General features: G+C 43.3%; 1 protein-coding gene across 5 annotated transcripts; it reads left to right on the top strand.

Moving 5' to 3' along the window:
• The first annotated feature begins 12111 nt into the window (after nt 1–12111).
• Nucleotides 12112–21475, top strand: osr2 (odd-skipped related transciption factor 2). Of its 5 annotated transcripts, none has more exons than XM_041189131.1 (6): nt 12112–12609; nt 14582–14935; nt 15777–16088; nt 18922–19639; nt 20488–20587; nt 21028–21475. In XM_041189131.1, the coding sequence occupies exons 4-6, from the start codon at nt 18984–18986 to the stop codon at nt 21208–21210; spliced, it is 939 nt and encodes a 312-aa protein (XP_041045065.1). In that variant the 5' UTR covers nt 12112–12609; nt 14582–14935; nt 15777–16088; nt 18922–18983; the 3' UTR covers nt 21211–21475. The 5 variants fall into 5 exon arrangements, with proteins under 5 accessions (XP_041045065.1, XP_041045068.1, XP_041045066.1 ...); XM_041189135.1 differs by having other exon boundaries at nt 12113–12609; nt 21110–21475; XM_041189133.1 differs by lacking the exon at nt 12112–12609 and adding an exon at nt 13664–13770.
• The last annotated feature ends 39473 nt before the right edge of the window (nt 21476–60948 follow it).

The following is a 60948-nucleotide window of genomic DNA, read 5'->3' as shown; positions in this document are numbered from 1 at the left end:
TCAAACATTCCTCATATGTTAAGCCTTTCATTCCTGGGATCATTCTTGTGAATCTCCTCTGGACCCTCTCCAGGGACAGCACATCATTCCTGAGTTATGGGGCCCAAAATTGCTCACAATATTCTAAATGTGGTCTGACAAGAGCCTTATAAAGCCTCAGCAGCACATCCCTGCTTTTATATTCTAGTCCTCTCAAAATAAATGCCAACATTGCATTTGCCTTCCTAACTACCAACTCAACCCGCAAGTTAACCTTAAGAGAATCCTGGACTAGGGCACCTAAGTCCCTTTGCACTCCAGATTTCTGAATTCTCTCCCCATTTAGAAAATAGTCTATGCCTCTATTCTTCTTACCAAAGTGCATGACCTCACACTTCCCCATGTTGTCTTTCATCTGCCACTTCTTTGCCCATTCTCATGAAAGGACTTCCAGACAACTACTGTGACCAGTGCTCCACCTTCTTATGTAGGAACACCAAATTGACAGCATCAAGACCTTTTCAAACTTTATCCTTTTTCATAAAGTGTTCCCTTACGTCAACCTCTGCAGTGACCTTATTTGTCTTGTCCCTTTTTTTGTGTATGTGTGTGTTGGGATTTTAAAATCCATTACACTTCTGGATTATAAATTGTACGTTAACCAATTTTGCAAACTGTTTCTAAAAAGATTTTTTTCATAATAAATCAATTATTCTGAGTTTATTCAAAGAAACCTGGTTAAAGTCTCTTTTATTTTGGGTCTAGTAGTCAAGGTAAACAATTGGCCATTTTGGTGAGTGCATTGAGCATTCACACTTATGGTGTGACCTATGGAATAGTGGGGCTAGAGGAACTGTGTACTCCTCCCATTCCTGTTGTAACAATTGTTGTAAAAACCCATCTGGTTCACTAATGTCCTTTAGGGAAGGAAATCTGTCAGGCCCACAGCAATTTAGTTGACTCTTAACTGCCCTGTAAACTGGCCCGGCAAGCTGCTAATTACAATGGCAGTTAGGGATGGGCGGCAAATGCAGATCTTGGCAGTGATGCCCACATCCTGTGAAATATTTTTTTTAAATGCTGTGGAAGGAACAGTGATTCTTGTTCTGTGCATTCAGATATTCTTATGAAATTATTATTTAGGCTTGTTTTGGGAGTGTTCCAAATTATTTCGGTAAGTTCAGGTGCAGAATTTTCAGCCACCTCATGAATTATTGCATTGGACACATCTACTTGAATGGAGACGTTTTTGAGAAATCCTATCCTTACATTTTCTTGTTACCATTTATTAAGTGAATTACAGTTTGAAAAGACACATAAAATATGAATGCCACTGCAGAAGGGAAGAACTTTTATGGTTGTACATCATCTTTGGTTATCTCTGTAATTATGGCAAGCCTATTCCCATAATAGTTACGCTGACGTTTCTTTTATAGCAGAGCATGTGTTTTTACAACATAGATAATTTCACCTATAATAACCACCTCATAAATGCCACTGTGTCCTGACAGAAGCTCAATGATTTCTGAAAGTTCACAAAATTTGTGAGCTACATTTGTCCATTCAACCCTTGCCTGTCCCATGAATGGGATTTTTTTAGTCAAAGATAGTGGAGAGGTCACAGTCCCATGCATGTGGACTACCAATCATTGTATTTACTTTTAAGCTTTAGGCAATGTGCATCAGAAAGTTTATTTTTATACTGGATGATTTATCTTTAATGTTCACAGAGAAACTAGTTGATGTCATAGAGAATTGGCAGTAGTCTCAGCATATTTGTGTGGAAATGAATTAACTGTGATTACATGATGCCTTCATTAAAATTGGTTGACTCATATGGCAAATTGTATGATTCTACCTGATTCATAATGCAAAGGTTTGCAGTGTGCCATTAACTTATTCAATGTCTTATTAATTATATGAAGAACGTTTATAGTGGCAATTCTCCTGTCTCGTTTGAATCTCCTCAGAACACAGTTTTACTTGTCCCATTCCATCTCTTGTTGCCTTGCACTTTCACCCCTTTTGTTATTTAATCTTTCTCGGCTCCCACGCAATCACAGATCTTCCCTTTGGTACTTCTTCACTTACCACCTTCCCACGCCCCATCCCCACTCCACCCTCTTTTTCCGCCTCGCTTAAAAACAGAGTACTTCCAGTTCTGATAGAAGGTCATCAACCCGGAATGTTAACAAGTTTCTCTCTCCACAGATGTCGCCCGCCCTGCTAAGTATTTCCAGCATTTTCTGCTATAATTCATAAGATCCTCATGATACAAGACGAATCAATTGGTGCAAAATGGTATCCAAAGGAGATATTAATTTAGAAAAAAAAACACGGAATACTCCACATGCATAATAGTGGCATGGTTTAGAATTTAGAGCCTAGTTGACAGTGTTGAAGATTATTTTACAAATAAGAGGCACGAATAAGATGGAGGCGGTGTCATTACTGCTGAACATATGGATAGAAACAAAGTACTAAATGATCGTGGCAAACCGTGTGAATACATATTGTAACAGGCAAAGCAAATAGCACTCAGAATGAGGAGACATCAGGAGAAGTATCTCGGTGACAGAGGGGCAAAGTGGGACATCAAGAAAGCAAAGAGGCTGGAACTAACATTGCGGCAGAGCAAGACAGCAAACTGAAGAGTAATAAGGAAAGAAAGGCTTGTATTTCCATCCTGTCTTTCATGAGCACAGGACGTCACAAAGCGATTTACAGCTAATAAAGTGCCCCTGAGGTGCAGTGACTGTAACACAGCACTGTATACTCCCGCCTCCAACCACTCGGATCGAAAGCTGGACAATATACCATTCAACTTTTAAATAAATAACTAGAACATAAGCACGTGCCACTCAGAAGTAACAGCCGCAGAACATTAAAAAGAAATTCAATCCGTTTGTGGAACAGCATAAGACACCACAAGCAAGAGAAGGGTGGAAGTAACTGAAGAACAAGCAGCATCTGCTAACAGCATCCTTACCGAAATCAAGGAACAGGGCCGAGTTGTCATATAAATTACTGCACAAACGATGTGATTTACAGAAGCTGGGTCCGCATACTCCTTAGTCCATAACCAATTTGTGATGCCGCTCCCTCCACCATCCTGCTGGAGAGCTGCACAATAAAACTTATTCTTTCTAACATTCAAGCAAAAATAGATTAATTAGATTAATTTCTAAATAAGGTGTTCTGTAAACACTTCTAAATTCTAATTTTAAAAATCCCGTGGATTATTGGCTTCCCAAAGAGGATCTGCTGAAAAGGTCGCGTTTTACAGCGGCGTCTTCCATAGAAATTGTCGTCAGATTTTTGGCATACAACGAGCACAATCTTGATGTCAGAATTTATCCATCAAATAAATCTCTCAGCTTGAAAAGATTGTCAGATAATTCTATGGATGGTCTATTCCACTTTAATATTTAAAAGCAGGAGATATTGTGCATTGTTGTATCACAATCACTGCACTTTATTAGCTGTAAATCGCTTTGTGACGTCCTGTGCTCATGAAAGACAGGATGGAAATACAAGCCTTTCTTTCCTTATTACTCTTCAGTTTGCTGTCTTGCTCTGCCGCAATGTTAGTTCCAGCCTCTTTGCTTTCTTGATGTCCCCCTTTGCCCCTCTGTCACTGAGATACTTCTCCTGATGTCTCCCCATTCTGAGTGCTATTTGTTTTGCCTGTTACAATATGTATTCACACGGTTTGCCACGATCATTTAGTACTTTGTTTCTATCCATACATTCAGTCGTAATGACACCGCCTCCATCTTAATCGTGCCTCTAGACAAATTGCAGTTGTAAAATAATCTTCCACGTTGCAAACTATGTTCTAAATTCTAAACTATGCCTCCGTTATGCACGTTGTCTGTGTTGTGTTTTTTTTTCTAAATTAATATCTTATTTGTCTCCCCATGTATTTTTGACTGTTTACCCTAACAGCTCTTCGAGTGCTATACAAATGCAAGTTATTGTCCTTGTTCCGCTACCTCCCTGGGGTGTGGCCGGTGCGTTGAGTGGGGTGGGGGGGAAGAGAGATTTGCATTGTGTTTTGATTGGTTGTTTATGTGTTGTCATGGCCACTGCTGTGCAACAGTTTCCACCGAGACGGAATGCAAACTTTGGAGTTTATTTGTGAAAAACAAAATATACAGCTCATTCTTTCCAATTAACTGTAATGTACGTTGATTGTACAATGCTTTCGGCATGTTCAGCTTTGGTCCTTTGACCGTAAACTCCCTTGATGTTGTACAACGATATCTCCGGACGCAGTGCTCATCTTCAATCCAAGATCTTTCGTTTAAAAAGAAAATAGAGAATAAAGTTCCTTTTACACCTACGGCACTGCAACTGAGCGTTTGCAACAAAAATCTGGAAACAGCCTGAAAACCTGAGTCATTTGGACGAAATCACCCCATTTCCAGTGAAAAAGTAACCGATGAAAAGCTGGGACACGAAAATCTATTTCATAATTTTGTTTCTCTCTACAAATAACCATCCTGCCGAGAACTGTTTCTAACTGAAAGTAATTGAGACGCAGTAAAACAGATTGCAAAGTGTCCAGAAAAGCGGACACTTCACATTTTTCTAACAACGGACGGTCGTTATTGCTAGGGGCACAGAATAAAACTTTTCCCCCAAAGATTCGAGTGTGAACTCTCCCCGCCGCCCCCCACACAACCCCCACAACTTTTTTTTAACGGTGAAATTATTTAAAATCATGACATGTAATAAACAATGTGTCCTTAAATTTCAGTTTCGCCTCCTCGTGTTAAACATGCATCAGGGAAGCTTGATCTGTTCCTGGTAAAGTTATTAAAAGGATTGATTGACATTGGTGATAACAGCCGGGTGGGGGTGGGGGGGTGGAATGATGTTTTGTGGAACAAGATTGTTTTCCGAAGTGTCAGCGCACAGCGGGGAATTATCTTATATTTGACACGTTGTTTTGCCAAAACAAACGCCGTGTTGGGAACTGCACATGAGGGAATGTTGGAACTTTGGTAAGCCATTCGAAAAGGCTGAAATATTTGATTTCTACAAAACTAATTGTTTCATCTCAAGTGAACGGGTCGAAGGGAATGTAACGCAGGTGCGGAAATTGAACCAAACGGCTTCCAAATTCGCCCAAAATCCTAAAATGCCCAGTGCAGCCGAATGCTAGTTTGGCCATTTCGCTTAACATTGGGAGGAAGGCGTTAAGTGCTTATTCACTCCCCGGACCTGTGCCACTGGTCAATCGCTAGAAACTAGAACACATACAGGTCTGTCTGACGCGCGTTCTTAGTGTTAACCGAACTTAATATTAAAGCAACGGCAAAAACATCACAAATGATTGAATCTGACGGGATGTGTGTTAGCGGGGAAGGCGGGGGGTGGTGGTGGTGGATGATAAAGATACGCTCGACAAGTCAGTCTGCACCTAGGGAGGGAAAATGCAAGTTAACGTTTCAACAACAAATTGTATTTATATAGCGTCTTTAAGGTGGTACAACATAAGAACTTAAATAGGAACGGGGGTACACCATTCGGCCCCTCGAGCCATTCAATAAGATCAGGGCTGATCTGTCTCTGTTTCGATTTCCACATTCCCACCCACCCTCCGTTACCCTTGATTCCCTTGCCTAACAAGAATCAATCTACCTCTGCCTTAAAAATATTCAATGACCCCGCCTCCACCACCTTCCGAGGCAGAGAGTTCCAAAATCGCACAACCCTCTTGAGAGAGAAAAATTCTCCCCATCTCTGTCCTAAAGTGGCGACCCCCTAATTTTAGAACAATGCCCACTGGTCCTGGACTCATCCCGCTAGAGGAAACACCCCAAGCCATTGTGTCTGTCACCCTTCAGCGGCACTGATTTGTGAGGAAGGGCCAGACCTGAAAAGCTAACAAACCCCATACGAACTCGAAACGTTAACTGTCTTCCTCTCCGCAGATGCTGCCAGACCTGCTGAGTTTTTCCAGGTATTTTTATTTTTGTGGTTTTTTTTTGCTTTTAAGCTAACATACCTGTTGTCTCTATAGGGGCTGATCCGCCTTTTGAGTGCTTTTTTTAATGTTCTCTTTAAAATACAGGCTTGGCCTCAATGAAAAACACTGGTCCTAAACCGATTATTTAAAAAAATAACATTACCATGTAAAATATCAAGGGGCGATTGAGTTTAATTCCCTGACATCAGCCTCTGTTTTGCAAATAATGTGCAAATAAGGCTGGTGAATGAATAAAACAAAATCACACTGTTGTTTAACCCCAATATCTGAGAGGTCCAAATTCAACACGAATGAAATTTGCCGTCTTTTTTATTAAAATGAGGCGGCCTTGGAATTGTAAACTGATGAACAGTCTTCCAAAAATATATGTCGCTTTTATTTTTGGCGTTGGATTTTGGAGTTTGCCGACCTTTAGCTCCACAATTAACGAGCTTCTCTCCCTCGGCTTCGCTTGGTTCCAGTGAAGGGTCCTCCCTCGGATTCCATTAGAACCAAAGTTGCTTCACTCCCGGCACACCAGCCCAGAGTTGACAGGTGTAAAACAAAACGGGACAACAACTCGCATTTATATAGCACCTTGAACGCAGCAAAAGCCGCCCCAAGGCTCTCGCAAAATTCGACACCGAGCCACAGAAGGAGATGTTAGGGTCGTTGACTGCAAAGATTGGAAACAACATTATCAGCATCTGTCATTGTCCCTGTTACTTGACAAAAAAACGCTCGTGATGCATAAATGGCTCTCGGGTGTATTTCATTTTCAAATTAAAACCATCTATTCACAAATCACGGCTGGTTGCTGATATTTCGTTTTTTTTATATATGTATATATATTCGGTAGGGAACGTAGATGGTTAGCAAGCACACAAATTGTTTATTGTGCGGACAGAATTATGTCCTTTAGATTTTAGAGGGGGAACTCTGTCAACGCGGCGTTTTTTCAAATGTGTTCAGAGAGGCAGATGTGAGAGACCGATTTAGTGATTATGTCCAGTGCCTCGGCACAAGCGAAAAAGAGACTTTCAAAACGAAATAATTTATAAAGCAGCTATTGCATCTCTTTAAAAAAACATTCAGCCCCTCTATTTAACGAGCAGCGATAGTTATTCGGACAATAGAGCAGCAACGCTGCTCAGGGTTGAATCAAAGCACGCTTTTGACACTTCGTTAGCACCAAGTTTACGGTGCAAATTAAATTCTTTACATCTGGATTAAACTCTGCTTCACAAAACTGTTCCTTAATAGTGGAGATTAAGAAACGAACTCTGCGGTTACTTCCGTTGAAATGCAATATTTTGCTCTGCTTTTTAAAAAAATATATAATTTATTAGTAAAGGACGTGAGAGGTGTTCTCTTGGCAGTGATTTGCCTCTTTCGTTGTTCCTAGTACAATACTGTGATGCCTTTGCTGTCCCGATGTATGTTGTTTAGAATTAAAAACTTATGAAGTCACCTTACTGTCACTGCTCCGCGATGTGTAATGGCCAATGTTATTCCAACCAATAAAAATGCTAGGTAAAATAGGCTTCATTGGGAAATCACATGTTGCATTTCGCTCTGGTTTAAATTTGCTCATATTTTTCCTTTTAGATCATTGATTTTCTTAATCTGGCATGCATTAGTCGGTGGAAAATATTAAAGTTAACAACCTTTTTGGGATACGAGTTTATCGTTCCCTTCGCTCCAGCCCTCATTCCCCTTTAGTGCCATATACTGGCCGCTGGGCGGCGCTCCAGTCCAGTAACCATTCGCGGGGTTTGTCACAGGTCCTCAACCTGTCAGGGCCCATTCACTCCGACACTTACACATGCTTTAGGAGTGATAATGCCTGGCCCTATCTCTCATATCAATAGCATCGTGAAACACCACGATGTTTGGCAGAATGCACAGCTGATTGCAGCTCTTGAAAGATCTGCTCATTGTTTTGCATCATTTCTTGACAGTTGACATAATGTCAAGGTCCAGTGGCTCCACTAATCATTTCACTCCTTTAAATCAATATAACAGCATATTGTCGTTCTATTTGTTTCAGTCCTGCTGTTGGCATATTGGTACACTTGATCGTTGCATCGACATTCTATTACGAGCGAGTCTACCAGTTGGGGACAAAGGCAGAAGTAATACTGTATCTCTGAAATAATGCGCTTTGATTGAGTAATTGCAAAGGACCATGGAGGCGGAACGTGAGCTATGAAGCAAAAACAATTGCTGAAAATACAGCTTTTGCTGGCATTTGTGTGTCTTATATGATCCCAGGACCAATACAGTGTGATCCATAAAGGTATCATTCACACATAACTCTGTTTAGATACCCAACTATTGGTACAGAGTATATGATGGCATTGTATCAGGAGCGCTCTCAGAAAGACTGGGCTTTTTGTACATTTAAACATACCCATAAATAGATGTGGCTTGTCTGGGTATCCAGGTTCCATTTGCGAAGTATTACCTCACAAGAGTGTTACATCTCTGTTGCCTTTGAGTATCAAAATGTTCGTCAATTTAGGAAGTCGTTCAAAATATAAATTGTTAAATGCGCTTTTGACATAATACCTTTCCTTTCCACAGCCCACATAGGCTTCAATTAATCGTACGCAAATTGCACACGATTTAAGACGGGGGGTTGCCTGTTTAATGTGAATTTGCTGCCTACTGGGTTTCACCCGTAATTTTCCAGATTGGTTCTGATAGCTAGAGCGAGAGGAAGGAAGCGTGGATGGTTAACAATAAAACAAACAGTTCGTTGTGATAATGGAATTAAGTCCTTTAGGTGTTAGAGAGAAACTGACGATCTCCAGTCTGGTGGCACTTGTACTGTGATAGACACGGAATGCTAAAGGTTAATGAGTAATCACCGTCATTACTTGTTGAAAAGTAATCGCTTCTTCTGATTAACAAAACTTGCGGGCTGCGTTACGTTCACACGGAGGGAAATTGCCCTTGCTCCTTCTAAACCACAATCACAAATCCGATACATTTGGTCCACTGATCGATTTGGAATCCATATAATTTAATTCTAAATGTGTGCAGGAAGCAGAACAGCAGATAACAACTGAAAATATTTAAATGAATTATAAATACTTATAAGCACCGAGTTCAACCCCCATTTTACGGTATTTTGTTGTGTTTTTTTATTATATAAAAATACGAAAATCATTTGGATCGTATTTGAAATCACATTGTTTTAAATTACGTGTGTATTATATGATATGACATCTTCTTAACACTAAGTTGCAGGCAATTAGAGTGCTGGGAGAGATTTGAACTGGCAACCTGGCAAATGGATTACTCTTACTAATCTCCCGTTAGCTAATGCTACCTTAAAATGCATTGAGCTCACAAATGCTGAGGCTACAGTGAAATGAAATTGAATCCCAGTCAGGTGTGACGTTGGCCGAAATTCATTGTGTTGTTGGTAGGCGAGGGGGACACAATATGGAAACGCTCAGGGCTCCCTGGCGAAAAGCAGCCCATCAAAGCCAAGTCCTTGCTGGTTCAAACACCCACATTTCTGGAAATATTCATGTTGGTTTTTCACTGGGCGCAAGCGAGCGAAGATAAGGTTGACCGCATCGTCGGCTCGGGGAACGCCTGTGCAATGTTAACAGGGTACCTCCTTTGAGCTACATTGTCCCCGTCGAATTTATTTGATAAGCCCATAAATCCAGTGAATATTGCGAACGAATTAGTCTCCATCTCGTTGCTAAATCAGTGGGAGTTGCACCCAGCGCATACTGGGCAGTACCTGATGCCGCAAAGCAAATTTAGCTGAAAATTGGGCATGAGGATAACACACTTAGCCGTCTTTGAGGGTGGCGTAGACTTAAGGTGCTATGGGGGGGTGGGGGGGATATGTCAGTTATCTCTATCTAGGGTTATAAGGACATATAAAGGACATGTGAGCGTACGTAATACTAGTCCGCTTCCAAACACAGACACACACACGAACACACACAGATCGCAGCAAAAAGTTTTCAAGACAGGTTTACAGCCTCAGCTTCATGATGTGAAATCTCCCCAACAGGAAAAAAACTGGAGCAGCCCAAATAATGGTGTGTGTGTAAAAAAAAAAAAATCCGGACACGAATACACGATGTGATAGATTAATGTCAAAGACTGATATCTTCACCCACCTTACCAGATCCTTCCCTTGGCAAGGTTTCGTTGAACGAGTACAATGTCTTTCATTTCCTCTCAAGTTCCACAGTCCTCGTGCTAAAAAGCACAGGAACTTCGCTGCGCCTTTGCGTTCAGGTGGTGCGAAATTCCTGGGGGGGGGGGGTGGGGGGGAATAAAATATATTGAGTGAGTCCCAGTAACAGAGCTGTGTTTAAAAATGAGGTGCCTTTGATTTGCACGCCACACTAAGTTCACTAACACTAACGCCACACTAAGTTCCCCGCGAGTGAAACCTCGGCGACCAAATGTGAAAATACAGCAGAGTGCGACATTAGAGAAAGGTTAACATCATTAGAAAATATTATTCAAGTGATTGATGCACAAATCTAATTGAACAAACTGGGCCTTTGGGAAATAATGGGTTAATAGGTCATCTAAGGTGGCGGGAGGGTGAGGGCGAGATAGGACGTGTTTGATTTTTTTTTGGAGATTTTTGCCTGATAGGGAGTCAAGCTTCATCAGTGCCATTTGAGTGAACTGATTGCCCAAAATGAATCCACAGAAGATCATTTTAAAGTCATTAGCTAATGTCATTTTACTTCATTGAAGAATAACTCAAACCTTGTTATCCCGGGCGCTTGGTGATATTGATGTTCGATTGCTTTCACTGAAGCAACACTATTTTGTTTCCGAAATAATTTTTTAAAAATGATGATCCTTGTAACAACGATGCGTGTGTTCTGTTGATCTGTGGAAGCAGCCACACAGTGTCTTCACGTGGGTGTGGAATAGAAAGTGCTGGTGCCATTATGTAACGACAGGGAGACTTAGTGGGAAGAGAAAACCGTGCTTAAGGAGCAGCGAGGTTCCTTCTGAGTTTGCCAGCGAGATCTGTTCATATTTATTGATTGCCTGCAATATTTCATAACCCAACAGAAGAGTCATCCAGTCCAACACTCGGGAGCGTTTGAAACTAACCAGTTTTTTAAAAAAATATAATGGAATCGTTTTTCATTGCAAATTCACCGACACTGAGCGAGGAGATTCGACCTCGAATCTTAAAACTAAACTTTGACGTGGATTTCAGATTTCATCTGAATTATTTATTTATTTTTTTGCGATTGGAGGGCAGGAAAATGGGAAAGGCAAAAAAAAAAATCCCAGAATGCGTGAAAGATACAACATGAAGGTTATTACAGGCAAGGTAAATTAAACTGAAATCGGCGCGGGGAGATACACAAAAAAGAAAAGTAATTGTCCAAATCGGATCGCTCATTTTACGAACGGGGAAGTCTGGGTGTGGGAGAGGGTTACAGGTTGGTGGGTCGGAGCTGGGGTAGTGGTGGCGGAGTGAATTTTTTTTTAAGTTTTACACCAATGACTTGGGCAGGTTGTCTCCCTGTCACTCCGCTTCTTGGTAAAAATGAATATTCACGTGTGTGTGTTGGGGTGGGGGGGGGCAGGCAAGACGGAAATCGCGGCGACAGTTCGCTGGAAAATTCCTCTATTGTGTGTGTGTGTGTGTGTGTGTTCCTGAACTCAACCAGAAAACAATTGGCGTGTGACCGAATCGGTGTGTTCGAACCAACAATCAACCAATCGTGAGGTTTTAACGGGGTTTGTTTTTTTTTTTCTTTTATTATTGTTGAAATAATATAATCCAAAATCCTACCTTCATTCCTTGTGGAGTCCTAAACTGGGTTTGTGTGTTTCATTTCCTCCGTGGTTGTGTCCCCACCAACACCCACACCGCACCCCCCCCCCCCCCCCACCCCCCCACACCCCTCTCCATTTGACTTATTTAACTTATTAATTCGGTTTTATTTTGGCACAGATTTCCCTCCCCCTCCTCCTCATTATCTTATCCCCTTGCACCCCACCCCATCAGCTCCCCCCACCACCACCCCCCCCCCGCCCCCCCCGCACAACCCCACCCCATCCCCATTCCCCCCCACCACTCCCCCCACCCTCCCGACACCGTCTTGACCCCGGGACGAATCGTGTTTTAAAAAAGAAAGCCGTCCCTTTAAGGATGTGTTGCTATCCAAACAGAAAGTAAACATAGTAGTGAGACACTGAGGCCATGTCAGGAACCACTGCTGGAGTGAATCATCGGCCCGGCTCTGCGCAGGCGCTGCGCTGCAGTGAAATGTGATGGAAGCTGGAGATTGTGTTCAGAGGGAAACCGGAGAGCAGGAGAGAGGAAACACAGACTGTCAGCCCCCGACCACAGCCCGTAACCCGGCTTCTTCAAACCCCTCACCCGCTCCCGCCGCTCCTGCACGACAAAACCTTGCGAGTATTGCCTTGGGCAGAGCATGTAGCCGCCCAGCAGGGACAAGTTGGAGAACTTTTGACTAAACTCGGCTGAATGTCGCACCCCTGACGCTGTGGATTAAAGAACATACAGACTTTCCTCGTATTTATATATATATATACATATATAGATATATATATAAAGTTCCTGTCCATCGCCGAAATAGTTGGAAAACTTTGGGGATCATCTGTGCCGCCGGGTAAGGACTGTGTGTTTTGTGTGTCTGTTGAAATACTGCATCAATGGAGATAACCTGAATTATTTTCTTTGGACACAGTCGTGAGAATGGATTGGATCCGTACGGATCAGAAATTCCAAGGCAAAACCCTTTGCAATAATTTAGCTTATTTCGTGTCGGGTAATGGCGTGTGAAGCGAGATCGTTATCGAGGCTGAAGCTATAATTATTCATTCGCACAGTTTCGACAGCATTTAATGTGCGCGCAAATTCTAGTTGGTGTGTGGGGGGTGTGGGGTCTGGACTGTGTGTATGTGCAAATTGAAGCTTGGTGTGGAACGTTCCGGCCTTTCGCCTTCGCCATTGAGGCCAAGGACTCCAGTCAGTGCAGGAACCTAACCGTACAATTTAACACCAATAAACATTGTGTAGCCCAGACCCACTCGACAGCAGCTAACCTTGCGGAAAGCGCCGCAATAGTTATCACGCGCGTGTGTGACAGTCGATGTCGAAGGCAAAACTTAGCCAACAACAATACCGAATGAAGAAGGCGCCTTTTGCGGCAGCAGTTTATTAGTCATTTATTACAGTGACACTGAATTGAGGCTCCCAGTTCGAAAAGTACATGGGTTCATGTTTACAGATGTGTGTGTGTGTGAGAGAGAGAGAGAACATGGGCAAAACAAAACATCTGAAAGTGGTACTGACACCTCGAGTGTGTTTTCTTCATCCCAGAATGCTGATTTGTTCCATTTTGGGTTACAATGGTCAGCCTCTTTTTTTTAAAGTTTCTCTTTATGAAATACTGTAAAAGCCACTTTCGTGGTTTGTGTTTCAATTGGGAGCGGAAAGAGCGGACTTCGCCCTCCTCCTCCCCACCCCCCTCTCTCTCCCCTCCCCATTATTTAAGTGTGTACAGTGCTCCACAGAAACTGTAACGATAATTGTTGGCCCAATTTGAACGACGCAAAACCCGAACGCCACGGCTGAAATAATTCCTGTTTTCCTCCAGGGATGGAGTTGAAGATTCCCAGTGACTTCTCCTCTGCTTTGCTGACTCTCTGAATTCGGGCGGTGGGACTCCACATAAAAGGGAAGGCTATTCGGGTGAAGTTACATGGTTGTGACCTCACACGCTGACACTGGAAATCCCCCAGAAAAGTGGGAAAATCACCGTGTCCAGGTTTCCTCTCTCCCTCACCCCCTCAGTCTTCCTCTCTCTCTCTCTCTCCCTGACAGTCTGCCTTCCCCTCTTGTCTTAATTCGCCCAGTCAATATGAGAATAGGAAGGGAATGATCAATTAGAAAGACCGATGACCCCGTTATGCTAATTCCCCAACTGGTAATCAGGAGCTGGGGAGAGCCGTTTGCTGGCGATCGTTCATATTTCTAAAGGGCTAAACATTCTAAAGGCACGTTCTCATTTACGAGATGGCCTACGCCAGCCAGAGCCGATTTTCCGAACGATCCAAGCCACCATAGTTCAATAATTATTTTGCATCTTTCAGTTTGGTCATTCATATTCAGGGCTGTTCCTGTCAATGCACAGACAATCGCATCTTCGATTATGGAAAAGTACTTTCTCACACACGCACCACACACACTCACTTAAAGCCTCAATTCTAAAAATGTTGGCATTAATTGTGAATGGTTTGAGACAGTTTACAATTATCAGGTTAGTTATTTTAGTAAGCTGGCTGGTGAAATTATTCTTGCCCTTTTAGAAACTTTATATGCTTTTTTTTAACCTGCCCTTGTGTTGTAGAGAGCAACTTAAGTAACATATTTATAAAATAACCTACGTTTCATAGAAAGGGGTCGCGGTATGTAAGCCTGTGACTAGCTTGTCTGTTAAATACCTTGATGGGGTGGGGGAGGGGAGAAAATGAAAGAGAGCACCTATGTAGCGCCTAGCTAGGATTGAAGTTTCTATTGAGTTTTTATTTTAACAGATTTGATCGAGTGCCTTTAAAAGTGAACTTGGTATGTCCCAGTTATTAACTATAGGTGCAGGAGGGAGAAGCTGTCTGGCATTTGGGAATTCTCGCAGGTATAAAAAGGGACCCACAAATCCCACACAACGGCAGAAGGAATGGGAACTTCACGATCGGGAAGCGTTTACCCAGGATAACCTCAGAGGAGTCGAGGGAAACTGCCGCGATCTCATTGTAACTCTTCAGTGAATCTGCCTCGCAGTTTTACAGCTGTTTTAGGGATTGTATTACATTACAATACTTCCCACAGAAAAAAAACTTGACTGAAGTTAAACACTCAGGAGAGCATGTCTTGCAATGTATTCGCCGTCTGGATTTTTTTTTTGAAACTGAAAGCATTTAATCTTGGATCTGGTAAGAACGGCTCCGCGTTACTTTCTGCTTTAGTCGGTGCAACCGCACAGAGAAATCGGTGATAATTCTTCCTTTGTCAAAATTATAGGCATTAATTATTACACTGCGCATCTAAATATGTCATTAACATTAGTATTAGAAACTGTTACATGAAGTGAAATAACCTAGTTTGCAATAGAAAGTAAATTTAAACAGCACTGACTGTGGGTTTTTTTTGTCAGTGACTGAACCAGATTAAGGACTAGCGACACAAGACTGGCACCGGTTCTGTTTTTCACCTCAACCTCACCAATCTCCGGGGGGGGGGGGGGGGGGAACAAACTCTTGCGTCACAATATTATGAAACAATAAACCATCTTTCTGGTAACATTGGATTATGTGAAGTATGTTACACCCAATGCAGTCGTCGGCTGTTTAATGGTAGATGGCTTTGGTGAGGCCTCTGAATAAAATGATTCTTTTCATTGTATCGTGCTCCCCACATACTTAGCCTTTTTACCCTTGTGGGATTGCTATGTGCAGTCGGTAGAACCATGCCTGACCCAAATTGTCATGTTTTTGGTGTGGGGGGTGGTGATTGTGGTGGTGGTGGGGGGGTGGGGGGGGGTTGAGTTCAAACAGTGTTTAATGAAGTTTGAAAGTCGCTGGTAGTTGCTTCAGGCGCCATGAGGTTGGGATTGTGTAAGGCGAAGGAGTGAGCGTTGGAGATGCATCTGCTCCGTTCTCCGTGTCACAAGGAATAGAGCGGGTGCGATCGCTGGAGGCGTCTGAAGGCGCTGGGGTGCGAGGGCTTCATTCGCTGGGAATATTCTTAAACTGTGTTTTTTTGTTTTAAAAAAAGCTGCAGTCTCGCTCCAATGCTTAGATCTAAAACCCGCTGACAGTCACACACACCTCTCATTAACTTCAGAGCAACCAGAGATTTCTCAAGCTTTGCCGAGAGCAAAGAGAGAGAGAGTGAAAGAGAAAACACAGCTCGTTCCCACTCAATACTCCAGAAACCACGGAGTAAAGAATTGCCTTCAGTCTGTACTTCTGATGGGAGGACATTGAGGTTCATCCGTACAACTGATACCAACCAAAACATGCCCATGAGCAGATCCTATGTGAAACATGTTTTGGAGAAAACAATAGAGGAGTGAACTGTGTATATGTGAGTGTATAGTTTACTAAAACCCGCTTTCACGAGTATATAGATATCCGTGTAGGTTATTGTTCAGAAGGTGCTCTTCCAGGTCAATGTATCTTTTTGAAAATGCAGTCGGGCGATGCAAGCCCAATATTTTGGGGTTTATATTGGAATTTAGCGTTTAATCAAAGTAAACAAATCTTCCTTCATATAACCTACTTTGGTTGCACGCCACAACGCAGGCTCATTCCTAAAGAAAAAGCCGAATGGCGAATTACTCCGAATACACACACACACACACACACACTGTGGAAAATTAATTTCATTTAAATGACCATTTACGTGTCGGGGGAAAACTCTTGAGTTGTCAAGATTAAAGTGGGTTTAAAGAGGCCTCTGTAAATACAATCGGATTAGCATTCCATGGAGCTGATTTTATCGCCGTAAAGAAATCAATTGGCAATAGGGTTTTATAAATTGGTTGATAAAGTTACTCGAGCCTCGCAATTGATAAGCATAATCATGGCGAGGAGACGGACTGGGACAGATAGCAGACCCCCCCCCCCCCCCCCACCACCACCACCTCCCTCCACTCCCCCACCCACCACCCACCCCCAGGAGTCAGGATAACTCTGTAAATGGAAAGTTGACAGCTCGACTCTTCCAGGTCAATGCAGAGGAATTCAGTCTAAACTCGAAGTGAACTGCTTGTGTTTAGAAGGTGGAGGGGAGGGGGAGGAGTGGAAGGGAGGGCGTGCAGATCTAAATCACAATCAGACAGAATGTGATTCGGAAAAAAAAAGGAAAAATAAACCTCAAGGGCCATCGATTCTGGTGACGACTTGTTACATTCATCTGATAGCGTTTGCCAGAACATTGTAACAATGTCCCTTTGTGAAGGGTGTTGTTCTGACGCCCCTTTTGAGGACAGATCTTTCTTCCTACCTGTTAGTCGAGCTGTTAGGAACCGTACGGCCAGAATCCCAAACATTTAAAGAGTAAAATCAGGAGACCGGGCTTGCGAAGATTCACAATTTCAGCGTTTAACCCTGAAACCCACGTCGCAAGCAAACGCCGATTTCGCCCTCATTTAAATTAATCTTTAAAATCATTGCTTCAATCATCACCTGAATTTTCGGATTTAAGCGCCGCTCGACGCCGTTAGGTAAAATGCTGTGACAATCTGTAAAAAGCTTCAGACCTGAAAGGTTTAATATTTCACAATTCCACCCCCTCACCCCACCCCCCTGCGAACGCAGAGAATTACCGGCTCATATTCAACTAAATACTTTTCACCGCTGAATTATGAACATCGCCGGTGTCTTTTAACATGTATAAAAGATTTCTCAGCTTTCCAAAAGAAACAGAAGTTGAGCTAAATTTCTCTCTCTCTCTCTCCCTGGAGTAAAACAAACATGAGCTTCACTCAGCCTAGAAGTGGGGCTGTTAAGAGCGTGAGGCGCTGGTGAAGTGTTGCTTTCTTTCCCCCACCCACCCCCCCCCCCCCTCCCTCTTCAATTATCTTGATGAATGAGTTGTTCTTGAATGAAGAGAAAATAATCAGTTCAATTCGGAACCCGTCAGGCCCGAAGTCCACCATCTCCCACCGCCCGGGGACGGGCACTGGCTTCACAATTTCTCACACAGAGAGAAAGAAAAACACATCAAAAACACGACCCTGTAGGAAAAGAGGAAAGTGTCCCATCAAAGCTCCAGCCACAAAGAGATCTGTCTGTGTGTGTCTGTGTGTGCGTGTGTCCTGTGAGCAAGGAACCTTTTTTTTTGTTTCGGTGCGTAACCCGTCTCTTCAGAGGACTAATGTAACAGGGGAAAGGTGCCTGCTTGACAAGTGATCCACCCAAGATGCTGGTCGACACAGGACCTTTTATTTGGCCTCCCTGCGTTCGGGAAAGGTCCGATTTTATTTGTGTTCCGAGCGTGTTTATGGACTGTTCGGAGCAGCTCGTAAAGTTAAAGTGACAAGGCCTCAGATCTCATCACCACGGAGGGCAGCTCGTGGGGGCTAGTACAGGAGGCTAGCTCACACACACAAAAATAATCGGTTGCCCATCTTGCAAGTGCGTTACACTTCCCCCCTCTCCACCCCCCCCCCCCCCCCCCCCACCTCCCGCCTTCCCTTTAATTGCAGCAGCCAATACATTTGCAGCAACATTGCCGCGGATGCTGGAAATCTGGAATGGAAACAGAAATAGCTGCAAAGGCCCAGCAGCATCTGCGGAGAGAGAAACGGGGGTTATTGTAGTGAAAGGGCTGCTTGCTTTGAAGCGCCCTCCTCCACAAAAGCACATCCCAAAGCCCCGCGCTAACGTTTATGAATGCGCCACTCTCAAAAACTATTCCACATACGTTCGGGAGGGGTTTTTTTTCCCTTCTTCTTCTTCTTCTTCAAATTAGTTTCGGGCATGAAACACATTTTGGGGCACAGAAGAGAGCGATAACCAGCTCACACATCATAATATTATGAAACAATAAACCGCCTTTTCTGGTAATTTTTTTTTGGGAGGGTGCGGGATTTGTGGAGTATGTTACACCTAATTCAGTCACGGGCTGTTTCGGGTCAGATGGCTTTGGATCACGTTCTATGCTGTGCATTTCTCTGAGGCAGCACAGCTTTGACTGACCCAGGTCAAATTAAAGTGGGATTGAAGATAATTAGCGATCAAAGCCGATAGAAAATATCGGCGATTCCACGAGATTCTGTCCTGCCGCTATCAAAACATTTTTCTAACCGGTTTAAGTTCTTTTCAAGACTGAATTTTCACTGTCAGGAACGGTCCTGAGGCTTGACTCGCGTTCAACGATTACATTTTCTCTTTCTCTCTCTTGTCCTTTCCAGACCTCGGAGGGGGAATTGTCCACTAGCTACCAGGACCTCCTAGTGTTGTCCATTCGACAGAAATGGGAAGCAAGACTTTGCCCGCCCCAATCCCCGTACACCCACCCCTCCAGCTGACGAACTACTCCTTCCTCCGGGCCGTGAACACTTTCCCATCCGCCGTGGACCACCTGCAGGGTTTGTACGGACTGAGCACAGTTCAGACCATGCACATGAATCAGTGGACACTGGGTTACCCCCACCTGCACGGGATCGCCAGGTCTACATTCACCGAGATGGCTGCCGCCCAAGGCTTCGTGGACGGCAGGTTCCCGTTTCCTGCCCTGCCCTTCAGCACTCACGTCTTCCACCCGAAGCAAGGGACGGTCGCCCACGTCCTCCCCTCCCTCCAGAAGGACAGGCCCCGCTTTGACTTTGCCAACCTGGCCCTGGCGGCCACCCAGGAGGACCCGCCAAAGCCTGGAGACTTCCCAAAGCTCAGCGCCGGCGTGGGAGGCTCACACGGGGAGATTGGTAAACTCGCCCTGGACAGAAAGCCTTCCAGGGGAAGGCTGCCCTCCAAGACCAAAAAGGAGTTCATCTGCAAATTCTGTGGCAGACATTTTACTAAATCCTACAACCTCCTCATACACGAGAGGACCCACACAGACGAGAGACCCTACACGTGTGACATCTGTCACAAGGCGTTCAGAAGACAGGATCACCTGAGGGATCACAGGTTGGTACCCAAGCGGACGAACTAAAACCACCGACACACTGTCCTGTGAATAATGTAATCAATTTAAACTCAGTAGAGCCCTCATTAAGTAATTTCCTGGTGTCTCCTTGTGTTTCTCGCACGCTGGTGTTATATAATTTCGTAGGTGGCACGAACAAAGACAGGTTTATATCAGGTATCAGTGTTCTTTGGGAGGTATGCGGTATGTTTCTCACGAATGGGGTCTTTTTTTAAAAAAAAAAGAGAGCAACATGGTTTTATAATTTATTTGAACCATTATTTACTGCCCTCGCAGTTAAAATAAATAAATCAGCGTGAGATGTAAACTCCCACCGCCAGGTCACAAGGAGAAATAAGTGAACTGTTAGCTGAATTCGATAAACTGGTCACAAATCCACGTCCAGGGCAGTCGTCTGCTCTGTGTGTGATTGTTACAGCCCCCAGTCCCAGAGTCATTTCTGCACATGGCCGTGAAGCTGTGCTGTGGGGCAAGGGTGTGAGATTAGACAGAGTTAATCTCGGCAAAGAGGTGAACCCTGTTCTGTGCTCTGGTGACCTGTGGGGCTGTGTCCCCCCCCACCGCCCAGCAACAAGTATCTGGGCTGCTGAAGGCTGTCGGCGTGGCGCCTCTCCGACTGAAGGGGGCGCTCCGTCAGCGCCTGCGATCGCCTCTCCCCTCCGGAGAGTGTTCAGGACAGGGAACTGCCGGAAACCAGTGAATCATTAACCATCGGCAAATTCACAAAACAAAAATAACACGCAGCGAATGTGATCGACGTGTACATTAACAGGCCTTGGCGCATGTTTACGGACGCATTACTGAGAATTGCCACTGCGTTGATTTGCAGATATATTCATTCCAAAGAAAAACCCTTCAAGTGTCAGGAGTGTGGCAAAGGATTCTGTCAGTCAAGGACCTTAGCCGTGCACAAAACGCTACATATGCAGGTAAGGTCAACAAGCAAGGCTCTTTATAATTTCAGTTCCATTTAGAGTAAAGTGTCATTATGTAACCAGTCCTGTGGTGGGGTGTGGTGGATTGTTTTTGGAGAGGGGTGGGGGGGGGTGGGGTGGTGGAGGGGTCTAGGAGTTTTGTACCGACCTCAACTAATTTATAACGAAAAGCTGATCCATATTTGGGAATCGCATTAAGTCTGTCACCAATGTCTTGCGAGCCGAGGCCTAACTTTGGTCGACCCTCTAATTAACAGGAGGCAATATAATTATTACTGACTTTTAAAATGACAAGTAAAAAGTATGTATTCAGTGCACGGTTGTTCCACCGTTTCTGGACAATGACTGTAAGACAGAAGGAGATCACAGTGGGGTTTCTTTTTTCATTTTAAAAAGAAAGGAATTAATCCTTTGCTTGCTTCAAATCTGAACAGGAATCTCCTCACAAATGTCCCACATGCGGAAGAACCTTTAATCAAAGAAGTAATCTGAAAACTCACCTTCTTACCCATACAGACATCAAGCCCTACAATTGCGAACAGTGTGGCAAAGTTTTCCGGCGTAACTGCGACCTGCGGCGGCACAGCCTAACCCACACTCCCCGGGCCGAATATTGAGCGAAACCGACAAGCGAAGCCACTCCGCGTTACTTGAATTTGCTGTGAATACTTGTGTAAAATAAATGAATAAATAAATAAATAACCAAAAAAAAATACAGACAATAGCCACATTCATGTAATTCAATTGTTTTATACATTCTCCTGTCCAAATCAGAGCTTTCATGTACATAAAATGTTTTTATACTGCTCGATTTCGGATCACCAAATGGGAGAAATTGGAAGCATGTGGGGATAATGATAATAAAAATGCTTTTTATCATTTCATCTTTCGTACTTTGTTTTCCAATTAGGTTTAATGGACACCGACAATTCTTTTTTTCTAAAAAAAAACAGCGCCTGCTCGAAAAGATGAATATATTATAACAAAAGAGCGACATTAAGTGACAATATTTCTGTCAGTGTTTTCAATCGAGACACAGCAGTTTACTCAGATTTATTTTCTGCTGGGTTTCTCGCCACTGTTAATGGATTTCATCTCTTGTCTTAGGCTGTGAGTGAATTTTATTGGGGGTCGGGGCGTATTCTTCTCGTTGCTAAAGATGCCGAACCCTGGATCAGCCGCAACATCTTTTGAGAGGATTGTTACAGGACTGCTTGCCCTGGGCGACAAATTCTCACCCAGTTATCACCAACCGAAAAGCAACACCAGGCCATTCTAATAACCGCCCACGTTTTGTTGGTTTTAAATGCCCGCTCGGACAGTCTGTGAGGTACTGAACGTGAAAGACCGCGGGAATGGAAATTTATATTAGCCTTCCACGATTGTGTTCCTCCCCAAATCCTCAAGGGCTTGACAAATTTTGCGGGGAGATTGCAACTTTCTCTTCCAGTCCATCCTCTGTACTTACTGGAAGCCCAGGTTAATGAAAGGAGCTTTTTTTTAAAAAAAAACTTGTTCTTTAATACGGGCGGAAGATCATTGGCAAATTACAAACGCGCGACACACCTAGACAAACAGTTTCTAATTTCACTGTGTACGCCCCAAGGAAAACAATGCCCGTGGCCATCCTCTTTCCACCGCCAAATTTACACTGATTATTGGTCAGCTACTGACGGTTCCCCAATTTTATGAATAATCTTCATTAGGAGTGCCAAGTGTGACGCCCATTTTTGCTGTCATTTTAACAAGTTAGGCTTTTAGACGTATTTCAGTCGCCAGAACACATGGAGCCGCAACCCAACGTAGAATGGTGGGGGAGGGGGATAGCTCTGCCGATTTGATACTTGAATCCACTGCAGAAATCGTTTGCTCCATTCTTCGCGAATAAATGAATAAATGTTTGTTTTGGATAAAATCGCGAAGATAAAATTAAAATAGAGGAAAGAAAGACAAATGCACGCTAGCTCAAAGTCTAACATTTTAGCTGTACACATTGTATACAACTGTATACGTGTATAATATACATTTTTTGCAATAGAACTCACAACATAGAGACGCCTATGGCGGTGATTTCACTCCAGACAAGCGCCCTCTTCCTATTGACATGACCTCTTCACTCATATCCCGCCCTCCACCGCCCCCCCCCCCCCCCCCATATCCCTTTATTACGTTCACCATCCACGTATGTGTCTTTACATTTAATTCTCTTGGTGACATCGGACATATTATTTTACATTTATATTCACATTTTTTTTCTACAATTCACGCAACGGCTGCAACAATCGCCAGCAATTACAGTAAGGCGATTGCAAATGCAAAGGGTTGGATGACAAAACGACATTCCCCGAGGAATAACCTCTTGCAACGACTATGATATAAATATGTTCGGCTTTGGTGATTTGATACCATAATTGGTTTGAAGACTAAAAGATTGACTATAGCAGAGGGGTTCTTCATACTTCAGAGCGTTCGAGTCCTCCATAAATCATTTTATTTCATGGAACCAAAACAACGGCGCAAGTTGTTTAAATTAGAGAGTCTACAATATCTTTAAAATGCTGCAATTTCGTTAACCGTTTGATGACTGATATTCCCCCATTAAAACATTCACTACGTTCAACCTATCGGGGAGTTACGTATAGAATAGATGTAGGTTTTTGTTTACACCTTTCACCCGTTTTTCAGGGGTTTGTTTTTTAACCTTATTTAAGTTTACAGCTGGCTAAGGGGAGTAGGGTTGGGAGGCGTCGATAGAGTGAAGCGCCGGGGGTTGGGGGGGGGGGTGCAGATTAAAGACAAAAAAGACACATACTTCAAAATGTATTGATAAGAAAGTGAACTTTATAGAGCCAACAAAGAGCTGGCCATTTACACTGAACCGTGTTCTGAACCTATCCTTGGGTGGGCGGGTGGGCGGGCTGTTTGGAAAAGCTCGCCCAGCACCCTGCTCGGGCTCCTACTCCCCTTCATACTATCCTCAAATACAATGGGAAAGTACGGGGGTTGGGGGCTGGATTGGGCAGTGGGGAGGTTGTAACTCTACTTGGTTGGCTTCTGCGTTGTCAAATACTCTTTGCCATCTCCGCCCTGGAAAATTGGAATGAATGGCAGCCAATGCCAGCCGCCTTTTAGGCTGAATAAACAGCGTACAAATTCAGCTGATTGGATTAATTTAATCGTTTTCCACCGATATTTGAATTATGGTCGCTTTTGACTAATGCTCTGGTGTAATTACATCAACAGGCAAACATAATTTACTTCATTCGTATCCAATTATTCTTGAGTTCTTAATCTAACCCCTTGAATTAAATCAGATGTATTTACCACATACTGTAACTGCCGAAGTACCATGCCTGTAATCTTTGTCTTTTGATGATCTCCACTGCTTTTAAAGGCATGTTGTGTACTTTCAACGTATGGATGGTAAAACCCAAGTATGTGTCTGTATTTACATGATTTAAACATTTGAATATTTGAATTAAAGATGCTGCTTTTAAACATTTAGATATACAATATGAAGAAAAGGGCGTGAATATCTTTTTGAAATTACCGCAATACTGCTAGGTTTTTTTTAAAAATAATGTCATTGTATTCCGTAATTTATTTGTTGAACACACGTTATTTGTCCTTAGTGAATTCTCTTGAAATTTTGGATGGTAGTACTTTTGACTATCCTCCTTAAATCTTTCTAGGGCTCTATCATCATCGCCCCCCACCCCCACCCCTAGCCCCACATACCCCACTTCGTTCGTGGGATGTGGGCGTCGCAGACAAAGACAATATTTATTGCCCATCCATAATTGCCCTTGCGGAGGTGATGGTGAGCTGCCTTCTTGAACCGTTAAGTCCAAGTGGTGTAGGTACACCCACAGTGTATTGGAACTTACGTGAAAATTTGGAGGAAACACCATTTGTAGTTTGGGTTTATCCAAATTTTACAAAAAAAAGTTGGGGGGGGGGGATGAGTTTCACAGGAACTCTGCGTGTATTAACTAATGAGTACATATCCACACACACATACATATAGGTAACGCGTGTCTGCGTAGACACACACAAATAAGTACTAAGAGAAAACATAGCGACACAAAGAGTTTTGCAGAAACATACCAATTTAAGCGGCTAGAGGAAATTCATGTTTGAAGCAGTTACCATGCTCTAAATTACACCTAGCTGTTGTTTTAGGGTATTGTTTGCTGAGGTTAAAGAATTAAATGCAGGTCATTGCACAGTTATGAAACGATACATGAACTGTGTGTCGGCCCGGGTCTGGTTGGCCAGCTATCTGCCACAGATTTGCAACAGTTAAATTTTGACTTTCTATATGTCGAGTGCCATGATACAAACACCAGCATTGCTACACATATTCAGTTGACTGTTAAGAGAAAAAAAAATCCAGTTCTCCAGGTTTCCGCTCGTATATATTATATGTATCTTAATTCGTTCTCCGGCCAAAGGTCAAAAGGAAATAAATGAGTTGAGATTGGTGCAGTTTCAATGAATTGTCTAAATGAATTATTTTCTTACATTCCAAATACGCAGATCCTCCCTTTTCGCTTACCATTTCATGCAAAATATGGACAGAAAACTTTCTCTGTAAACCGTTCGTATTGTTGCAGTTTAATAAGGAAATTCGTCTAGAACATAAATTTCAATCATAAATAATGACCTGGAATATATTGAGAAAAATATACCTTCAGTAAATGGGTTACTGTAAAATCTTGTTTGAATAAGTAAAGGGTGTTCTAATAAACACAGTCTGAATTAAGAAGTAAGTGGCAAGATTGGAAATGAATTTATTACCTACTGGAAAACACCAACAGCTTTGGTCTAACTGCATGTCTTAATCATTAATCAACCACCCCTGGACAAGTAAGTGTACTCAATCTAGAGGGCCATACACGTATAGCTTTCAATATTTCATTTGTTTATTTAATAAGAAGATTTCTAAAACAGTCTGAGCGAATTCCTGGAGGAAAAAAAAAAGAGCAGGTTCATATTTCTGAAATATTTATGACATTGCCTTTTGTTGAAGAGATTCTGGCGGCTGCGTCCCCAGGCAGTAATTATGTACCTTGTTATAAATGCGACCATTCTCATTGAATAGATACCGGAACAACAATGTCAAGGAGTTGTCACAAAGACACTCAGAGATTGTCGTATAAAGGCGCTGAAGTTAAGGAGCAGAACAGTTTACACTTGAGACGCCACATATACATTGATATAAGACACCAGAAATGGATCTGCTGCTTCAGTTCTGTCTCAAAAGCGGAGGATCTTTAAAACCTTGGCGTTTCTCACTAGGACTCCAGAATGTTACGTCTCAAACAAATCTTCAATAGATTTATACTCCACAGCTTGCGTATTTTATACAGGCGGAAAGTCTTGTTTGTGTGACGTTTGTAATTTGAAGTCAAGTTAATGAACGTGCTATGTTTGCAGATAGTGTGACAAACTCACTTCACAAGGGAGCCGGACTAGATATCAGAGCATATGCAACAGGGAATTATGGTTTTACAGAGGAATGCACAGCGGGACGTAGGGGAGCGGAAAACGCCGCTGTGGTCCATATGCTCGGTCCCAATGTTAATCTGAGGAATGGGGATTACACAGCTAAACTATGATACTCCATTTAAGACATGAACAGAACCTTGTCCGGATCGAAGCGTATTTAGTATCAGTGTTTTCTCAAATTAAAAAATACTTAGGTAATGAGGTCAAATTGTTGTGATGTAAAAATAAGATGACTGTCCGGACTGGATTCCTTTCTCGTGTGATCGGTAAATAAATCCATGGGTTAAACTGCCCACTTTCCTCATTCTCCTTCGGTTTAGATTTTGCCTGGACTCAATCTGTAACAAAACTGTAAATCTGCTCATGAAGAATGACCTTTCAGATTTCCCTAGGTGGAATGCATTAGAGAAAATGTTCTCTCAAGTTCTCTGCTTTTTCAGCTACATTCTTGACCCTTCCGTAAGCATTAGTTAGGAGGCGATTCACTTTTTACCTTATGACATTTCCCTTGAGAAGAACTCCACGGTTATGCAGTCTAACAGCATTCAAACACCAACACGTCAACCAACACTTTAAAAGGACATTTTCTTGGACAGTAAAAGGCGTTACAGTCTAAACAAGTGCAATCGGGCTTTAGCATACCCAACAGGCAAGATCCAACCTCTCGTGCATCAAGCTATGTCATTCAAGTTGAAATGATTTTAAGGTAATCTCATCGCCCCGATTCTGCAGGGGGCAAGATGTCCTCCGTGACCTGTGTGTACTTTAAAAACAAAATTATTTCATGGGACGTGGGCTTCACTGGCAAGGCCGGTATTTGTTGCCCCTGAGCTGAGTGGCTTGCTAGGCCATTTCCACATTGCTGTGGGTATGGAGTCACATGCAGGCCAGACCAGGTAAGGACGGCAGATTTCATTCCTTAAAGGACATTAATAACGACAATTGTTGATAATGTAATGGTGATCATTACTGATAATAGCTTTCAATTCCAGATTATTAATTCCATATCAATTGAATTTAAATTCCACCAGCTGCCAAGACAGCATTAGTCTAGGCCTCTGGATTACAAGTCCAGTGACATTACCACAACATCACCGTCTCCCCCAGTACTAAATCATAAACATTTTCTTTCTAACTGGGATTACTGTTTCGTTAGAAATGGTGCAAACAATAACTCTTACTCTCTCCCATATCATGCTTGGAGACTAACCCTGGAGTGTAGCGTGTTTCCAAGGTCAGTACCTTGTGGCGATTGCTAACGGGAAATGACGATGGGTTGTAAATATAATCTCTGTACTATAGATCTAGATTAAAATCTAATCCCAATGGACTAATAATTTCTCTATCTGTCCAGAAACAATCCCAGTTGGCTTGATGATTTTGATGACTTTTTAAAATCCCAATTTCCGGAAGGAGTTTACGATTTCGAATCTACGAATGCCGAATAGAGGAATTTTTCAAGGCGATGTTTAAATAAAGAGACCAGAGGGGTTCTTACTCTAATTGTATTAAAGCCAACTCGTGAAATAGAAATGTTTACGAAATTCAGGTGCGTTGATTGAAGACATTTAAACAATTAATTGCCTCAATAAAGCCTCGATGGACTTATTGACGGTAACAGCAGAATTTCCAAATATGCTTCATCGGGCATTATTTGATATATTGTCCCCATTGTCAGCATTCCTCTTTGTAGAAACTTAAAAATAAGTCAGAAAGAAATTCCAAATTTAAGCTCCTGTGTTCTTCCAATCTTTCATCTTCACTGTCTATCTCATTCTTATTGCTATTGCCTTTGCTTAGTCAAGATAAAGGAAAATCTTCCGTTCAAGCGCACACCCGATCAAAGCAAATGATCACGTTCCTATATTACAATTTAACTATAAAATCTTGACCTAATAATGGACATCTTGGTAATCAGGTCTTAGATTATGATATATAACTGTATTACTGTTACCACTCAGTATGAACCAACAAACACAACACGGCATTGAATTGAGTCCCACTAATTCGTATTGTCTCAGGGGGTTCATTATCATTTTGAATAGGAACTAGTTGCAAATATAAAGATATATATATCTATATGTGTGTGTGTGTGTGTATTTCCTGTCTAGTCTGGTTAAAAAAGAGAGGAACGTAGAGTTAGTTTTGAAACCATTTCGTGCCCTGCTTTTAAGTTTTTCACCAAATGCTCGCATTTTTATACATGTGCCCGCAGAGAGTGAGAAATCCATTGGCAGCAACCATTCGGCCACAGTTCTCGCTCCCACACGTTTTGAGATGAATTCGCCCAACGGCTAAAACACGGGATTGGAAAAGGGAAGCTCGCCTAAAAGTCAGCCTAGCAATAAAGATAAAAGAAGAATCGGGAAGACTTACACGCAGTCGCTTTTAATCCAAGCCCTGCGATAACGGTATTATCCAGAAATTGATAATAGAACGTAAAATTGGTACTCCCTGTAGACCATTTATTTTTTTTTTAAATTACAGCATTTATGGAAATGCACCATTTCAGTTTTTTACTGAGATGAATTAATGATCGCATGAATCTTAACGCTGATAATGTTCTCAATTATTTAGCATCATGATGCGCGGGTTGGTAGGATCTGCTATGCACTGTCGGCGATTGTGGCGGAGGCAGGTTAAATCGTGCCTTTCAAAAGAGAATTGGACAGTTATGTGAAGGGGGAAATGCAGGACCAGGTGGAAAAGGCAGGGGAGTGGTACCAGGGGAATAGCTCTAACAGAGAGGGCAGGCACGCACGCGACGGGCCGAATGGCTTCCTTCTGGACTGCCACCATTCTGTGACACTAATTGTGCGCAGCCTGGATTGAGTCACCAGTAAAGGGTGTGACCGGTGAGACAGGGTAGACTACATTTGGGCTGGAAGAGACAAATTGCTTTAGTGAGGGGGAGGGCAGACGGTGAACTTTTAATCACGTTTCAAACCTTCAGCACTTACTGAAGCGGGGAATGTGCAAACCGAGCGTTGGATTCTGGTCCAGCAGCCATGAGCCCAAACTACTTGAGCCTCACATCTTATTAACCCTTTCGCCTTCGAATGGGGCGTTAGTTCGAAATTGGCTACACGTAAATCGAAGCTTTTATGCCAAAGCGAGTGACGCCTCCCTTTGGAAGACAATTATCTCCGGGCTTTGAAGACCTGTGGCTCCCGGAGATGGATACCCGAGGAGAACCCTGTGCAGCGCTGACCATATAACTGTCCGTTATAACTCGATGCTGCGAGACTGTGTAAAACCGGCTTATTGACGATTCCTGAAGATTTGAATGAATAGCAATCTACTGAATAGTTGCGAGTGAAACGATGCTGCTCAATCCTCATCTTCCAAGCATTTAGGGGGTACACCAACCACCAGATAGGTACCACTGTCAGCCAGAGGCCTGGATACATCTACTTGGCCTCTCTATAGCACATTGTTTCTTTTATATATATATTATTTTTCGGGGGAAAGGCCCCTTGTTTATTTCATTCCTTAACACCGTTTCCTTAGAAACTATTGGTCGGGACCAACCCATCAACACCTGATCAGAGACAGGCTGTGTAAAAAGTAATGATCTGTTCAAAGCGACTTTCAAACTTGTCTTGGCGTGACTGGCGGTTCTGAAGGCGTTAAACTAAAAACTAGGGGCGGGATGGGGGATGGGGGGGGGGGGGGTGTAAATTTGACCCCTGGCCATTTATATAAAACTGCATCCTAAATTTCAGATATCAGATGACGCTATTATGTCATTATTGGCTCTCGAGTGTCTCTGGTCAAGCCCTTCCTCTGCCCTTGTTAATGTCGTTTTTTCTTTCCAAACTTTTACAAGACGTGTTGGAAGTCAGATAATAAACAGGAGTGACCCCCTCCCTCAAAACGTGAAAGCAATCGAAACATTTGGCCCCGCGTTTAGTTCCCCCCACCCCCCGCTCCCCGTGTGCAATCCGAAAACGGCCGCCCGCTTCGGCTGCGCTGAAGAGTTCAGTTGTGAATCTTCCGCTGGTGTCCAGTGAGACAAGGACATTCCTTGCCCCAGCCGTTTCGGGGCATTAGGACCCAAGCGGCATTCTCTCCGCCCGAAACCACCGTTCCGGGAAATTTTGAGAAGCATTTCCAATTTCCGACGGGGAGACCTGCACAATTTCCCCCAAACCCTCGCAAGATGCTGAAATATTGCAGAGAGTACAAAACACAGCCCCCCTCAATGACAGGCATTACCAATAGCTTAACAGTCACACGTTCGATCGAATAGAATAAAATTCATCACTGTTGATATGAAACTCAGGTTCACAGGTTTGAGTGATGCCACATTTTAAAACCTGTTTCCTTCTCTATATGAATTAAATATTAAATTCCTTGCATGTGGTACACACTAGTTCAGTTATGTAGCTCTCTCGTCCCTAATGACAGATAATCGTCCCACTGCAGGGACTCGATCCCAAGATGTGGACTGACACTCCCAGCGCAGTACCAAAGTCGTGCCGCACTGTCGGAGGTACCTCCTTCAGGGTGAGATATTCGCTCTCTCCAGAGGATGTATAAGGTCGCGTGGCACGTTTCGGAAGACAAGGGGAGATATATATTGGCCCGATATCCCTGGCCAATATATCCCCCTCAATCAACATCACTGAATAACGGGGGAGCGGGTTATCCTGCTGCTACTTGTGGGATCTTGCTGTGCGCGCATGATCTGCTATGTTTCCTACATTATAACACTGACTAAACTTCACAATTATTTTGGCGAAGCCTCCATAAAGGCTTGGGGTGGGGGGGTGTTGCTGTTGTCGGGAAAGGTGCTGTATTCAGTTTTTGAGTGCAAGTTCTTTTCTTTCCGACACAGTGAAAAATAGAAAATATCAGACTTCCAGGAGTCCCGGACTTGTGAGCCCACGAGCATCAGTGAGTGGGAGACTAACTCCGAGATAGGACTGAGCCGCCACCCCTCCGTCAGTCGTACCAGGGTTAACGTGAAAGAACTTTCAAAAAAAAAAGGCAAATATCACATTTAAAGCCTCGTTAGCTTTGCTGATAGATTTTGGACCGGCGCTCCGGAAGACGGCGACTTAATAGGTTTCAACTCAATTTGCCGCCGGGATCAAACCCGGGGAGCCTGTTGCTCGTTAGAATGGGGCCAAATTACGAGTGAATTTCACTCCTCTTGGAATTACTGTGTACGATGACAAATTAAATGGAATTTGGAATAAAATCTGCTTTAAAGCTTGGGGTAATTCTTGCAAATGGCCACATTAAATCGACCCACTGGAGGCGAGAATACCATCAAAGTTCATCAGGAAAGACTGCTTTATAAAAATCGACGTGTGTAAGAGTTTAAGCGGCTGCAAATGGTGCGAGGGATGTGAACGCAAAGCTCAAGGCGATCCTCTTGACTGTTTTCACACGGCTGACTTAGGAAGCTTGTTTCAAACGCAATTCTTTCACACACACACACACACACACTATCCCACGGCGTTTTAAACTTGTATTGTTAAACATACCTCAATGGTCACTGATGCTGGGACCTGGGAAGTTAATGCCACAATCTTTACAATGTCTGAACTGAAATGTGGTTCTTGTACTGGGGATGGGGGGTGGGGGGGGGGAACGACTGGACCTTGGCCCTTCGAGCCCCTTTCTGGTTGTTCCACAGTTTGGATGCTCCCACGCTATGCTGATTAACCAGTGCAGAGCGGGGATCATTTGCAGCTTCACCGAGGGCTGATTCTACAAGACATTATTCCTGTTGACCTCGTAGTCTAAATATATTACATTCAGACGGTGGTAATTATGGAAGCTTTGGTGCTGCCTCGCACCCCCGACCTGCCCTAAATCGCCTGTGCTGTCTGTAATCAGCCGATGTGACCCACTTTCTACCCGGTCTGACATCGTTATATTCACTTTGGAACAGGACGTCTCCTCTCAAGAGACAATAAAAAGGGTCTTTCAAGTTATTAAATAGTGTACACAAGTAATGTAAATATTCGGCCACTTGAGGAGTAAACTGTGAAATATATTATTTTATTATCTTCTTGGTAATTCGGGGTTCGCGTTCACTAAATCTGCCCTAAAGCTATTTCGATAACGCTCTGGTGATAACAATACAGCCACCAGAGCTACAGCTGCTTGTTTCTGATATATCTGTCAAATATAATGACCCATCTTCCACTTAAAGGGAAAAGCGATCTAGAGCGGTAGGATTAACTGTTGAGCAACAATTTTTCGTTTACATTATCATCAGGCTGCGTATTTGATATATTTTTTTTCTCAAAAATATACTTTATTCAAAACATTTGTAAAATAACTTTACAAAACATTTCAACTTGAAGATATCAGGAAGTGCAAATAAAATTCGACTTCTCTCCTTGTAATACCAGATTAGAAGCAGAGAACCAGAAAAGGACCACGGTCGACCAAGATTGCCCCCTTGCCTTGCCCTATGCCAAATTACTTCAATCATGGGCTACCTACCACACCACATCCCCGGCTCCATATCTCTCCAGTGACTTCCCAAACCCATGTAAATCAAACATTTGTTCACAGCAACATCAGCTCGTATTTATACAGCGTTTTTCGACTAACAAACTTCACAGGGGAGTTATTCAGCAAAATCTGATTTGTCGCAAAAGGGAATATTAGAGGTGACCAAAAGTCTAAAGGATGAATGAAAGCGAAGGAGCCGTGTTTCCTCAGCAAAGCAAAGGTTCCCTTTACAGGCCACATGCAAGTTGACCCCTCGACGTTCCTGCATGTGTGCGGCACAGCGAAAGAAACCAAACGCTCTGGGGGCCCTGCACACCTCAAATAGGGGGCACGTTGGTAGAGAGGTTGAGAGTTTAGGGCATAGACAGCTGAAGGCACAATCTCGCCTAAGGTGGAAATGGAAATCGGGGATACTGAAGCGGTCTGAATTAGAAAACAAAAGCGCAGAGATCTCGGAAACTTGTGGGCTGGAGGAGATTGCAGAGGGGGGAGGGGGCCAAGCCGCGGCGGGATTTGAAAACATGGATGAGAATATGAAAATCCAAACGTTGCTTAAGTGGGAGCCAATGTAGGGCAGTGAGTAAAAGGGTAACGGGTGAATGGGACTTGGCTGAAGTCAGGCCGTAAAATTTTGGATAACAACAAATTTACAGAGGGTGGAATGTAGAAGGTCAGCCCGAAGTGCATCGGAATACTGCAGTTAAGACTAGGGCAAAGGCATTGCAATACTGCAGTTAAAACTAGAGCAAAAGCATTGGAATACTGCAGTTAAGACTGGGGAAAAGGCGTTGAATACTGTAAGACTGGAGCAAAGGTTTTGCAATACTGCAGTTAAGACTGGAGCAAAGGCATTGGAATAATATAGTTAAGACTGGAGCAAAGGTTTTGCAACACTGCAGTTAAGGCTGGAGCAAAGGCATTGGAATACTGCAGTTAAGACTGGAGCAAAGGCATTGGAATAATTTAGTTAAGACTGGAGCAAAGGCATTGAAATAATGTAGTTAAGAATGGAGCAAAGGGTTTGGAGTACTGTAATTAAGACTGGAGCATTGGAATACTGCAGTTAAGACTGGAGCAAAGGCATTGGAATACTGCAGTTAAGACTGGAGCAAAGGCATTGGAATAATGTAGTTAAGACTGGAGCAAAGGCATTGGATTACTGTAATTAAGACTGGAGCATTGGAATACTGCAGTTAAGATTGGAACAAAGGCATTGGAATACTGTAATTAAGACTGGAGCAAAGGTTTTGCAATACTGCAGTTAAGGCTGGAGCAAAGGCATTGGAATACTGTAATTAAGACTGGAGCAAAGGCATTGGAATAATGTAGTTAAGACTGGAGCAAAGGCATTGGAGTACTGTAATTAAGACTGGAGCAAAGGGTTTGGAGTACTGTAATTAAGACTGGAGCATTGGAATACTGCAGTTAAGACTGGGGCAAAGGCATTGGAATACTGCAGTTAATACTGGAGCACAGGCATCAGAATACTATCGTTAAGACTGAAGCAAAGGCTTTGGAGTACTGTAGCTAAGACTGGAGCTAAATCATGAATGGGGATTTAAGTAGCTGACAAGCTGATGCAGTGGCTGAATCAGGTAATTTTACCCAGGTGGAGATAGGCGGCCTTAGTGAACACATGGATATGTGGTCAGAAGTTTATCTTGAGGTCAAATATGGCACTATGGTTGTGAACAGTGGTTCAGCCTCAGACAATTGCAACAGAAAGGGGAGAGATATAATGACCTTTCTCAACTGGCAGTTGTCTCATAGCATTGACTCCACAAATGACATTGCTGAACTGTATTCCACATCCACTTATATACACTTCTACATATTATTTACTAGAATGGTACCAGGGATGTAGGGTTTCAGTTCTGAGAGATTAGAAGCATTTAGATTGTTCCTATGAAGTCCGGAAAGGTTAAGGGGGAATTTAAAAGAGATGTTCAAATTATGAAGGGTTTTGACTGAGTACATGGTGAAAAATTATTTTCCACTGATATCAGTGTCAGGACTCAGGGCACATACAAGAACATAAGAAATAGCACCAATAGGTCAGATGGTGCCTCAAGCCTGCTTCAGCATTCAATAAGATAATGGCTGATCTTTAACTCAATTCCACTTTCCTGCCCTATTGCCATATCCCCAGATTCCATTAGTATCCAAAAATGTATTAATTTCCGTGCTGAATAACTGCAAACACTGAACATGCAAAGCTCTCTGGGATAAAGAATTTCAAAGATTCACAACCTGCTGATTGAAGAGACATTTTTCTATTCGTTCACGGGATGTGGGCATCACTGGCTAGGCCAGTATTTATTACCCATCCCTAACTGATCTGGAGAAAGTGGTGGTGAGCTGCCCTTTTGAACTGCTGCAGCCCATGTGGTGTTGGTACACCCACAGTTCTATGGGGCGGGGTTACAGACCTAAATAACCAACCCTTATCCCTGAGAGCATGTCACCTGGTTCTAGACTCTCCAACCAAGGGAAGCAGCCTCTCAGTGTCTAACCTGTCAAGCCTCCTTAGTAATTTCATACAATGCAAAGAGATGACCTCTCATATCAGCTCCAGGGGGTATGAAGATTTAAAATAATTCGCGAATTTGGGAGAGATGAGGCAACGTTTTTTTTGCAGCGAGTTATTATGATCTATAATGCGTTGCCTGAAAGGTGGAGGAAATTCAGCTGCAATTTTCAAACGGGAATTTCATCTCTACTTACACAGGGAAAAATACAGAGCTAAAGGGAAAGGGCTGAGGAGTGGGGCAAATTGGTACAGCTCTGGGAATACCGACGCCGACACAAGGGGCCGAATGGCTTCGTTATGTTCTGTATGAGTCTATAATTCTAGTGACTAATTGTTAAGAGATGAGGTTGCGGAACAGGCTGTGGCTTGTTTCCCAAAACAATGAACCACAAAACTGGGAAAATGACAGGGACCCTCTTGTTTTGTTTCTCTCCCAGTGTTTAGCGCATCAAATCTTTCCCTCCACTTCTGCACGTTGCATCTTGTAGAGCAAAAGAATCTGAACAAAATTCGCACAATTTGTCCTAGGAAGCCTAACGTGTTCCAAATATCCTTGCCGAGCGTTACCTTTCCACGAGGTACATCAAATATCAGCAAAGGGCCAATTCTGACAGTCCACCAGGGTCTGTTATTTCCATCTGATAAGCATTAGCACTAACGTGAAGAGCGAGAACTTCCAAGTAACCTTCAAGGTTAATTCCTGAGAACAGGCCTTAGGGAAATTCTTAGCGCAACAATGAACAATGCACATGAAGATTATTGTGAGATTAAAGATTAGTAGAGGTCAAATAGATACTCCTCTGGAATTAAAAGCCACGTCGATCAAACAGCTGCTGCAGCAAAAAAAAAAATGATGGGTCTCATCGACTATCATTAATGGAGTAAAACATATCGTTGGATGGGTCTTGGGGTTGATGCACTTGTCATTTACATCATAGCTACCGCGACAATGTTGCTTTTTATTCATTCCTAACAATATCTATGCGGATTGCTTTTGTCCTTAAGTGGAGGTTTTGACAAGCGACGTGTACTAAGTTTTGTTGATAAATGTGTCGGGTAACTGGCAATTTATCGATGGAGAAGGCTACATTATTCCCGGGCACAAGTCTCCTTAATCCCCAATCGGATCTCCAGATGTCACCAATTACAAAATACTAGATGCTAGGTGTTAAAGAGAGTATGGAAGAAGAGACTGTATAAAACGTCCACTGTCTCTGCCTTTCACCAGCTCAGCACAAGTTTATCCCAGCATTGCTCTATTTGATGAAGAATATGCGCACAGAGGAAGCGATTAGCGCTCGGGTTGACTGCGTGCATGGAGAGTCGATTGAAATTGGCTCTCAGGCTACGATTTCGAAGTTGCTTCACAGCCTCCGCTCATCTTGCTGACTTCTTGGCGTTAGCAGAGTTCCCGTCACAGTGCTCAGCATTGAGGCAACTCCAGTCTGGACACTGGAATTCTGCCAACCGGCGGGGTTTTTTTTGCTTCTCGTGTTAAACTATCCAGAATTGACATTTTAACCTGCAGCGTGTAAAGTTAGAATTTGAAAATATTAACGGATGTAAACCAATGAAAGAATTAGCTCAACACGGATCAATTCCTTCCCCACCGCGCCAGAACTTGGCTCTCAACAATAAATTTACTTTGGGTGCATTTAACGCGTTGGCAGTTATGCTTCACTGCAAATCGACTCCCCCAATGGACTTAGAACTGAAAAGTTACCACCTGAGAGCAGTGCAAATAAGTTATGCGGTAGCTGGTAGGGTTATCGACTCTTTTGCTAATGAGCAGTTTTGCAAGGTCGTGTTGCCTGAATCTCAGTTGGCTTGAACACGTAGTGAGGATAGAGAAATAAGACCAGACTTCTAAAGATCAGTGTAAATTTATTCTCCAAACCCACAAAAAGCCAAAAATAGCAACATCACGGGAAGACCAGAACCTCCAAGTTCCTCTCCAGGGCACACATGGTCCCAGGTTAGTCTTGTGTCACTATTCCTTTACTGCTACGGCATCAAAAATCTTGAATTTCTTACGAAACACCCTCATGGGGTTACCTGTGTCACCCTAATCACCTGAACATTCTTCCACATTCGAAATAGACATCTTATTTGGATTTTGAAGAAAAAAAAGATGTACCAAAAGTTGCCTTGATTATGATAACAAATTTAGTTATCAGCTACATTGAGCTGTTTATATGGCCTCAGCATGTGAAGGTCAGATGTGCTGAGGTTCTATTTGCTCTTAGGATTGAAAAGATGGCTTTGTCTTCACTGTTGTTGATACTCCATTCATTTAGAGTGTATCAAATTAATCTATTCTTCATGGACAAATGATTGCAAAAGAACAGGCAAATCCTTGGGTCTCTGAAAGAAGCATGTGGTCGATCCTGTTAGAAAAATCCTCAAGCAGATGGCTACAGTCATTTGGCAGCACATCATCCCAATTTTGTCAAACTAGCACAGAAATGTTGCTTATTACTCCCTTTATCTTGTGTCCATGACATCTTTGTCATTTAATCTCTCCTGATCTCCAACCTATCCCTGATCTTCCATTTTGCTCCATTTTCCCCTCCCTTTTTCAACAGCATAAAACCCATCACATTTCTACCTCTTTCCAGTTCCAAGGAAGAGTCGTATTGGGTTCAAAACACTAACAATGTTGCTCTCTCCACAGATGCAGCCAGATCTGTTGCATTTTTCCAGCATTTTCCATTTTTATTTAAGAAATGCTGCTTTCCTGGTGTGAGAAGGGCCCTACCTTTCAGTTCTTTCACTAAAAGTAAATCTCTGCAAAAGAGCAAGAAAGCCACCTCCTCTGAATTATGCATTAACAAATAAATTCTGCAGAGAAATGCATTAGTTTTTTGTCCAGGTTTGTTCCTAACAGGTTAGACAGGTTAAGTGAGTGGGCAACAAGTTGGCAGATGGAGTATAATGTGGAGAAGTGTGAAGTTATGAAGGGACTGAAGGTATGGTTGCTAAATTTGCTGATGATACAAAGATCGGTAGAAAAGTGGTTGCGAAGAGGACTTAAAGAGGCTACAAAGAGAAATAGGTAGGTTAAGTGATTGTGCAAAGATCTGGCAAATGGAGTATAATGTGGGAAAATGTGAAGTTGTCCATTTTGGCAGGAACAATAAAAAAGCATATTATATAAATGGTGAGAGATTGCAGAGCTCTGAGATGCAGAGGGATCCGAGTGTCCTAGTGCATGAATCACAAAAGGCTAATATGCAGGTACAACAAGTAATGAAAGCTAATATAATATTATCATTTATTGCAAGGGGAATTGAATACAAAAGTAGAGAAGTTATGTTTCAGTTATACAGGGCATTGGTGAGACCACATCTGGAATACTGTGTACAATATTGGTCTTTTGTAAGGAAGGATGTAAATGTGATGGAAGCAGTCCAGAGAAGGTTGTGATGTTTGTGCTTAACATTTATGATTTTTTGTAAAGGGACATTTTAGTTAAAAGAAAGTTATCTAAAAAACCTGCCAGTAGGGTGTGCTAAATCCCAGATGTATTGCCCTCTGGTGTAGAATAAGGAATAAAGGAACCTTCTGTTCTTTACACAGGGAGCTGGGGTTCAGAAGCAGATAGCTGAGTGTGTATTCTTAATTGTCAAGAAGTGACAAAACACTTCAAATGGTGACGAGGATGGGATCAACATTATTAGGGGCTTTAGAAGCTTTGATCCCACTACTATGGACTTTGTAGTTTATGTTGAGCAAATGGAACAGTTTTTCATTGTGAATGAGATTGAAGAGGAAAGCAGGCCTCAGTGTTTTTTACAGTCATCGGAATGAAAAATTTCACTTTGCTGAAAAATCTCATTGCTCCTGACAAGCCAGCAGATAAAAGCTTTAAACAGTTTGTGGACATTTTGAAAAACCACACCAGCAATTATTGCCAAGAGATTCAAGTTTCACCAAAGAGAACAGCATGAAAGTGAGTCAGTTTCCCAGTTCCTGGCTGAGTTGAGAAAATTAGTGGAAATTAGGTTACCTGGAAGAAGCGTTGCATGAACGCTTGGTTTGTGGACTAAGACATGAAACAATTCAGTGTAGTTTGTTAGTGTAGATTGTTAGCAGAGTAAGAGTTGACACTGAAGGAAGCATTTGAGATTGTGCAAAGCATAGAAATGGCAGAGAAACAGGTTGGAGATTTGAAAGGGCATTCCAACAATGCTGAAGTTAAAATAGTAAAGTCAGGGAATACTCACTTTTAAACATATTACTGCTGTAATGGAATACAGCAGAATGCAGAAGCCTGCAAGTGGAAAACCGTTGATTGTTGCTACTGTGGGAAAAAAGGACACACACAGCATGCATGTAGATCAAAGGCTGATCACAGCAAAGCAGGACCACCAAAAGCGCATCACGAGGACCACACAGGCAAGTCGTGCTTGAAAATAAACAGGCAGTTTAAAAAGACATATTACTTGGAAACAAAATACAAAAGTAATGCAAGTCCAGATGAGATAGAAAGTGAAACAACAGCGATAATATGGAAGAGCAATTGTATTGCATTCAATCTGATCTGAAGCTAGATGAAGGACTAAAAGTTGGCATTGCCTTAAATGGTAAAATGGAGGTTTACACTGGAGTACCTGTTCCTATTACCTCAGAGAAGACATGGGAGAAAATTTTCAACAAATGCCCCTTGGAGAAAACCCTCCTCCAGCTTAGCACCTGCACTGGTGAGCCTGTGAATATACTTGGAAAAATGTCTGTTCAAGCTAAAATGGAGATCAAATAGTCGGGTTGCCACTTATCATTGTGAAAAAGGATCATCCATCGCTCACAGGCAGCAACTGGCTAAAAGAAATTCAGCTGGACTGAAATAAAATAAATAAGGTGCATTGCAACTCTATGTTGCAGTCCTTATTACAAAAGCATACTGATGTCTTCAAAGAAGGTCTTGGAGTTATTAAAGAAATTGAAGCCAAGCTTGCCATGAAGGCTGAAGCTTCTCCAAGATTCTTCAAACCATGTTCAGTTCCCTGCTCAATGCAAAAGAAAATTGAGCAGGAGCTAGAGCGACTTGAAAACTTTCAGATAATTGAGAAAGTTGATTATGCAGAGTGGGCAGCTCCAGTAGTCCCAAGGGTAAAGGATGAAGAATATGTGGTGACTATAAAATCTTCATTAATTCTTTCCTGGAAGTGCATAGTACCTGCTACTGAAAATTGAGGACCTGTTCGCTGCTCTGACTGGAGGTGAATTATTCACAAAGCTTGACCTATCACAGGCATTTTTGCAAATGCAGCTGAGTGAAGATTTCAGGAAGTATATCAGCACACACAGAGGCCTATATCAATACAAATGACTTCCATTCAGAATTGCATCATTACCAGCCTTATTCCAGCAGGCCATGGACAAAATACTGCAGGGCCTCCTTGGTGTAATGTGCTTCCAAGACGACATGCTCATCACCAGGAAAATCCTCCCAAATCATACAGAGAACGTAGGCATGGTCCTGTGCAGACTGGAAAAATACATCATCCGCTGTAAGAAATCCAAATGCTCATTTCTGAAGCCCTCAGTGGAGTACCTGGGACATGTGATCAATGAAACGGGTCTCTCAACCTCACCCAGAAAGGTGGACGCAGTGGTGAATGCACCACAGTCCAGAAATGTTAAGGAGCTTCGTTCATTTTTTGGACTTGTGAATTACCGTGGCAAGTTCATTTCCAGTTTGGCTACCAAAGCAGCACCACTGAATAATCTGCTGAAAAAGAATGCAAAATGGGATTGGTCACAAGCCTGTCAGGAAAGTTTCAAGGAATTCAAGAAAGTGCTCACTTCTGCTAAAGTCCTGACACATTTCAATGAAAAGTTACCTGTCAGCCTGGCTTGTGATGCATCTGGATATGGTGTTGGAGCTGTCATCTCCTACACATTTCCTGATGGCAGTGAAAGGCCCATTGCAAATGCTTCACATACATTGTCCAAGGCAAAATGAAATTATACCTAAATTAAGAAGGAAGCTCTTGGACTAATCTATGGAGTTAAGAAGTTCCACCAATATTTGTATGGGCATAAATTCATAGAACCATAGAACATTACAGCACAGAAAACAGCCATTCGGCCCTTCTAGTCTGTGCTGACATATTATTCCGCTAGTCCCATTGACCTGCACCTAGTCCATAACCCTCCAGACTTCTCCCGTCCATGTATCTATCCAATTTATTCTTAAAACTTAAGAGTGAGCCCACATTTACCACGTTAGATGGTAGCTCATTCCACACTCTCACCACTCTCTGACTGAAGAAGTTCCCCCTAATATTCCCCCTAAATCTTTCCCCTTTCACCCTAAAGCCATGTCCTCTCGTGTTTATCTCTCCTAATCTAAGTGGAAAGAGCCTACTCGTATTTACTCTGTCTATACCCCTCATAATTTTGTAAACTATCAAATCTCCCCTCATCCTTCTACGCTCCAAGGAATAAAGTCCTAACTTGTTTAATCTTTCCCTGTAACTCAACTCCTTAAGACCCAACAACATCCTAGTAAATCTTCTCTGCACTCTGTCAATCTTACTGATATCCTTCCTGTAGTTAGGCGACCAGAACTGCACACAATACTCCAAAGTTGGCATCACCAATGTCTTATACAACCTCACCATAACATCTCAACTCCTATACTCAATACTTAGATTTATGAAGGACAGTATGCCAAAAGCTTTCTTTACAACCCTGTCTACCTGTGATGCCACTTTCAGGGAATTATGTATCTGAACTCCCAGATCCCTTTGTTCCTCCGCACTCCTCAGTGCCCTACCTTGGTTTGACCTTCCAAAATGCAACACCTCACACTTTTCTGCATTAAATTCCATCTGCCATTTTCTGGCTCATTTTTCCAGTTGGTCCAGATCTCTCTGCAAGCTTTGAAAGCCTTCCTTGCTGTGGGTAACACCTCCAATCTTAGTATCATCAGCAAATTTGCTGATCCAATTCACCACATTATCATCCAAATCATTGATATAGACAACAAACAACAATGGTCCCAGCACAGATCCCTGAGGCACACCACTAGTCACAGGCCTCCAGTTTGAGAAGCAATCATCCACTACCATTCTCTGTCTTCTCCTACACATCCAATTTCAAATCCAGTTTACAACCTCTTCATGGATACCAAGTATCTGAACCTTCTGAACTAACCTCCCATGTGGGACCTTACTAAAGTCCATGTAGACAACATCCACTGCCTTTCCTTCATCTACTTTCTTGGTAACCTCCTCGGAAAACTCTACAATGTTCGTTAAACACGACCTACCATGCACAAAGCCATGCTGACTATCCTTAATCAGCCCTTGGCTGTCCAAATAATTATATATCCGATCTCTCAGAACAGCTTCCAATAATTTACCTACTACTGACGTCAGGCTCACTGGCCTGTAATTACCTGGTTTACTTCTGGAGCCTTTTTTAAACAACGGAACAACATGAGCTACCCTCCAATCCTCTGGCACCTCACCTGTGGCTAAGGACATTTTAAATATTTCTGCCAGGGCCCCTGCAATTTCTACACTGGTCTTCCTCAAGGTCCGAGGGAATATCATGTTAGGCCCGGGGGATTTATCTACCTTTATTCACTGTAAGGCAGCAAGCACCTCCTCCTCTTTAATCTCTATATGTTCCATGACACTACTGCTTGTTTCCCTTCCTTCCTTATACACTATGCCAGTTTCCTGAGTAAATACTGATGCAAAAAAACTGTTTAAGATTTCCCCCATCTCGTGAGGCTCCACACATAGATGACCACTCTGATCTTCAAGGGGACCAACTGTGTCCCTTACAATCCTTTTACTCTTAATATACTTGTAGAAACCCTTCGGGTTTACCTTCACCTTATCTGCCAAAGCAACCTCATGTCTTCTTTTTGCCTTCCTGATTTCCTTTTTTAGTATTTTCTTACATTTTCTATACTCCACAAGTACCTCATTTGCTCCTTGTTGCCTATACCTGCTATACACCTCTCTCTTCCTCTTAACTAGATCGCCAATATCCCTTGAAAACCAAGGTTCCCTATGCCTGTTAATTTTGCCTTTAATCCTGACAGGAACATGCAAACTCTGCACTCTCAAAATTTCACCTTTGAATGCCTTCCACTTACTGAATACATCCTTGCCAGAAAACAACTTTCTCCAATCCACTCTTCCTAGATCCTTTCTCATTTCCACAAAATTGGCCTTTCTCCAATTTAGAATCTCAGCTCGAGGACCAGACCTATCCTTATCCATAATTAGCTTAAAACTAATGACATGGTGGTCACTGGACCCAAAATGCTCGCCTACACATACTTCTGTCACCTGACCTGTCTGGTTCCCTAATAGGAGATCAAGTATTGCATCCTCTCTCGTTGGTACCTTTATATATTGATTTAGAAAACTTTCCTGAACACAGTTGACAAACTCCAAGCCATCCAGCCCTTTTACAGTATGGGAGTCCCAGTCAATATGTGGAAAGTTAAAATCTCCTACTATCACAACTTTCTGTTTCTTACATCGGTCTGCTATCTCTCCACAGATTTGCTCCTCCAATTCTCTCCAACTATTGGGCGGTCTATAATACAACCCTATTAGTGTGGTCACACCTTTCCCATTCCTCAGCTCCACCCATATGGCCTCTGTAGATGAACTCTCTGGGCTGTCTTGCTTATGCACAGCTGTGATATTTTCCCTGACTAGTAATGCTACTCCTCCCCCTTTCATCCCTCCCCCTCTATCACGTCTGAAACAACGGAACCCCGGAACATTGAGCTGCCAGTCCTGCCCCTCCTGCAACCAAGTCTCACTAATAGCAATAATGTCGTAATCTCACGTGCCAATCCATGCCCTAAGCTCATCTGCCTTTCCGACAATACTCCTTGCATTGAAATAGATGCACCTAAGAACATTTCTATCACGTATAGACCTTTGATTTCTGTCTATACATGCATTCCTTGCTTGACCTTTATCCTCCTCCACCTCACTATCTGCTCTAACACTCTGGTTCCCCTCCCCCTGCAAATCTAGTTTAAATGCCCTGGAGCAGCACTAGCAAACCTACCCGCAAGAATGTCCCGTTGGAACAGGTCCCACCTTCCCTGGAACAGAGCCTAATTGTCCAGAAACATGAAGCCCTTCCTCCCGCACCATCTCCTTAGCCATGTATTTAGCTGCATTATCCTCCTATTTCTAGCCTCACTAGCACGTGGCATGGGTAGCACTCCTGAGATCGTAACTCTGGAGGTCCTGTCCTTCAACTTAGCACCTAACTCCCTAAACTCTCTTTGCAGGACCTCCTCCTCCTTCCTATCCACGTCATTGGTCCCTACATGGACCACGACATCTGGCTGCTCACCCTCCCTCCTGAGAATACTGAGAACTCGATCCGAGATATCGCGGACCCTGGCACCAGGGAGGCAACAGACCATTCGGGATTCTCGATCTCTCCCACAGAACCTCCTATCTGTCCCCCTAACTATCGAATCCCCTATCACTACTGCTGTCCTCTTTTCCCTCCCTCCTTTCTGAGCTGAGGGTCCAGCCTCAGTGCCAGAGACATGACCACTACAACTTGTTCCTGGTAGGTCATCCCCACCAACAGTATCCAAAACGGTATACCTGTTGTTGATGGGAACGGCCACAGGGGTGCTCTGCTCTTTCTGTCTATTCCCCTTCCCTCTCCTGACGTTCACACAGCTGCCTGCCTCCTGACTTTTAGGGGTGACTGTCTCCCTGAAACTCCTGTCTATTACTGCCTCTGCGTCCCAAATGATCCGAAGTTCATCCAGCTTCAGCTCCAGTTCCCTAACTCGGCTTCTCAGGAGCTGCAGCTGGATGCACCTTTTGCAGGTGTAGTCATCAGGGACAATTGTGCTGTCCCTGACTTCCCAGATGCTGCATTCGGAGCACTCGACTGCCCCAACTGCTGCCTCCATTACCTACTCCTAATGTAATTAAAGGACTTTACCCGACCCTACCCCACTGGGAGCAAGCTCATCCTCAGCCTCTGCTCGCCTAAGAATCACTTTGAGTACAGACCACAAACCTTTGACCTGTCTGACTAGCCCGAAGTTACAAACCCCAACACTTGCTGCCGCACACCTACAAAAGTGGGCACTGATCTTATCTGCTTACCAGTACAAAATTACATTTTGCTCGACTGAGAATTATGGAAACGCAGATGCACTTTCCAGACTTCCATTACACCATAGCTCCACAACCTGAAGCGAATTCACTGCTTTCATTGTGAACCAGATAGACATAGAAACCACAGAAAAGTTACAGCACAGAAGGAGGCCATTCAGCCCATCTTGTTCATGCCAGCCAGAGGACACCCAGGTGCCCTTTCTAATCCCACCTTCCTGCACCCAGCCCATAGTCCTGCAGCTTACAACACTTAAGGTGCAGATCCAGGTACTTTTTAAAAGAGTTTAGAGTTTCTGCATGTTACCTGTTAAAGCAGATCAAATTCGACTTGAAACACAGAAGGATGCTTTGCTCTCCAAAGTTTACCTGTACACACAGAAGGGTTGGTGCATACCTCAAGATGTGACTACTGAGTTTAAACCTTACTACAACGAGAAAGGGAACAGGAAATACAGGACTGAAGGTGTATACGCAGTTTACGAAATAAGGTAAATGAGCTTGTGGCGCAGATTGAAATTGACAGGTATGATGTGGCGGGCATCACGGAGACATGGCTGCAAGGGGATCAGGACTGGGAGATAAATATCCAAGGATATACATCCTATCGAAAAGATAGGCAGGCTGGCAGAGGGGGTGGTGTTGCTTTGTTAGTAAGAAATGAAATTAAATTGATAGCAAGAAATGAGGTAGGGTCAGATAATGTAGAATCTGTTTGGGTAGAGTTGAGGAACCGCAAAGGTAAAAAACCATAATGGGAGTTATGTACAGGCCTCCGAACAGTAGTCAGGATGTGGGGCACAAGATACACCAGGAGATAGAAAAAGTGTGTAAGAAAGGCAAGGTTACAGTGATCATGGGGGATTTCAATATGCAGGTAGACTGGGAAAATCAGGTTGGTAGTGGATCCCAAGAAAAGGAATTTGAGGAATGTCTAAGAGATGGCTTTTTGGAGCAATTTGTGGTGGAGCAATTCTAGATTTAGTGATGTGTAATGAGGCAGATTTGAAAAGGGAGCTTAAGGTGAAGGAACCCTTAGGAGGAAATGACCGTAATATGATAGAATTTACCCTGCAATTTGAGAGGAAAAAGCTGGAATCAGATGTAACGGTATTACAGTTGAATAAAGGCAACTACAGAGGCATGAGGGAGGAGCTGGCCAGAATTGACTGGGAGATGAGCCTAGCAGGAAAGACAGTGGAACAGCAATGGCAGGAGTTTCTGGGAGTAATTTGGGAGACATAGCGAAAATTCATCCCGAGGAAGAAGAAGCATACTAAAGGGAGGATGAGGCAACCATGGCTGACAAGGAAAGTCAGGGACAGCATAAAAGCTAAAGAGAAAGCATACAATGCGGCGAAGAGCAGTGGGAAACCAGGGGATTGGGAAGCCTACAAAGACCAACAGAGGACAACTAAAAAAGAAATAAGGAGGGAGAAGATTAAATGACGGTAAACTAGCCAGTAATATAAAAGAAGATTGCAAGAGTTTGTTTTAGATATATAAAGGGTAAGAGAGAGGAAAAAGTGGACATTGGGCCGCTGGAAAATGATGCTGGAGAAGTAGTAGTGGGGAACAAAGAAATGGCGGAGGAACTGAATAGATACTTTGCCTCAGTCTTCACGGTGGAAGACACGAGTAACATCTCCAAAGTTCAAGAGAGTTGGGGGCAGAGGTGAGTTTGGTGACCATTACCAAGGAGAAGGTGCTAGGAAAACTGAAAAGTCTGAAGGTGGATAAACCACCTGGACCAGATGGATTACACCCCAGAGTTCTGAAGGAGATAGCTGAAGAGATAGTGGAGGCGTTAGTGGTGATCTTTCAGGAATCACTGGAGTCAGGGAGGGTCCCAGAGGACTGGAAAATCACTAAAGTAACCCCCCTGTTTAAGAAGGGGGTGAGACAAAAGACGGGAAATTACAGGCCGATTAGCCTGACCTCGGTCATTGGTAAGATTTTAGAGTCCATTATTAGGGATGAGATTTCAGAATACTTGGAAGTGCATGGTATAATAGGACAAAGTCAGCATGGCTTCATCAAGGGAAGGTCATGCCTGACAAATCTGTTAGAATTCTTTGAGGAGGTAATGAGTAGGTTAATCAAAGGAGAGCCAATGGATGTTATCTACTTGGACTTCCAGAAGGCCTTTGACAAGGTGCCGCACAGGAGGCTGCTCAGTAAGATAAGAGCCCATGGTGTTAGAGACAATGGATAGAAGATTGGCTGTCTGGCAGGAGGCAGAGAGTGGGGATAAGGGGGTCCTTCTCAGGATGGCGGCCAGTGACTAGTGGAGTTCCGCAGGGGTCCGTGTTAGGACCACAACTTTTCACTTTATACATTAATCATCTAGTTGAAGGAACTGAGGATATCCTGGCTAAGTTTGCAGATGATACAAAGATAGGTGGAAGGACAGGTTGTATTGAGGAGGCAGGGAGGCTGCAGAAGGATTTGGACAGGTTAGGAGAATGGGCAAAGAAGTGGTAGATGGAATACAACGTGGGCAAATGTGAGGTCATGCACTTTGGTAGGAAGAATAAAGGCATACACTATTTTCTAAATGGGAAGAGAATTCAGAAATCTGGAGTGCAAAGGGACTTGGGAGTCCTAGTTAAGGATTCTCTTAAGGTTAACTTGCAGGTTGAGTCAGTAGTTAGGAAGGCAAATGCAATGTTGGTATTTATTTTGAAAGGACTAGAATATAAAAGGAGGGATGTGCTGCTGAGGCTTTATAAAGCTCTGGTCAGACCACATTTAGAATATTGTGAGCAATTTTGGGTCCCGTATCTCAGGAAGGATGTCCTGGCCCTGGAGATGGTCCAGAAGAGGTTCACGAGAACGATCTCAGAAATGAAAGGCTTAACATATGAGGAAAGTTTGAGGACTCTGGGTCTATACTCGATGGAGTTATGAAGGATGAGGGGGGATCTGATTGAAACTTACAGAATACTAAAAGGCCTGGATAGAGTGGATGTGGGGAAGATGTTTCCATTAGTAGGAGAGACTAGGACCTGAGGGCACAGCCTCAGAGTAAAGGGAAGACCTTTTAGAACAGAGATGAGGAGAAACTTCTTTAGCCAGAGAGTGGTGAATCTATGGAATTCATTGCCACAGAAGGCTGTGGAGGCCAGGTCATTGAGTGTATTTAAGACCGAGATAGATAGGTTCTTGATTGGTAAGGGGATCAAAGGTTACGGGGAGAAGGTGGGAGAATGGGGTTGAGAAGTTTATCAACCACGATTGAATGGCGGAGCAGACCTGATGGGCTGAATGGCCTAATTTCTGCTCCTTTGTCTTATTGTCTTGTGGTCTACATGCATAGGTTGTTTGTCATGGGTAATCAGAGTTGTTATTTCTCCAAAATTCCAAACGTGAGTGTTGGAAGAACTTCACCTCAGTCACATGGGAATCATCAAAATGAAGGCATCAACTCGTCTGCATGTATGGTGGCCACACCTGGATAAGGCCATTGAAGGCACTTTAAAAAAATTATTCATTTGGTCCTGAAGACCTAAGATCCAGAACTTGCTGCACCCCTAGCCAAGCTGTTCCTGTACACCTACAACACTGGGGTCGACCTGGCTATGTGGAAAATTGCCCAGGTATGTCCTGTCCACCAAAAGCAGGATAAATCCCAATCCAGCCAATTACTGCCCCATCCGTCTACACTCAATCATCAGTAAAGTAATGGAAGGGTCATCAACAATGCTATCAAGTGGCACTTGCTTAGCAATAACCTGCTCACTAACGCCCAGTTTGGGTTCCACCAGGGCCATTATAGCTTTGGTTCAAACATGGACAAAAGAGCTGAAATCCCAAGGTAAGGTGAGAGTGACTACCCTTGACACCAAGGCCACCTTTGGCCGAGTGTGGCATCAAGGAGCCCTAACAAAACTGGAGTCAATGGGAATCAGGGGGAAAACTCTCCATTGGTTGGAGTCATACCTAGCACAAAGGAAGATGATTGTGATTGTTGGAAGTCAATCATCTCAGCTCCAGAACATCACTGCAGGAGTTCCTCAGGGTTGTGTCCTAGGCCTAACCATCTTCAGCTGCTTCATCAATGATCTTCCTTCCACCATAAGGTCGAAGTGGGGATGTTTGCTGATGATTGCACAATGTTCAGCACCATTCACAACTCCTCAGATACTGAAGCAGCCCATGTCCAAATGCAGCAAGACCTGGACAATATCCAGGCTTAGGCTGACAAATGGCAAGTAACATTCTCACCACACAAGTGTCAAGGAATGACCATCACCAACAAGAGAGAATCCAACCAGTGTCTCTTGATGTTCAATGGCATTACTGTCACTTAATTCCCTACTATCAACATCTTGGGGGTTACCATTGACCAGAAACTGAACTGGAGTAGCCATATAAATACTGTGGCAACAAGAGCAGGTCAGAGACTAGGAATAGTGCGACGAGTAACTCACCTCCTAACTCCCCAAATCCTGTCCACCATCTACGAGGCGCAAGTCTGGAGTGGCATGGAATACTCCTAACTTGCCTGGATGAGTGCAGCTCCAACAACACTCAAGGAGTTGACACCATTCAGGATGAAGCAACCCGCTTGATTGGCATCACATCCATAAACACTGATTCCCTCCACCACCGACATACAGGAGCTGCAGTGTGTACCATCTGTAAGATGCACTGCAGAAATTCACCAAAGCTCCTTCGACAGCACCTTCCAAATCCACGACCACTACCATCTAGAAGGATAAGGACGGGAACGCCACCACCTGGAAGTTCCCCTCCAAGCCACTCAGCATCCTGACTTGGAAATATATTGCCGTTCCTTCACTGTCGCTGGGTCAAAATCCTGGAACTCCCTTCCTAACAGCACTGTGGATGTACCTACACCACATGGACTGCGAAGCCTACATCCCGTGAATGAATACATTTTTAAAAAAATTCATGGGATGTGGGCTTCGCTGACTGGGCCAGCATTTATTGCCCATCCCTAGTTGCCCTTGAAAAGGTGATCGTGAGCTGCCTTCTCGAACTGCTGCAGTTCATGTGGTGTAGGTACACCCACAGTGCTATTAGGGACAGTACAGTGCTATTCCAGGGTTTTGGCCCAGTGACAGTGAAGGAACGATGATATATTTCCAAGTCAGAATGGTGAGTGACTTGGAGGGGAACTTCCAGGTGGTGGTGTTCCCTGACTACCATACCGAATGGTGGTCAGTGATTGCCTTCCATGCCAAGAAATGAAGTCTTCTCATGAACCTGTCCCATTACATCCATGGGCTTGGCCTGACCACTCATGGCAGACACTTCATGTGGACTTTGCCAGACCACTTCTTGGACATACGTTCCTGATTGTGGTGGATGCCCACACAAAGTGGCCTTGTGTTATTCCCATGAAGTTGACTACTTCAACAAAGACCACTGATGCTCTCCGGAATGTGTTCACTACTTTTGGATTGCTGGAGCAGATTGTGTCTGACAATGGCACACAGTTCGCAGCATGTGAATTTCAAACATTCCTGAAAAATAACGGGATCAAGCAGATTCTCATCTCGCCTTACCACCCATCCTCAAATGGTGAAGCAGCGTACTTTGTCCAGACATTCAAAACAGCTATATTGAAGGGGAAGGCACAAACAGATTGGAGGTTAAAGCTGAAGAACTTTTTGATGATGTATCGTAACACTCCACATTCAACAACAGGCGTATCTCTTGCTGAGCTGATGTTTGGAAGACGAATGCGTACCAGAATGGATTTGCTGTGGCAACATTTGAAAGGAAAGATTGGTTCAAGGCAACTTGATCAGAAGAAGGTCACATGACACAAGTAAACCAGCTCGTGGGTTTAATCTAGATCAGTCTGTTTGGGTTCGAAATTACTCTGGGACACCAAAGTGGCTCCTGGGAAGAATCATCAAGCATCAAGGATCACTGACCTATGATGTTGAAACTTTCTGTGGAATCTACAAGAGACACACTGACCAGATTCGAAGTGCCAAAGTCAAGGAACCAAATTTCCAGGGATCTCCAGTCACAGTGGAAGATTTCTGGGAAGCATCTGCACTAGTCAGTGAAACCCAACTTGATTCAACTGACAAACCAGTAGCACCTGTAGCAGGAACTGTTGAACCTGAACAGAAACAAGTGGAACAGCAGAACCTTCCATTTCTAAGCAAACAAATTGAGATATCTGCGCCAACTCTCCTCACTCGGACCAAAGTGAATCTGCAAACTGCCTGACTGATTTGTTCCTGGCTAAAGGGGGAGGAGATATGATGTTTGTGCTTAACGCTTATGATGTTTTGGAAAAGGACATTTTAATTAAAAAGAAGTGTTAAAAAAAACCTGCCAGTAGGGTGTACTAAGTCCTGGATGTATTGCCTTCTGGCATAGAATAAGGTATAAAGGAACCTTCTATTCTTTCCACAGGAAGCTGGGGTTCAGAAGCACATAGCTGTGTGTGTGTGTATTCTTAATTGTTAAGAAGTGACAAAACACTTCAAAGGTCTACTAGGCATTAGCGGGTTGTCCCATGAGGAAAGGTTGGACAGGCTAGGCTTCTATCTGCTGGAGTTTAGAAGAGTAAGAGGCAGCTTGATTGAAATAAATAAGATCCTGAGGGGTTTTGATGTGGAGAGGATGTTTCCTCTTGTGGGAGAATCTAGAGCTAGGGGTAACTGTTTAACAACAAGGGGTTGCCCATTTAAGACAGAGGTGAGGAGATTTTTTTTCTCTCAGAGGGTTGTGAGTCTTTGGAAATCTCTTCCTCAAATAAAAGTGATGCTTTCTCAGTCACTCTCAGCATATACCACTAGATCTGACTGGACCATATAAAATACTATTGGATCCTACTCTTGTCTGCTAAAACTGCTCCCTGTTCTAGGGTCATCCTGGAATGCAAAACTGGCACTTGGCTTCTTTTCTCTACTCTTCTTAAAGCCCTCTCCCTGCCCCTTCCACTCTCACCTCCAACAAGGAGCTAAAGGACTCTTTGTCATTAAGATCAAAGCCATTTGGACAGCAGCTTCTACCATGCCTTGCCCTTCCACTAGCCCATCTGGACAAATTTCATTTCATGCTTCCCCTAGTCCTGAACTTGCATCTTTCTCCATTTTCTCTCCTAAATCCCCTCATGCCCTCCCTGAGCTCATCCAGTCCATGTGATCCCCCTTCTGTTCCCTCAATCCTATTCCCACTGAACTGCTGACCACCTAACTTCTCCTCCTGGTCCCCATGTTAGCCAGTATTGTAAATGGTTCTCTCTATTCAGTTTCTGTCCTTCTCTCCTTCAAATCTGCTGTTATCACCCATCTCCTCAAAAACCAACTCTTGACCTCACTGCCCTTGCAAACTACCATCCCTTCTCCCACCTTTTCCTCTTCAAAGTCCTTGAATGTGTTGTTGTCTCCCAAATCCGTTCCCATCTTTCCTGGAACTCAACGGTTGAATCCCTGCAATCAGGTTTCTGCTCCTGTCGCAGTACCAAAAACAGCTCTACTTGTAACAAAGATCAACTTTCCCTCCTCGTCCTTCTTGATCTGTGTGCAGCTTTTGACATGGTTGACTACACCATTCTCCTCCAATATCTCTCCACTGTTGATTAGCCTGGTGGGACTGCTCTCACCTGATTCCATTCTTATCTATCTAATCATATCCAGAGAATCAACGGTTTCTCTTCCTGCTCCTACATCACTACCTCGAGTGTGCCACTCCTATTTCATATCGGCATGCTGCCCCTTGGTGACATAGTCTGTAAGCAGTGTTAGTTTTCCCATGTAATCTAATGACCACCATCTTTCTTGACTTCCTCACTGCTGCTAAATTATCAGATTGACTCATAGGCGTTTACAGCACAGAAGGAGGCCAGTCGGCCCATCGTGTCTGCACTGGTCAACAAAGACCTGACTACACTAATCCCATTTTCCAGTGCTTGGCCCAAAGCCCTGGACGCTATGGCAAAGCAAGTGAATATCTAAATACTTCTTAAATGTTACGAGAGTTTCTGACTCAACCACCCTTTCAGGCAATGAGTTCCAGACTCTCACCACCTGCTGGGTGAAAATATTTCTCCTCAACTCCCTTCTTATCCTTCTACCTCTTACCTTAAATCTATGTCCCCTGGTTATTGACCACTCCACTAATGGAAAAAGTGCCTTCCTATCCACCCTACCTATGCCTCTCATAATCTTATACACCTCTATCAGATCCCCTCTCAACCTTCACTGCTCCAAGGAAAACAACCCCAGCCTATCCAATTTTTCCTCATAGCTCAGACCCTCCAGCCCAGGCAGCATCCTGGTAAATCTCCTCTGCACCCTCTCCAGTGCCATCACATCCTTCCTATAATGTGGTGACCAGAACTACACGCAATACTCTAGTTGTGGCCTAACCAGCATTTTATACAGTTCCAGCATAATCTCCCTGCTCTTGTATTCTAAGCCTCAGCTAATTAAGGCAAGTGTCCCTTATGCTTTCTTAACTGCCTTATCTACCTGCCCTGCTACCTTAAAGGACCAGTGAACATGCACACCAAGGTCCCTCTGATCATCTGTACTTTCCAGGGTCCTACCATTCATAGTGTAATTCCTTGCCTTATTAATCTTCCCCAAGTGCATTGCCTCACACTTTTCCGGTTGAATTTAATTTGCCACTGCTCTGCGTACCTGACCAGTCCATTGATATCCTCCTGCAGTTTACGGCTATCCTTCTCATTATTTACCACCCTACCAATTTTCATGTCATCCGCGAACTTCTTGATCATACCCCTAACATTTAAGTCCAAATCATTTATGTACACCACAAACAGCAAGGGTCCCAGCACTGAGCCCTGCGGAACCCCACTGGAAACAGACTTCCAGTCACAGAAACATCTCTCTACCATCACTCTCTGCTTCCTGCCTCTCAGCCAATTTTGAATCCAATGTGCCACTTTGCCTTGGATCCCATGGGCCCTTAGTTTCTTGACCAGTCTGTCATGAGGGACCTGATCAAAGACCTTGCTAAAGTCCATGTAGACCACATCAAATGCATTTCCCGCATCAACACTCCTGGTTACCTGCTCAAAAACATCGATCAAATTTGTCAAACATGACCTTTCCTTATCAAGTCCATGCTGACTATGCCTGATTAATCTGTGTCTCTCCAAGTACAGATATATTCTCTCTCTCAGAATTCTTTCTAGTAACTTCCCCACCACCGAGGTTAGACTAACTGCTCTGTCATTTCCTGGACTATCTCTTCCACTCTTTTTTAATAATGGGACAACATTAGCTGTCTTCCAGTCCTCTGGCACCTCACCTGTGGCCAGAGAGAATTTGAAAATTACTGCCAGGGCCCCTGATATCTCTACCCTTGCCTCCCTCAACAGCCTGGGATACATCTCATCCAGGCCTATGGATGTATCCACTTTTAAGGCCATTAAACCCAATGGTATCTCCTCTCTCTCTATGTTAATTTTCTCTAATATTTCACAGTCCTCCACCCTGATGTCAATACCTACGTTGTCCTTTTCTATTGTGAAGGCCGATGCAAAGTACTTATTAAGGACTGGACCCATGTCTTCCGAGTCCACGCACAGCTCACCTCTATGGTCCCTAATTGTTCTGACTCTTTCCCTAGTTATTCTCTTGCTCTTTATATATTTAAAAAACATTTTGGGTTTTCCTTTATTGTACCCACCAATGCTTTCTCATGCACTCTCGTAGCTTTCCTAATTTCCTTTTTTATCTTCCCCCTTCACTTTTAATACTCCTCTCAGGACTCTGCCACATTGAGCCCTTGGTATCTGCCATAAACTTCTCTTTTTTTCTTAATCCTATCCTTTATGTCCCTTGTCATCTAGGGTTCTCCAGATTTGGTCCCCCTCTTTGTCTTTACGGGAACATATTTGCCCTGTACTCTCGCTATTACCTCCATGAATGCCTCCCACTGCTCTGACACAGTTTTATCTGCAAATGGCTGCTCTCAGTCCACTTGGGCCAAATTGTATCTCATCTTAGTAAAATTAGCCTTTCCTCAGTTTAGGACTTTTATTCCCGGCCCAACCTTATCCTTTTCTATAACTATCCTAAAACTAATTGAGTTATGGTCACTATCTCCAAAATATTCCCCTATTGATATGCCTTCCACCTGCCTGGACTCATTTTCGAATATTAGGTCCTGAACTGCCCCCTCCCTTGTTGGGCTTTCTATGTACTGGCTAAAAAAGTTCTCATGGGTGCAACTCAAAAATTTTGCTCCTTCCCTGCCTTGCACACTAAAACCATCTCAGTTAATATTTGTTGGTTAAAATCTTCGACTATTACTGCCTTATTATTCTTACATTTCTCTGAAATGTGATTACATATTTGATCCTCTATCTCTCCCTGACTGTTTGGGGACCTATAGTTCACATCCAACAGTGTGTTTGGCCCTTTTATCCAACATCTAGTACTGTATGAGCAGAAATTTCCTCCAGTTAAATATTGCGAGAAATGAAGCCATTGTTTTCAGTTCCCATTCCAAAGTCTGTTCCCTAGCTAAACGAATCCACCCTTCTCTCATGTAACAGTCTGAGAGTAAGGGGAAATGATGGTGTCGTGGTAATTGTCACTGCACTAGTAATCCAAAGGCCCAGGCTAATGTCTTGGGGACATGGATTCAAATCCCACTATGGCAGCTGGTGGAACTTGAATTCAAGTCATAATCTGGAATTGAAAGCTAGTCTCAGTAATGGTGACCATGAAACAATCATTGATTGTCATAAAAATCTGTCATCCTTACCTATAACTCCAGACCCACAGATATGTGGTTGACTCTTAATTGCCATTTGAAATAGCTGAGCAAGTCACTCAGTTCAAGCAATTAGGGATGGAGCAACAAATGCCAGCCTTATAGTAAAGCCCACATCCCATGAAAGATTGAAAAAAAGTCAGTCTGTTCACAACCTGGTATCACATTTGACCCCAAGATGAGCTTCTGACCTCATATTCATGCCATCACTAAGATTGCCTATTTCTACCTCCCTAACAATGCACAACTTCATCCTTCTCAGCAAAAGCCTTATTCATACAGTTACTACCTCTAGCCTCAACTATTCCAAAGTATTTCTGGCTGGTCTCCCATATTCTACATGAGGTAATGCATAACTCTGCTGCCTGTGCCTTAACTCACACCAAGCCTCATTTACTCATTACCCCTATGTTCTCTGATCGATATTGAATCCCAGTCAAGCGATGTCTTGGTTTTAAAATCCTCATCTTTGTTTTCAAATCCCTCCACATCCTCACTCCTCTCTCTTTCTGTAATCTCCCCCAGCCTTGCAACCTTTTGAGGTATCTTTTGAGAAATGGATGTTTTAAAAAAAAAATTGGGAATATTGTGTTATTCTGTGCAAAAGTTTGTGGGTGTCTGTGTGTGTATGTGTGATTTAATTAAGCTGGGCAGAGATTAATAGGAGCCAGGTTGTCCGGGGAGGTTGAAACATGAAAAGGATAAAGGTGTTAGGTTTGAGGTACGTGTAAATAGATTAGATCTAACACTTGCATTTTTAGGTAAGTTGGGAGTTTGTTTCAATATTAAAGGGGGAGTCAGAGGTGAAAAGAAACATGTTTGCATCTTGCAGGAGTTCCATAGATAAACAAGTAGTGGGAATATTATATTTTATTGGCCAAAAAGCAAAGACAAGATAAAGACATGAAAGATTTTATATTTTGGAAGGATTTGAACTTCGAAGAGGTGTGAGAATAATGGAACCTGAGATGAAAGGGCAAAAAAAAGGTATTTTATAGTTACTGTGGGGAGAGTTTAGGATAGAGATAGCTGGAGCTGCTGCTGAGCTGGGAGCTGTTAGCTCTGGGCTGGGAGGACATGCAGTTGAATCAACCATCCAGTCAAGCCAGAGAAGTCATGGGCTGCAACAAGCAGTCTTGTTTCAAGGTTTTGAAATCCCATGGCAAAGTGGAAAAGCATTAGAGATCATGTGGTATACCTTTATTAAAACTACAGCAGTTTGCCTTGGATAATATTACTGGATTTCATTGCTAAACATCTATAAGGGACTGTTGGCTTGAAGGTGTTTACCTGTGGGTCTGACCAAGTAGAGAGTTTTTCTGGGGAATGTTTTGTAAGACTAAACTTAATTGTGGAACTGTAACCATGTGCTGAAGTTTTCTTTTATTCTTGTTAATAAAGCTTTTACTTTTAATTTTTAAAATCTCAAAAGTGTTACTGGAACTCTTACTGCTGAGATCAGTACATTGTCTTCTCGTTTTCAGAATATAAAAAAAGGGTATGGCCTATAAGCCAAGCTTCCCTCTGGGATTTGGTTTGCACAGCAATTAACCCAGGCTGTGGTCATAACAATCTACACTCCCCTTGGGATGCTTGAGAATCCCTGATTTTAGTCGTTCCATCCTTGGTGCCCCCCCACCGCCCCAACCCATGTTCCCCCAAACCCCCCCCCCCACCCCCCACCCACTGGCTTCAGTTGCCTGAGCCCAAAGGTCTGTAATGCCCTCCATGAAACCTCTCCAACCCTCTAGTTCGCTTTTCTCTTTCAACTCCTTTAAACTTCTTTGCTCTTTGACTAAACTTTTGGTCATGTGATGTAATATCTCCTTATGAGGCACGGTGTCCACCCATGAATGGTGCATCTTTCTCGTACAGTTTTTCTTTCTCAGAGATATTGAGAGTCATGAAATATTTCCTTAAATGTCTGTCACTGCTTCTCTACTGTCCTATCTTTTAACCTATTTTCCCAATCCACTCTTGGTAACTCTGATTTCATATTTTTGAATTTGCCTTTATTTAAGCTTAAGAAACTAGTTTCAGACACACTGCTCACCCTTAAACTGAATGTGAAATTTGATCATATAATGATCACAAGGTGATGTGAATCAAGTTGAGCAGTGTTGCTGGAAAGCCAAATAACCAATGATTACAACTATTAATTTGCCCAAAATATCCCTGGAGATTAAGTCCTCACTTAAAGTTGGAGTTGCATACCTAAAAAGTGCAATTTTAAGTTAAACTACTTTAAGCCAGGGTTTCCCATTAAAACCAATATAAAAGCTGTAGTCAGGTTCTGTAGGACCTTTTCCATCAGAAAAAAAACATGAAAACATTATACCCTTAAGCTTTAATACTTTACGTTGCTTACTTCCTATATTGGTAAATGAGATAGCCCTTAAAGTAAAATACATTTATAACTATAAAAAAATGTGAACTTTCTACTTACCTGCCACTTACTGTCGATCCTGTTTCCCGAACCTTTCACTCCCTGACCTTTTTGCTGTGACCATCTGGTTCGCAGCCTCTGCCGCGACCTGTCCCTTCCTCTCACTGCCAACCCTCTGGGCTTGCAGCCTTTGCCACCCCCTGACCTTCTCTTTCGCCAATCCTTCCTCTCCCTGAGCCTCCCTCTCCCCAACTCCCCTACTTGCCATTTCCCTCTCCTGAACCCTTGCTATGAGCAAGGGCTCCAGAGATGAGCGGCGAAAGGCCGGAGGAGCTGCTTTTTAAGTGGAGCTGCTCCTCCTGCCCATCACTGCTTATCTCCAGAGCCCTCACTCATAGCAAAGGTTCAGCAGCGGGAGGTTAAGCGAGAGGAAGGATCAGCGAGAGGGAGGGTCAGGGAGTGGAAGAGGATGCAAGCTCTAAGGGCCTACAGGGAGAGGTTGGGTTATGGAGCGAGAAAGACCGCTTCAAAATGGCACCAATTGGCTCATGTCAGACCAGCACAAAACAACTTTAGAGCAAAACGTCTGACACTAAATAAGAATAAGTCCCCTTAAATAACCAACATTAAAGTGAAACAATGTAAAATCGGGCAATGTAAAAGGGGGACTTACCGTGTTCCAGAGCAAAGACATATTGAGATTGAGTATTTAGGGCTTCTATACTTGATTGTCCAGGAGTAGCAGCTGGCACAGATGCAAAATGATGAACGACCTTCTTGACATTGTGATTGAGTCATAAGGCTGAATTTTATGGTGGTGGTTGAGGAAGGAGGTGGGGTAGGGGGGTGCACTATTGTTCAGCCCTCACTGGTAGAAAGGCCACTGACTTTAAAGAAAGCTGCCCGAAGTGATAATATACTGGGGGTGGCTTTAATGAGGTAATTGTGGGACTTCTGTCTTTCAGGGAAAGGAATTCCCATCCACGAGAGAATTCCCTCTAGAACTCTTAGTGGTCACTGCTGGGACTACAAACAGTTCAGAGGAGAAGAAACTTAGAGGTTAGTCCGGGGTTTTTGGTCGTGGAGGGAAGTGGGTGGTCAGGTTTTGCAGAACAGGAGGAAGTCACAAAGGGGGTAACATACTTGGGGGGTGGGGAGTAAGCACAGTGCATTCCCCAAGGGAGGCAGCCCCCTTCCTTCCTGCCTTTTCACCTGCAATAGTGAAGAAGTGAGCTGGTGTCCACTATGTTCCACTTTTCCCAGCTGCATGCACTATTGCAGTGGGGGTGGAAACAGGCCCTTAACTGGCCAGTTAAGGGCCTCAATAGGCCCAAGGGTGGACGGGCTGGCTGATGCTTTACCCGCCTGCCGTATTATAGGGGACAGCTCAGGGGTGGGCGGGAAGGTGGTGGGCTGGAAAGTGGTGGGCTAGCTACTGGTCCTATTTACATGGCCCCCCATCTGAAAATACGCCTGCCGGGGGGGCTGTAAAGCTCCCCCATAGAATCATTATGGCACAGAAGGAGGCAGTCAGCCTAGTGAATCGATGCCAATTCTCTGTGATCAATCCAGTCAGTCCTATTTCCCTGCTCTATCTCCGTAGCCCTACAAGTTTATTTCCCTCAAGTGGTCATCCAATTTCCTTTTAAAATCATTCATTGTCTCCACTTCCACCATCCTTATTAGCAGCGGGTTCCAGGTTATTATCACTTACTGCAAAACAAATCTTCCTCACATGCCCTTTGCATCTCTTATCCAAAACTTGTGTTTCATAGTCCAAGTACCATCAACTAATGGGAACATATTTTCTTTTTCTACCTTGTCTAACCTGTAAACAAGTTAATAGATTAATTGCTGTAGTTGTAACCTAAGGTAAATGTCCATTGAAATATAGTTCAGTTTTTATAGAGACCAAATGTATTAATGTGAGCACATTTGAGTTTGTCTACCACAAAAATACTTTATGAATTATCATCTAATTGTATACATGGGTTATTTTTGACAATGGTTTTACATAACTGATCAATGACGAAAGGTTTCTTTAGGAGAAAAAGGCCATTAACTCTCAGTTGGTTATGTAAATACAACTTGAGTGGCAGCAATGAGTGTGAATAGTACGGCAAAAATATATACACCAACAACTTACATTTACATAGTACATTTAACATATAAAATTTCCCAAGGTGCTTCACGGGGGAATTATTAAACAAAATATGACACCGAGCTACATAGGAGAGATTAGTTCAGATGACCTAAAACTTGTCAAAGAGGTAGGTTTTAAGGAGCATCTTAAAGGAGGAAAGAGAGATAGAAAGACACAAAGGTGTGGGGGGGGAATTCCAGAGCCTAGGCAGATGAAGGCAATGGTGAATTATGAAAATCAGGGTTGCAGATCAGGCTAGAATTGGAGGAGCTCAGGGATTGAGGGAGGTTGTAGGGCTGGAGGAGTTTATAGAAATAAGGATGGGTAAGGCAGTAGAGGGATTTCAAAACAGGGATGAGAATTTTAAAAATCAACATGTTGCCGAAATGGGAGCCAATGTTGATCAACAAGCACAAGGCGATGAGTAAA

The sequence above is a fragment of the Carcharodon carcharias genome, chromosome 6 (genome assembly GCF_017639515.1).
Source record: "Carcharodon carcharias isolate sCarCar2 chromosome 6, sCarCar2.pri, whole genome shotgun sequence".
Taxonomy (NCBI): Eukaryota; Metazoa; Chordata; class Chondrichthyes; order Lamniformes; family Lamnidae; genus Carcharodon; species Carcharodon carcharias.
This window is presented reverse-complemented; position numbering and strand designations above follow the sequence as displayed.

Coding starts and splice junctions, on each gene's coding strand:
- osr2 (XM_041189132.1), top strand. CDS start 18,984: ATGGGAAGCAAGACTTTGCCCGCCCCAATCCCCGTACACCCACCCCTC. Junction 19,640..20,487: donor GATCACCTGAGGGATCACAG/GTTGGTACCCAA, acceptor GTTGATTTGCAG/ATATATTCATTCCAAAGAAA. Junction 20,588..21,027: donor ACAAAACGCTACATATGCAG/GTAAGGTCAACA, acceptor AAATCTGAACAG/GAATCTCCTCACAAATGTCC.